Source organism: Neoarius graeffei, chromosome 25 (genome assembly GCF_027579695.1).
Source record: "Neoarius graeffei isolate fNeoGra1 chromosome 25, fNeoGra1.pri, whole genome shotgun sequence".
NCBI classification, from domain to species: Eukaryota; Metazoa; Chordata; class Actinopteri; order Siluriformes; family Ariidae; genus Neoarius; species Neoarius graeffei.
Genome location: NC_083593.1, coordinates 20,182,236 through 20,254,324, shown reverse-complemented (window position 1 = coordinate 20,254,324; position 72,089 = coordinate 20,182,236).

Below are 72,089 nucleotides of genomic sequence, written 5' to 3'. Positions count from 1 at the left end.
CTTGGCTCCTCTGGTGTTACTGCCAATTCCTTTCTGTGCCTCGCTCATGTATTGAGCCACATGCTTACTCATTTTTGCTGCAATGATGCCTGACAGGGCCTTCCATGTTGTGCAGAGACAGGTAATTGGCCGGTAGTTGGATGGGATGGGTCCCTTCTGGGGGTCCTTCATGATTAGGACTGTCCTGCCTTGGGTTAGCCATTCTGGGTGGGTTCCATCCCTCAGCAGCTGGTTCATCTGTGCTGCTAGGCGTTCATGGAGTGCAGTTAGCTTCTTCAGCCAGTACGTATGGATCATATCGGGGCCTGGTGCTGTCCAGCTCTTCATCTTTGACACTCTTTCTTGGATGTCTGCCATTGAGATGGTTACTGGTTCTTGTTCTGGGAGGTTGCTGTGGTCAGCTCTTAGGTCCACTAACCATTGGGCATCGGTGTTGTGTGATGCCTTTCTTTCCCATATGTCTTTCCAGTATTTTTCCACCTCAGCTCTTGGTGGGTCTGACCGGTTGTTGTTCCCCTGCCACTGAGAGTACACCTTGGCTGGTTCAGTGGAGAACAGCTTGTTTATTCTCCTGGCCTCTCCCTCCTTGGTGTATCTCTTCAACTGGGTGGCCAGAGCTGTTAGTCGCTGTTTGGCAGTTTCGAGTGCCTCTGGTATGGAGAGTGAGTTGTACTTCCTGGGTGCCCCTTTATTCACCATGTTCCCTTTCTGTAGTTCAGCTAGCTGGCTAACTTCTCTCTGTGCTGCCTTTATCTTGGCCTCTAATCGTCTCTTCCATGGTGGATACTGTTTGTTATGTCCCGAGCCCACCTTGTGTCCAAGTGTCTCCATGATTACTGTTGCTGTACTGTGTATCAGCTTGTTGGTCTCAGTGATGGTTCTTGTGGAGATTGTCTTCAGAGCAGCATTCACATCTACTAGTAGATCTTCTGAAGGTACTTGGCAACTCAGCTTCGGTATTCGTCGGGGGCTCCAGGTTTCCAGTTGGGTCACGATCTTCCTTCTCAGGTTGAGGCTGTTAGGTGTTGGGGCTTGGTACCCAATCTCTGGTTGTGGGGATGATGACATCTCCCCGCTGACCTGTCTTCCTGGCTCCCCCTTGCCGTAGCATCGTTGTTGTATTTCATTAATCTCTAGTTGTGATAGTAGATTTCGATTATGGATGTTGGAACACTGGGCTAATAGCTGTTTCTTTGTTAGCCTTGATTGTGGGTTTCGAAGTATCCAATGGTCCCACATTCGCTGCATGTATCCCCTCTCTCTGGGACTGCTTGTATAGTAGCATTCCAGCAACTCTGTATTTTCTGTCCTCGTCCATTGATGTCTTGTTTCAGTAGCCCATTTCTCATCAGTTTGCCCTGGTTCCCTAGCAACTGACGCAGACCTTGTTGACCCGGGCGACGTCTGAGCCGGTATGACTCTATCAGTTATGTCTTCACTCATTCCTGAGGTAGGCCGATATATCATGAGGGGTCTTGCCTAAGGACCCTTACTGGATGATGTTTTGCCCCAACCGGGATTCGAACCCCGATCTCCTGCGTCGTAGTCAGTGAGCATTACTACTGTACTATCCAGCTAATATATATATATATAAATATTTTTTTTTGTGGAAATTTTAAACTTTTGACTTATGGTGTGCAAGTTGTCTTCATTGAAATGCACCAAGCACAACAGTAATGCCATGTCATGTCAATACACCATCATTGCTTTGCAATGGTAGGCTACATGGATGAGTTAATGCTGTCCAACGCCTTCTATCTCCTGTAGCTGCTAATAAATTTACTCCTGATAAGTCAGTCCATGCCGGATGTGGTCGTACCAGCATATACGAGGTCCACGTTGTCTGTTGCCTTCAACAAGACCTGTCATTGTGCTCCTTTTGATGGTGTCATTTTGTTTCCTCATCATGTGACCAAAATACCTCAACTTGCGGGATTTGATGTGACGTATTATCCTGGGCGACGTCCGAGCCAATATGCTGTCACTCTCAATATTACTCATTCATGTTCTTTAGGGAGATAATGAGACCAACTGAGCATCCCAATCTCTTGTTGGCCTGTAGTCAGGAAGCTTTGTATCTAGTTGAACCAGACATGCCTTCCTGTCCTCACAAGCTGGCCGTTGCCAAACAAGTGTTCTTCCTCCCTTCTTGTGATACCAGATCTGCTGCTGCCCAGATCTGTGCTGCCCATGTTAGTCATCTTTTGAGGGTTCCTGTTGAGCCTGTCCTCCTCATGTAGCACCCAAGGTGGTTCTTTGGACATGACCTTCACCACTGATGGCATAGCCTCAGCAGGCAATCCCCTACTTCGATGTTACACCCCCCTCACCAGCTGTGAAATGTAGGGTCAGACTTTGTTCAGTCACACAACAGTAATGTGTGGCTGAAATCTTTTAGAGATTTCCTCTCAAAATAAAATTCAGCCATTCTTTGTATATTAACTTCCTTTAGAAGAATATGCAGACTCTGGTTTTCTTTTGTACATCCTGTAAGAGCAAACTTGCACTTTCTCCCCAACATGTTCAATTCTCGGACAAGCTCGGATAAGTCCTTGGTAAATAACTAGATAGCTCCTCCCCATCTTATATACGGTCAAGGTCATATGTTAATGAGGGGTGGTACCAGCTACAGTCATATGTATTAACAATACAGTTTTTTGATTGGCCGGTACTTTCTGTCTATTTTTTTTCTCTGGCCATTACAGACTGGGAAGGTAACAGTGTACATTGGAAGGCCAATCCCCAAGTCACATTGATATATCTTGTTTCAAAAGCAACAACAACAAATCCACAGCATAGGATCTTTAATTTCTGGCTATGGTATTGAATCTGAGAACACCTTCTAGATTATTACTTCCATGATTGGGCACAAATGAGGGTCAGAGGATTTTAAACAATAAATTCCAGTTTACATTTACAGTGTCTGCCTTTGTCTACAGATCTCCAACCCATTAGAAAATGCATCAAAAGTCTAAAATACTATTTTTTTTAATGAAAGACTTTGTTTTACTGGAAGACTAAAATATGTAACAACAAAATATGTTTGAACTAATCTTTATTTTGTAATAACATAAAACTAATTTGATAAAGAATCCCAAAGTTAGTAAACGATTTAACTTTAAAATAACAAATGGCTTGGATCACAGAAATCCTCAATTGTAAGAGAAACAGTCTGAAACCCTCATGGCATCATATCCATACAATCAATTAAAATTTTCTTTTTGCTCTACCACACCATAACTATATACAAGTTTGACAAAAATTGCAAATAAATAAAGCATTCACAGAAGAAAGCCACTCAGTGGGATTAGTAGATGCATGCACATACTATGGTTATCATAAAAAAGAAATCATAAAAATGCATACATTCAAAGTAATATCGCAAACTTTGTGGTATATCCAAATAATGTCCACTCCAACAAATGCTTGTGTATATTAGCAAACTGTGATTAAAAGTGTTAAAACACCTCGTTCACTGGATATTATTTGCACATTAGGTGATTAGGTTTTTTTTACAAAGTACAATGAATATTATATTCCTCCAGTTATAAAGTCTCATTCTCATCTCATTATCTCTAGCCGCTTTATCCTTCTACAGGGTCGCAGGCAAGCTGGAGCCTATCCCAGCTGACTACGGGCGAAAGGCGGGGTACACCCTGGACAAGTCGCCAGGTCATCACAGGGCTGACACACAGACAACCATTCACACTCACATTCACACCTACGGTCAATTTAGAGTCACCAGTTAACCTAACCTGCATGTCTTTGGACTGTGGGGGAAACCAGAGCACCCGGAGGAAACCCACGCGGACACGGGGAGAACATGCAAACTCCACACAGAAAGGCCCTCGCCGGCCCCGGGGCTCGAACCCAGGACCTTCTTGCTGTGAGGCGACAGCGCTAACCACTACACCACGGTGCCGCCCAGTTATAAAGTCATTGTTCCATTCTATACCAATAATTACATACAGTGAAAGGGCTGCAAAAACCAAAACAATGTCAAGACTGTTAGAAATAGTTTAAAGGTAAATAACATAAGTGACTTGGGCCCCGAAGCGGGTTTTCTGGCTTACCAGGGTAACTTCGAGAGTAACTTGATCACGTGCAGCGTAACTTCCCGATTAACCCATACTATGAAAGTTGGCTATGTTCAAACCGAGGTATGCTGCCATGGCAACTTACGCTGCATCTCAAACCTGCTCGTCTCAGGTTATGTTCTTGGTTAACCCGAGGTTTCCGATTAACCACACCCTTTTTAAACACCACCTCTCCACCGACATTTCCTCTAGAGACAATGCCAGCGTACCTGGATGACCCGTGCGATATCGGAGCGCAGATTAGAGATGGGATTTATGGCTCTTTGATGGGCTCCGCATCTTTGTGATCCGTTCTTGGAAAAGAACCGTTCAAAAGACTGGCTCATTTGGCTCTTTTTAAATATTTATTCAGTTTTAAGAAGACAGCGTCTAAAGAAGCCAGATCCCTCTGCTTAGACAGTGACATCAATATTTCTGGACATACCTTTTATATAAAGCAACCTAGACTTACATTATTGTAACCCCTAAATGCTCATAAATAACCATTAAAAAACAACGAGGGCTTCAATGAATGTCCATGCAGAACGGATTTTCTGTAAAAAAAAAAAAACACTCAGTTATCAAGAACGCAAGAATATTTTATAGAAAAACACTTGTTTTACAAAAATATTTAAGTCTGAGATACAAAATAGATACAACTACAATAAATATAACACAAGAACTAGTTATCACACAAGAACATTTTAATAGAAAAAAACAAACTTTCTATATTAAAAATATTGAAATTGTAACAAAAATAGATACAACTAAACAGTCAGATAAATAGATAAAGTTATAACAAGAACACAAGATTATTTTAATAGGAAAAAACAAACTATTAATGCAAAAAATATATTAGAAAAATAGATACAACTAGACAAACAGATAAATAAATAAAATACACAAAAATAGAACAAACAAAATGACGATAGAATAAATTAAATGAACGTCCGTGCAAAGTAGTTTTCCCACAATATTATCATTAATATCACATAACATTATAAACTATATACAAAACAATTTGAACTATTAGGCAAACAGATAAAACTTGAGTAAATAAAAGGCAAATGAATGCTTGCTTGCACGCGCACACACACACTTACCATTATGAATGATGTTTTTATATTTCATTTTCACCTGTTGCCAGGTGCGTTTGGCACTGCTGTTGCCTCTGAAATGTTCACAGGACATACACCAACTTAGTCAAAGGGACTGAACAGTCAGTCATCCTAATTCATGTGACTCTGTGCACATATCAGCTTAAGTAGGCTACTCCATGAATTTACCATACCAAATTTTATTCAGGATTTTTCGGACATTAAACAAGCTATATATGACTGGGGCCACGTCGAAGGACCATTTTCTGTGACTTGTGATTGATCATGAAGCTTTCTCTCATCCTATACTTCTGTTCTGGAACATGTAGAAGGGAGAATGTACTTGCGCATTTACCCGATCGGCAATTCGTTGCCAACATGCTTGCCGCTCCTTATTGGCAGCCGCTGTGTTAGATTTTGCTCTTAATGTTGTTTTGAACTCCTCGTAGCTTTGCATTATGACAGCGCATTCTTCCTCCGTGAAGTACGGCGACCGTGCCATTGTGAACAGTGGGGATTTGCGCTGATAACCTCCCCTTTCACGTGAACGCGCATCAACCCTGATTAGGTTAACACAGGTTCAACAAATCAACTTCATAACTGGCGTCGTAGTACCGTTTAACCCCAAACAAGATAACCAGGTTTTGTTAACCCCGGTTTAGCGGGGGAACCCTGGGTTACTTCTGGGTAGGTTGACCTCCGTTCGTAGTACAGGGCCTTGATGTGTAATAGAAATAAATCAATACAATTCAGGAAAGGCAAAATATATTGGACATTCTAGGTTTTGTCAAGTTAACTTTGTCAATTCTGCCATATGTTCATTTTGGATGGACACTTGTGCATGTGTATTCAAGTTTGCCCTGTGCAGAACAAAACCTGGATATAGCCACCAGGGCCCTGTACTACGAACGGAGGTTAACCTACCCAGAAGTAACCCAGGGTTCCCCCGCTAAACCGGGGTTGACGAAACCTGGTTATCTTGTTTGGGGTTAAACGGTACTACAACGCCAGTTATGAAGTTGATTTGTTGAACCTGTGTTAACCTAATCAGGGTTAATGCGCGTTCACGTTAAAGGGGAGGTTATCAGCGCAAATCCCCACTGTTCACAATGGCACGGTCGCCGTACTTCACGGAGGAAGAATGTGCTGTCATAATGCAAAGCTACGAGGAGTTCAAAACAACATTAAGAGCAAAATCTAACACAGCGGCTGCCAATAAGGAGCGGCAAGCATGTTGGCAACGAATTGCCGATCGGGTAAATGCGTAAGTACATTCTCCCTTCTACATGTTCCAGAACAGAAGTATAGGATGAGAGAAAGCTTCATGATCAATCACAAGTCACAGAAAATGGTCCTTCGACGTGGCCCCGGTCATATATAGCTTGTTTAATGTCCGAAAAATCCTGAATAAAATTTGGCATGGTAAATTCATGGAGTAGCCTACTTAAGCTGATATGTGCACAGAGTCACATGAATTAGGATGACTGACTGTTCAGTCCCTTTGACTAAGTTGGTGTATGTCCTGTGAACATTTCAGAGGCAACAGCAGTGCCAAACGCACCTGGCAACAGGTGAAAATGAAATATAAAAACATCATTCATAATGGGGTGTGTGTGCGCGTGCAAGCAAGCATTCATTTGCCTTTTATTTATTCAAGTTTTATCTGTTTGCCTAATAGTTCAAATTGTTTTGTATATAGTTTATAACGTTGTTGTGTGATATTAATGATAATATTGTGGGAAAACTACTTTGCACGGACGTTCATTTAATTTATTCTATCGTCATTTTGTTTGTTCTATTTTTGTGTATTTTATTTATTTATCTGTTTGTCTAGTTGTATCTATTTTTCTAATATATTTTTTGCATTAATAGTTTTTTTCCTATTAAAATAATCTTGTGTTCTTGTTATAACTTTATCTATTTATCTGACTGTTTAGTTGTATCTATTTTTGTTACAATTTCAATATTTTTAATATAGAAAGTTTGTTTTTTTCTATTAAAATGTTCTTGTGTGATAACTAGTTCTTGTGCTATATTTATTGTAGTTGTATCTATTTTGTATCTCAGACTTAAATATTTTTGTAAAACAAGTGTTTTTCTATAAAATATTCTTGCGTTCTTGGTAACTATGTTCTTGAGTGGGTTCTTTTTTTTTTTTTTTTTACAGAAAAGCCGTTCTGCATGGACATTCATTGAAGCCCTCGTTGTTTTTTAATGGTTATTTATGAGCGTTTAGGGGTTACAATAATGTAAGTCTAGGTTGCTTTATATAAAAGGTATGTCCAGAAATATTGATGTCACTGTCTAAGCAGAGGGATCTGGCTTCTTTAGACGCTGTCTTCTTAAAACTGAATAAATATTTAAAAAGAGCCAAATGAGCCAGTCTTTTGAACGGTTCTTTTCAAAGAACGGATCACAAAGATGCGGATCCCATCAAAGAGCCATAAATCCCATCTCTAATCTGCGCTCCGATATCGCACGGGTCATCCAGGTACGCTGGCATTGTCTCTAGAGGAAATGTCGGTGGAGAGGTGGTGTTTAAAAAGGGTGTGGTTAATCGGAAACCTCGGGTTAACCAAGAACATAACCTGAGACGAGCAGGTTTGAGATGCAGCGTAAGTTGCCATGGCAGCATACCTCGGTTTGAACATAGCCAACTTTCATAGTATGGGTTAATCGGGAAGTTACGCTGCACGTGATCAAGTTACTCTCGAAGTTACCCTGGTAAGCCAGAAAACCCGCTTCGTAGTACAGGGCCCAGTGCATGATTTATTTAAAAGTACATATTCTTATCTAATTTCCCACTAGATATTTTTTGTGGCAAATATATTCTTCTTCATAAATTATTTCAGTGAGGAAACTGGAGACTGTTCAAGTGGGGAAACTCAATTTTGTCTAAACTTTAACTGGCCTGTATATTTTCAAGACAAACACATATTATTGTTTGTTATTTTTCTTTATTTAAAGGTACTGCTATTATGTATTTACTGATATGACATTTTATATAATGTATCTAAATATTGGAACATTAACCCTCATTTGTATGCATACTCCAAGAGACTGTGAAAATACCCATGAGAAGTATTTCTCAATTTGGCAGTTGTAAGTTCAAACCTCAGAACTGTCAGACAGCCACCATTTGGCTCTGTAGCAAGGCCATCAACATCTCTGTTCTCTGCATAAATAAGTCACTTTGAATAAAAGCATCTGCCAAATTACTGTAAAATGTAAAGATTATATCTATAGCTAAAAGTTTCTTTACAGTAAACAAAAAAATCTGCAATAAAACCCAATAAAAACATATAAATAAAAAGAGTTAGAGTAATTATTTCCTCAAATTATATACACTTATAACATGAAAGAGAGCTTAGAGCTCCTGTTTGTACTCTCTTCTAAAACTCTGTTGGAGCAGATCTTCAGAGTCCATTAGCCACTGCTGGTATACAGCCACAGAGTTGATGTTCCAGTGTTTGCGGAATGAGATGGGGCTCTGACAGAGCAGCAGCTCTTTAAGATAATCATCTGGACAAGCCTGTGGACCACAAAAGAGACTGTTTATGGCATGGCAGTAGAGTTTATAGTTCTCCATAAATGGAGTATATTAAAATGATCAACATTTAAGCACTCAACTCTCATGTATTGTTGAATACTTAGGAACTGTTCTTGTTACTAAGACTATCATGATTGAGTTTATTTTGAGCATTTTAGGAGAAATATGTTACAAGTATGGAAACAGACACACAAAATCCCTTCTAAATTAACCTCCTGATGACAAATAAATTATATTCAATTGAGAATTTGGCGATCATAATGTTTTGTATTGGAAAAAAAAGTCCAGTCTTGCCATATTTAGTCATTTTGACCTCAACATGAAGGTGAAGAAAATGTGAAAATAAATGTTCAATAAAACAAACTTTATAAGTGTATTACCTGGTGAAACTGTGGACTGTGTATGACCAACAATCCTAGTGTGTTAAGGCACCTTCCTATTACCATGTCATCTGGACTGTAACAGCCACAACCACTAGAGAGGATTTTCAATGTTGCCACTCTACTTACCGTAACACTATACTAACAGAAAGATTTGGGGGGGGAACAACAGGAATGATCAGAATACACACAGTGACAAAATAGAAAATTGAACCATAATTACAGTAGAACATAATAATAATAATAATAATAATAATAATAATAATAATAATAATAAATTTCCATAGCGCCTTTCATAATCTCAAAGTCACTTTACAGGAGGAATGAAAAAAAGTATCAGTTGAGAGAAAATAAGGGCTAAAGACTAATCAAGCATTAAATGTACTACAAGAAATTAAATGTTGAGGTATACTGATACTGAATAGTACAGCATTGGCCACAGAACATACTATAGCATTCCACACAAGAATTGTAATACAAATTTCACGTTTGAAATTTAAATTCTGCACTGATTATCCATAACATTAAAATCACCTGCCTAATACTGTGTACAAGTCAAAAGATTGGATACACCTACTCAATCATAGGTTTTTCTGCATTTTGTATTTTCTCCATTGTAGAACAATACTGAAGACATCAAAGCTATGAAATAACATATGGAACATAGATGGAATTATGTGGTAAACATAAAAAGTGTTTTAAAAAACAAAGTGTTTCATAGTTTAGAGTCTTTCATGCATTTACCTTGATGACACTTTGCACAGTATTGGCATTATCTTAACCAGCTTCATGAGATAGTCACCTGGAATGTTTTTCAGTTAACAGATGTGCCTCCCCAAAAGTTAATTAGTGCGATTTCTTGCCTTGTTAATGTGTTTGAGACCAAACAATAAATAGTAAATAATTAAAATTGTCAATAGCCCTATTCCACAACTGTAGTAATTAATCCATATTATGTCAAGAACCGTTTGGCACTAAGACAGTAGGAACAGATCCAGTAAATTGCGAGGTGGAACCTTCATGGATTGAACTTGCTTGTCCAGCACATCACATAGATGTTTTATCAGACTGAGATCTGGGGAATTTGGAGGCCAAGTCAACACCTTGAACTCTTTGTCATGTTCCTCAAACCATTCCTGAACAATTTTTGTGGTGTGGCAGGGCACATTAAACAATATTTAGATAGGTGGTACATGTCAAAATAGCATCCACACGAATGTCAAGACACAAGGTTTCCCAGCAGAACACTGTCTAGAACATCACAATGCCTTTGTCAGCTTGCCTTCTTCCTAGAGTACATCCTGGTACCATCTCTTTACCATGTAAGCGATGCACACACACCTGGCCATCCACATGATGTAAAAGAAAACTTTTTTACTGGGACAGAAAAAAACAATTTCTTCTGTGTCTGTCCTGCTGTTAACACCCTCTCTCTCTCTCCACAGGTGAACTCATCTATGCCCACCAGAACCAGGAGCGAGCCCAGGCAGGTCTGTCGGTGCAGAGGGAAGGTGGAGAATCAGCACTTCCACAAGGAGGCAGGGTGATACACCACAGGCTTCCCCTGACTGAGAGGGAGTGTACAGGATAGTTGTGAGTATTCAAGGGGGTACACATCAGGCTTTGGTGGATTCTGGTTGTAATCAGACCTCCATGCATCAAAGCCTGATTCAATGCAGTGCAATGGGAAATGCACTGGCGAAGGTCAAGTGTGTATACGGGGACATCCACAAATATCCACTAATACCCATCACTATTCATTTCCGGGGAGAAAAGCATAGTGTGGAAGTGGCGGTTAGTCCGGTTAGCTCACGGAGCAGACCATAAGCCGACAGACACACTGGCGCCATCTTGCCACACCTGGATACATGGATACAGATCTAGTACAAAGCACGGCTTTAGAGCCGGCTCGTTCCATCTGCTGGCTGCTGTGAGAATACGGAAATCTAGGACGTAGTTGGCGACTCTCCAAGAGCCCTGTGTGATAGTCAGTAGGCTCTCGCCAACCTCAATTCCCTCAGGTTCATGATCAAATACATACTTGGATAGTGCAAGGAGACAATGATACGAGGTTGTGTGCTCCCCTCCACTCCTCCACACCACACTGGCCCACTGCATCGCCTTGCCAGTCAAGAACGAAAGAAAACGATCTTACTTTTGTCTGAGACATGTTGGATTGTAGAGAAGTACATGGAGCACTGAAGCAAAAATTCCTTACAGCTGCACGCATCCCCGGCATATTTCTCTGGGCATGGAAGCGAAAGCACGAAACTTGGGGGGATTTCGGGGATGTTGGGAGGGCCTGCGACATCACAGCAGCTAGCTGAGCCATCTTGGTGTTGAGATCGGCAAGCATCGCTGATGTTCCCCCAAGAGGCACCCCTGAGTGCTCAGAGCAGTTTGCCTCACTTCCTCTGCTGCATCCATCACAGCGAAGTATCCTATCAGGGTGCAGGCACTTATGGATGTATGTGCAGGGGACAGCGGGAAAAGCAAACTGGAAACAAAGCCAAAATATGAGACTAGAATCAAGGTCATGGGACAGGTGAGGGTCAATCAATTGGTAGATGGGGCAATGCGGACAGGGCTAGAGAATAGTGAGAAAGATACAAGAGCAAGGGTCGAGAACACAATAAAGCAGGCAGTAGAATAAAGGCTCAGTACGACAGGAATGAACACTGAATGATACTTCGCATCGAGTGAGAGTGGGAGACATATTTATATAGCAGGGCCTGATGAATCAGGAAACGAGTGACAGGTGTATTTAATAAACAGGTGATAGAGGGCACTGTGGTTTGTGGGTGTTATAGTTCTGAGTGGCCATGTTTGTAGTTTGGTTTGGACTGGTACTCTCGACAGCATTACTGACAATCATGTTTTGGTGTTGTTTTTCTTTAGCTGGAACAGGGGCTTTAGTCAAGGTGGACGGAATTATGAACAGTTCTAAATACCAGTCAATTTTGGCCCAAAACCTTCAGGTGTCTGCTAGAAAGCTGAAGATGAAGAGGAATTTCATCTTTCAGCATGACAATGGCCCCCAAAAAGTTTTGGAATGGCCCAGCCAGAGCTTAAACCTAAATCCAATTGAAAATCTGTGGGGTGACCTGAAAAGGGCTGTGCACAAGAAATGCCCTCACAATCTGACAGATTTGGAGCGCTTTTGCAAGGAAGAGTGGGCAAATAATCCCAAGTCTAGATGTGGCATGCTGATAGACTCCTACCCAAAAAGATTGAATGCTGCAATTAAATCAAAAAGTGCTTCAACAAAGTTGAATATAAGGGTGTGCACACTTATGCAATCAGTTTATTGTATGTTTTGTTTGTTTGTTTGTTTGTTTGTTTGTTTGTTTGTTTGTTTGTTTGTTTGTTTTCCCCCAAACAGATTTGTTTGTTTTTCAATTGAATTGTACAGGTTATAGGTCGGATTAAAGGTGGGAAAAGTTTTGAAATTATCTATCGTGGTCTCATTTTTTTTACATCAGAAAAACCTATCATTTTTACGGGGTGTTTACACTTTTTATATCCACTGTATTGTGTTTTAACAACGTTTCAGTTAAGAGTTATTGTTTTGGGAAGTTTAAATCTGTGAATATATTTCCAAATTTACCACAGTTCAACCCAAGCATGAAACAAAACTTAAATAAATCATGTAAATGAGCCATATTACCCAGTTTATTCTCCATCTTGCCCAGTTTATTCTCCACACACCTCATTCAAACCACAGATTCAAACATCATTTGAAAGTTATCACGTTATAACATAAAAAGTTTCACATTTTAACAATATAAATTATTATGTTATAATACCAAATTATTATGTTATAACATGAAACATTTCATGTAATAGCATGAAAATAGATTGTTGTAACATGAAAAATATATTGTTATAACAATAAACGTTTCACGTTATTATATGATACTGATTTTTTTTTCTTTTTTTCTGGTGTGGCAGCAATACACTTCCGTACCTACCAGACTGTCTCCTGAGCAGAAATGTTTACTAGTTCATCCAATGTCAGTGTGATCTGAAAGATATGGCTAGACAGGCATGGAAAAAAGCTTTTATTTATTTTTTATTTATTTATTAATAAAAACATTATTAATTTCAAAACAAACTTTATTGAAATATCTCAGGGTATAATATAAAATAATTGAAGATTGTATGATGTGAGCTTTAACGGTCTCAATCAATTTTATAATAAACAGGAATAACAATAATGCCACAGACTTGGTACATATGAGTCATAATGGTTTTGCACTGCCCTCGGAATGAATTAAAATATAAGAATGAGAACATGTAACTCCTTGCATTTGTTATTAAAATCTCTGGTTTTGCTGTTGATTTTTCTCTTTTTTATAGCACACCATGTGGAATTACTTTTTTCTGAGTATCTTCTTTCGCCTGTTCCCTTTAGGGGTTGCCACAGCGGATAATGTCCCTCCATCTCCTCCTGTCCTCCATATCTTATTCTGTTACACCAACCATCCTCATGTCTTCCTTCACCACATTCATAAATCTTATTTTTGGTCTTTCTCTTTTCTTTCTACCTGGCAATTCCATCTCCAGCATTCTTTTCCCAATATACCCTGGATCTCTCCTCTGTACGTGTCCAAACCACCTCAATCTCGCCTCTCTCACTTTGTCTCCAACCCATCCTACATGTGCTGTTCCTCTAATATACTCAATATATTCTCATCCTGTCCAACTTTGTCACTCCCAATGAAAATCTCAGCATCTTCAACTCTGCTACCTCCAGTTCAGCTCCCTGTCTTTTTGTCAGTGCCACTGTCTTACTACTGTCTTGTACACATTTCCTTTCACTCTTGCTGGCACCCTTCTGTCACAAATCACTCCTGACACTCTTCTCCATCTATTCCAGCTTGCTTGCACTCTCTTCTTCACTCCTCTTCTGCACTTGCCATTACTTTGTACAGTTATGTACCAGATATTTGAACTCATCTGCTTTGACCACCTCTATTCCTTGTAGCTGTACCATTCCACTGTCCTCACCCTCATTCATGCACATGTATACTGTCATGCTCCTACTGACTTTCATTCCCCTTCTCTTTAGTGAATATTTCCATGTCTCTAAGTTTTCTTCCACTTGCTCCCTGTTCTCACTACAGATCACAACATCATCTGCAAACATCATTGTCCATGGGGCCTCTTGCCTAGCTGTCATCTGCCAACTTGTCCATTATCATTGCAAACAAGAAATGGCTTAGGGCCAAGCCCTAGTGCAATCTAACATCCACCTTAAATGCCTCCGTCATTCCCACTGCACATCTCACTGCTGTCACACTGTCATATATATCCTGCACCAACCTTACATACTTCTCTGCCACTCCTGAATTCCTCATGCAGTACCACAACTTCTCTATCAGCACCCTGTCAGATGCCTTCTCTAAATCCACAAACACACAATGCAGCTCCTTCTGGCCTTCTCTATACTTTTCCATCAACATTGTCAAAGCAAATATGGCATCTGTAGTACTCTTTCCTGGCATAAAACCATATTGCTGCTCACATATCCCCACCTCTCCTCTTAGCCTAGCTTCCACTACTCTTTCCCATAACTTCATGCTGTGGCTAGTCAACCTTATGCCTCTATGGTTACTGCAGCACTGAACATTCCCCTTGTTCTTGAATATTGGCATGAATATAATTCTTCTCCACTCCTCAGGCATCCTCTCACTTTCCAAGATCTTGTTAAATAATCTAGTCAAAAAGCCAATTGCTGTCTCTCCTAAGCATCTCTATGACTCCACTGGTATATCATCTGGGCCAACTGCATGATTACTTTTCATTCTCTTCATAGCTCTCCTTACTTCCTCCTTGCTATTCTGCTGTACTTCCTGATTCACTATCTCCATCTTGGCCAACTTTCTCTCTCTATCACTTTCTTCATTCATCAGCTTCTCAAAGTACTCCATTCACCTTCTCAACACACACTCTTAACTTGTCAGCACATTTCCATATGCATCCTTTATCAGCCTAACCTGCTGAACATCCTTCCCAGCTTGATCTCGTTGTCTCGCTAATCAGTACAGGTCCTTTTCTCTATCCTTAGTGTCTAACCTTTCATATAGTTCATCATACACCTTTTCCTTTGCCTCTGCCACTGCTCTCTTTGCTTTCCCTCACATCTCCTTGTATTCTTTTCTGTTCTCCTGATCTCCCTTTTTATCCCAGTTTTGCTTTGCCAAATTTTTCCTCCTTATATACTCTCCTGGACATCTTCATGCCACCACCAACTCTCCTTGTCTTCCTTTCTTTGTCCTGATATCACTCCCAGTACCTTTCTAGCTGTCTCCCTCACCACTTCTGCCATAGTTATACAATTATCTAATACCGCTTCACCCAATGTCTGTCTCACTATATCCCTAAATTCAGACTTACAATCTTTCTCCCTTAACTTCCACAATCTGATTTTAGGTTTAGCTTCCTTCCTTCCTTCCTTCCTTCCTTCCTTCCTTCCTTCCTTCCTTCCTTCCTTCCTTCCTGCCTCCCTCCCTCCCTCCCTCCCTCCCTCCCTCCCTCTAATGTCATCCTCCCAACCACCATTCAATACTACTTAGATACACTCTCACCTGCTATCACTTTGCAGTCTACAGTCTTTTTTCATATTGCATCTCTGGCATAAAATACATGTATAGTCCACCTGAGAACACCTTCCTCCACTCTTGTATGTTACTCTATGCTCTTTCTTCTTAAAGTATGTATTCACTACAGCCATTTCCATCCTCTTTGCAAAATCCACCACCCTTCCCACCCCCCTTCCACATTTCTCTGCTTCACTCCGTACCTATCCATCACCTCCTCATAACCCCTGTTCCCTTCTCCAACATGCCTATTTAGGCCTGCTCCAATCACTACTCTTTCCTTTTTTGGTATACTTTCAACCACTTCATCCAACTCATTCCAGAATTCTTCTTTCTCCTCCATCTCGCACCCCATTTTAGGGGCATATGCACTAACAATGTTCATCATCACCCCTTCTATTTCCAGCTTCAAATTCATTAATCTGTCACTCACACTCTTTACCTCCAACACACTCTTAACATACTCTTCATTCAGGATTACCCCTACACCATTTCTCTTCCCATCCACACCATGATAGAAAAGCTTGAAACCACCTCTGATGTTCCTGGCCTTGCCTCCCTTCCACTTTGTTTCATGTACACACAGGATGTCAATCTTTCTCCTCTCCATCATATCAGCCAGTTCTCTTCCTTTACCAGTCATAGTGCCAACATTTAAAGTTCCAACTTTCAATTCCACTCTCTTGCCCTATCTACCCTCATTCTTCTTCTTTCAGCTGCTCCCATTATGGGTCACCACAGTAGATCTGTTCCGCATATTTGATTTGGCATAGTTTTTATGCCAGACACCCTTCCTGATGCTACCTTCTCCAATTTATCTGGGCTTGGGACCAGCACTAAGACTGCACTGGCTTGTGCACTTCAGTGCCTGGATTACTTTTTTTTAGTATATTCAATTAAGGGGTGGCACAGTAGCGTAGTGGTTAGCACTGTCGCCTCACAGCAAGAAAGTCCTGGGTTCGAGCCCAGCGGCCGGCAGGGGCCTTTCTGTGCGGAGTTTGCATGTTCTCCCCGTGTCTGTGTGGGTTTCCTCTGGGTGCTCCAGTTTCCCTCACAGTCCAAAGACATGCAGGTTAGGCTAATTGGTGGCTCTAAATTGACCGTAGGTGTGAATGTGAGTGTGAATGGGTGTTTGTCTCTGTGTCAGCCCTGCGATGACCTGGAGACTTGTCCAGGATGTACCCCACCTCTCGCCCATAGTCAGCTGGGATAGGCTCCAGCTTGCCTGCAACCCTGTAGAACAGGATAAGCGGCTACAGATAATAAATGGATGGATATATTCAATTCATATTGAATATACTCAGAAATACTTGGGGGGGGGGGCATCCAAACATCCCAGTTTACCAGTTTTCCAAACACTCTTTGCCTGAGAACCCTCCAGATCTGCTCCTTTACTTAATCGAAAGCTATTAACAAAAAGCCTGACTAAACAAGTACATTTTCAGACTAGACTTAAACACTGAGAAGATGTCTGAGTCCTGAACACTACTTAGATGTGTTTTATAGCTGTGGGATTTTGTAAGAGAAGGCTCTGCTGCCTGCTGTAGCCTTCACTATTTGAGGTACCAACAAATAGCCTGCACCTTTTGATTGAAGTAGGTATGGCAGGTCAAAAAATACAAGAACATTGCTCTGGTACTGTGGTGCAAGACCACTCAGTGCCTTATAGGTCAATAGTAGTATTTTATAATCAGTGCAAAATTTAACTGGGAGCCAATGCAGTATGGATAAGATGGGGTGATATGGTCATATCTTCTGGTTCTAGTAACAACTCTCACTGCTGCATTCTGGACTAACTGGAGCATGTACCATATATGCACCTACTATAACATCCAGACAATAAGGTGTTGCAATTATCCAACCAAGAGGTAACAAAAGTATGAACTAGTTTTTCTGCATCATGCAGTGATATTATATTTCCTATCTTAGGAATATATCGGAGATGAAAGAAAGCTTTTCTAGTAATATTATGTACATGAGCTTCAAATGATTATTGACTGGAGTCAATAATCACACCAAGGTCTTTGCACCTGCTGAAATATAAAGGCCACCCAGAGTTACTATGTCATCAGAATGCTTACTCATAGCTGCATGTGATTCAAGTACAAGTACTTCTGTCTTATCAGAATTAAGTAGAAGTTAATAAGCCCCTCCTAGAACTGCCACCTTATTGTGGTGGAGGGGTTTCTGTGCTTAAATGATCCTAGGAGCTATATTGTCGGGGGCATTATGCCCCTGTTAGGGTCTCCCAAGGCAGACAGGTCCTAGGTGACAGCCCAGACTAAGAGCAGTTCACCAAAACCCCTTATGGATAACAATCGATCAAGGACCGTGACGTCACCTGGTATGGCGCAGCCGGGGCCCCAGCCTGGAGCCAGGCCCGGGGTTGGGGCTCGTATGCGAGCGCTTGGTGGCCGGGCCTTTGCCCACGGGGCCCGGCTGGGCTCAGCCCGAAGCAGTGACGTGGGCCCGACCTCCTGTGGGTTCACCACCCACAGAGGTAGCCGTAGGGGATTGGTGCTCTGTGGATTGGGTGGCAGTCGAAGGCAGGGGCCTCAACGACCTGATCCCCGAACACAGTGGCTAGCTGTTGGGAAATTGAATGTCACTTCGCTGGGGGGTAAAGAGCCTGAGCGTGTGCAGGAGGTTGAGAGGTACCGGCTAGAGATAGTCGGGCTCACCTCCACACACAGCTTGGGCTCCGGAACCCAGCTCCTCAAGAGGGGCTGGACTCTCCACTTCTCTGGAGTCGCCCATGGTGAACGGTGGCAGGCTGGTGTGGGCTTGCTTATAGCTCCCCAGCTCAGCTGCCATGTGTTGGAGTTTACCCCAGTGAACGAGAGGGTCGCCTCTCTGCGCCTTCGGATCAGGGAGAGGGCTCTTGCTGTTGTTTGTGCCGACAGGCCGAATAGCAGTATAGAGTATCCGGCCTTCTTGGAGTCCCTGGGAGGGGTACTGAGAGGTACTCGGACTGGGGACTCCATTGTTCTACTGGGGGACTTCAACACTCACGTGGGCGACAACAGTGACACCTGGAGGGGCATGATTGGGAGGAACGGCCTCCCCGATCTGAACCCAAGTGGTGTTTTGTTATTGGACTTCTGTGCTAGTCATGGTTTGTCCATAACGAACACCATGTTCGAGCTTAGGGGTGTCCATAAGTGCATGTGGCACCAGGACACCTTAGGTCGGAGGTCGATGATCGACTTTGTTGTCATTTCATCAGATCTCTGGCCCTATGTCTTGGACACTTGGGTGAAGAGAGGGGCTGAGCTGTCAATTGATCACCACCTGGTGGTGAGTTGGATCCGCTGGTGGAGGAGGAAGCCAGACAGACCTGGCAGGCCCAAACGTATGGTGAGGGTCTGCTGGGAACGTCTGGCTGAGCACTCTGTCAGGGAGGCCTTTAACTCCCACCTCCAGGAGAGCTTCACCCAGCTTCCGAGGGAGGCAGGGGACATTGAGTCTGAGTGGACCATATCCTCCGCCTCCATTGTCAACGCGGCTGTTCGGAGCTGTGGCCACAAGGTCTCCAGTGCCTGTCATGGCGGCAATCCCCGAACCCAGTGGTGGACACCGGAAGTAAGGGATGCCATCAAGCTGAAGAAGGAGTCCTATCGGGCCATGTTGGCCTCCGGGACTCTTGAGGCAGCTGACGGGTATCGGCAGGCCAGGCGTGCCGCAGCTCGGGCAGTTGTGGAGGCAAAAACTCGGAACTGGGAGGAGTTCGGTGAGGCCATGGAGGAGGACTATCAGTCGGCCTTGAAGAAATTCTAGCAAACTGTCCGGCGCCTCAGGAGGGGGAAGCAGTACTCTGCCAACACTGTTTACAGTGCGGGTGGGGAGCTGTTGACCTCGACTGGGGACATTGTCGGGCAGTGGAAGGAATACTTCAAGGATCTCCTCAATCCCACCGTCATGTCTTCCATTGAGGAAGCGGAGGCTGATGACTCAGAGGTGGACTCGTCCATTACCCAAGCCGAAGTCACTGAGGTGGTTAGCAAGCTCCTCGGTGGCAAGGCACTGGGGGTGGATGAGATCCGCCCCGAGTATCTCAAGTCTCTGGATGTTGTGGGGCTGTCTTGGCTGACATGCCTCTGCAACATCACGTGGCGGTCGGGGACAGTGCCTCTGGAATGGCAGACTGGGGTGGTGGTCCCTCTTTTTAAGAAAGGGGACTGGAGAGTGTGCTCCAATTATAGGGGAATCACACTTCTCAGCCTCCCAGGGAAGGTTTACTCCAGGGTACTGGAGAGGAGAATTTGGCCAATAGTCGAACCTTGGATCCAGGAGGAACAATGCGGTTTTCGTCCTGGTCATGGAACACTGGACCAGCTCTATACCCTTCATAGGGTGCTTGAGGGTTCATGGGAGTTTGCCCAACCAGTCCACATGTGCTTTGTGGATCTGGAGAAGGCATTCGACCGTGTCCCTTGTGGTATTCTGTGGGGGGGTGCTTTGGGAGTATGGGGTTGGGGGCTGTTATGTCCCTCTTCTACCTCTAGGTGGCTGTAGGTTCTCCCATATTTTCTTGTGTTTTGCCTGTTGATTGTTTTCCAGGTGTTTCCTGTTGGTGGGACGTCTCCAATTGGTCTACCTGGCATGTTGCACACTATAAATGGGAGCTGTGACCAGGAGCAAGAGGGGTTGTCTTCACGCCAGCAGCTGATGCCGTTATTTACCCTTATCATATTTAGTTATTGTCTTTATTTTTATTTACTATTTTCTTATATTGTAAACCCCTTACTTGTAATAAACCCCCTAGACTTGAGTCTGTTGTTTTTTTGGTCTTTCGTGTGTTACGCTGGTTAGCTGGTTGTAACAGGGGCTCTTTGCTAAGGGCTGTCCGGTCCCTGTACGAACAGAGCAGGAGTCTGGTTTGCATTGCCGGCAGTAAGTCAGACCTGTTCCCAGTGCATGTTGGACTCTGGCAGGGCTGCCCTTTGTCACCGGTTCTGTTCATAATCTTTATGGACAGAATTTTTAGGCGCAACCAGGGGCCGTAAATAATCCTGTTTGGGAACCACAGGATTTCATCTCTGCTTTTTGCAGATGATGTTGTCCTGTTGGCTTCTTCAAACCAGGACCTTCAGCATGCACTGGGGCGGTTTGCCGTCGAGTGTGAAGCGGCTGGGATGAGAATCAGCACCTCCAAGTCCGAGGCCATGGTTCTCGACCGGAAAAGGGTGGCTTGCCCTCTCCAGGTTGGTGGAGAAGTCCTGCCTCAAGTGGAGGAGTTTAAGTATCTTGGGATCTTGTTCACAGAGTGGATCGGTGCAGCCTCCGCAGTGATGCGGTGCTTTACCAGTCCGTCGTGGTGAAGAAGGAGCTGACCCAAAAGGTGAAGCTCTCAATTTACTGGTCGATCTACATTCCGACTCTCACCTATGGTCATGACAAGAACAAGATCACGGATACAAGCAGCCAAAATGAGTTTTCTTCGCAGGGTGGCTGAGCGCTCCCTTAGAGAGAGGATGAGAAGCATAGTCACTCGGGAGGAGCTCGGATTAGAGCCACTGCTCCTCCACATTGAGAGGAATCAGCTAAGGTGGCTCGGGCATCTCTTTCGGATGCCTCCTGGATGCCTCCCTGTGGAGGTATTCCAGGCATGTCCCCCCGGGAGGAGGCCCCAGGGAAGACCGAGGACACGCTGGAGGGACTATGTCTCTCGGCTGGCCTGGGAACACCTCAGTGTTCTTCCCGAGGAGCTGGCCGAGGTGTCTGGGGAAAGGGAAGTTTGGGCTTCCATGCTCAGACTGCTGCCTCCGCGACCCGACCCTGGATAAGCGGAAGAAGACGAGATGAGACGACAAGACGAGACGAAGTTAATAAGCATCCAGTGTCTAATATCCTTTACCTATTCTTGCCTGGTATTCTTGCCTATTGGCGGCACGCTGGTGTAGTGGTTAGCATGGTCGCCTCACAGCAAGAAGGTTCTGTGTTCGAACTCAGCGGCCGGTGAGGGCCTTTCTGTGCGGAGTCTGCATGTTCTCCCTGTGTCTGCATGAGTTTCCTCCAGGTGCTCTGGTTTCCCCCACAGTTCAAAGACATGCGGTTAGGTTAATATGGGACGGCCTTGGGCTGAGGTGCCCTTGAATGAGGTACTTAACTCCTGATTGCTCCCCTGGTGCTGTTAGCGTGGCTGCCCACTGCTCTGGGTATGTATGTGTGTGTGTTCACTGCTTCAGATGGGTTAAATGCAGAGAGGAAATTTCACAAGTGTGTGATGAATAAAGTTGTGCTTTTTTTTTTCTTTTCAGTTTTATTAAGCTGATGTCTCTCATCTGGCTTTGCTGAAACATACAACTGTGTGTCATCAGCCTAACAGTGGAAGCTAATACCATGTTTACAAATAGTATTACACAGAGGTAGCATATATAAAGAAAAAAATCAGTGGGCCTAAAATAGATACTTGTGGAACACCAAACTTCACCTTAGTATGCATAGAAAAGTCACGATTTACATCTTCAAACTGATAATGGTCAGTTAAATAACACCTGATTCAGGACAGGGCCAGTCCTTTAACTTCAATAATATTTTTTTAGTCTAGCAAAGAGAATGGTATGATCAGTGGTGTGAAAAGCTGCACTAAGATTAAACAACACAAATAAGGAGACACAACACTGATCAAGGGTCTGTAGTACTGTATGTCATTTACTACCTTAACCAGTGCTGTGTCTGTACTAGGATGTGGTCTAAATCCTGACTGATACATTTCATGAATGTTAGGTATGAGCATAACTGTTGTGCCCCAGTGTTCTCTAGGCTCTTAGAGATTCAGGGGAGGTTTGATATTGGCCTGTAGTTGGGCAGCTGACAGGAGTCAATGTTAGGTTTTTTAAATCAGGGGTTTAATAACCGCTAGTTTAAAAGATTTGGGTCTATTGCCAGTGCCAGTTGAAAAACTGATTATTTTTGATTGCTTCTCATAGTATCTGTTTGAAGAGACATGTAGGTAAGGGATCTAAGGCACAAGTTGATGATTTTGATGTGGAAATTAGTGAAATTATTTTGGTCTCTTGAAGGGGAGTAAAATATTCTAATTGCTGCTCTGATATAGTCATATTGTTATCTACAGGATTAATTATCAAATTGCCTGGCTTTAAATTAATAGTCTGAATTTTTATTACCTGACATTTTCAATTTTGCCAATGAAAAAATTCATGAAGTTGTTGCAACTACATATTGAAGGTGTGCATGTTTCTGTGGTGGCTTATTCCTAATCATTTTTGCTACAATATTAACATAGAATCTATGATTATTTTTATTATCTTTTATCAAGGTGGAGAGATACATTGATCTAGCCACACTAAGAGCTCTTCTGTAGTTCAGGTGGCTCCTCTTCCATGCTCATTAGAATACTACCAATTCAGTTTGATGCCATTTACATTCTAATTTTCAAGGGGTCTATTTTAAAGTGCATGTATAACTTATAGCCGACTGCTAGTTTTTCTCTCTAATTCTTTTTCTTTTAAGTGGAGCTACATAGAGTATAGTGAAATACTGACTAAGCGTTTAATTGCCTGGTCAAGTTCTGTGGGGTCTGATGGTGAGCCGATCAAAGTTGATAACTCTGAGTAACAGCTTTGAGTTCGGGCAATGAGGAATGGGGAGACAGGCTTCACAATGCAGGTGCATTTTATTTTTTAAGCTTGCACTTTTCAGTGAATTAAATGCACACACACACACACACACACACACTCCTACATTGGGTAACACTGCTCTCTCTGGTTACTGGCTATCTGTAAGACACACAGAGACACATATTAATAGATAGCCTGTAATTAGACACAGGTGTACCTCATCATGTTGCCTGCTGGTTCAACCTGACTCCTCGCTGTTTACAGCCGACGCTTGACCATGCCCTCACTGCCACACTCTGGGAGACTATTCATGAAGCTGTGCAGGAGTTGATGTGAATGTATATTTGGCACGATAGCATGGCAAGGTGCATAAGTTATTGCTAAGACTTATTTCAAATGAAATGTGATAATGATCTGAGATAGTTTTAGACTGTGGAAGTGTGTCTTTAGTCCAAAAGTTAGTATTATATCAAGAGTGTGACCACCATTATGAGTGGGTCCTATCACACTCTGATTAAACTTTACTGAATCTAGAATGGACATGACTGCTGTTTTCAGAGGGTACTATAGGTCATGAAAGTAAATATTAAGGTGTCCAACAATTAATGCTTTGTCTAAAGAAATAACCAGGTTCGAGATGAAATTTGCACATTCACAAAGGAATTCAGAATATGGGGCGGCACGACCTATAGTACTGTCACCTCACAGCAAAAAGGTCCTGTGTTCGAGCTCAGTGGTCGACAGGGGGCCTTTCGGTGTGGTGTTTTCATGCTCTCCCCGTGTCTGCGTGGGTTTCCTCTGGGTGCTTCGGTTTCCCCCACAGTCCAAAGACATGCAGGTTAGGTTAATTGGTGGCTCTAAATTGACCATAGGTGTGAATGTGAGTGTGAATGGTTGTTTGTCTCTGTCAGCCCTGCGATAATCTGGCGACTTGTCCAGGGTGCACCCCACCTCTTGACCATAGTCAGTTAGGATAGGCTCCAGCTTGCCCGTGACCCTGCACAGGATAAGCGGTTATGGATAATGGATGGATTCAGAATATGGCCCCAGGGGTCTGTAAATAATAATTAGTGGAATCGACTGGGTTCCAATGCCTAGATTATCATTATTAATAACTGTGATGCCTCCTCCTCTGCCAGTTAGATGAGGCTGTTGTATATTGCTGTATCCAGGGGGACTAACTTCATTTAATACAACATACAGTACTTATTTGGGTTGATCCATGTTTCTGTTAAACACAGTACATTAAACTCCTGATCAGTAATAATTTAATTAACAATAAGTGATTTAGATGTAAGATAACTAATATTTAGCAGTCCTAGCTTTAAATCAAAGGCGTTGGCTATACATTCACTATGATCTAATTTCATGTTAATTAGGTTGCTAAAAAAAACCTCTCTGAGTATTTCTCCATTTTTGTTTAGCCCGAGGAACAGACACAGTCATGACAAATCAATGCGGCTAGCAGATAGTCAGTTTAGCCTGTTTGTCTGCTCTCTGTCCTTGGCTCTGGATAGTCACAGATTAACTAGGCCTGTTATGTTCTGTTCTATGCTGCAAGAAATGACAGCAGCACCTTCCCAAGTGGGTTGGATACCATACCGCCCTAACAGGTCAGCCTTGCCATCAAAACCACGCCAATTATCTAGAAAGCCCAAATTGATTTCTGAGCACCACCTGGACATCCAGCAGTTCAGTGACCATAACTTGCTGTAAGCCGTATCGCCACACTGCATGGGGATGGGGCCAGAGCAAATTACTGCATTGGACACTGCCTTCTCTAATATAAACACTTCTACAAAGTTACTCTTAATAACCTCTGACTGACAAAGGTGTATATCATTAGCTTCTACATCAATAATTAACTATGAAAATCTAAGCTTGCCTAAGACCCAAAGATTATCTGCTATGTCCAGCACCCTGTCTCCTGTAAAAACCTAACTAAAGCTGCTAGTGCACCTAAAGGTTTAGCTAGTTTCATGTGCCATAACATAGAAGCTCTTATAACCAGAGCTCTTTCAGGTTTCTCAGTGGGTGCTTCACTGAAGAAAGCAAGCCTGCTAGACACATGAAGCAGAGAGGATATACAGTATGTACTGTATAACACTGGCTGGCTGAGTTCCAAGTTGCATCGTGACCCCTAGACAAGTAAACTACAAAGAATATAATGCAATGGTTTGTATGCCCTATGTAGTGCTCTGTTCTCACCACACTGCGGTTTGGAATTCAGACACTAAAGCTAAAAGGCTAAAGGCTGCACCAAACAATTATGGAGTATTATTAAATTTTAACACAGTCTTTTTGGCAACTAAAGGCTAATGTTACCTGAGGGCTTTGACTGTTCAAGCAAGTGAAATAAGATTAAGTCCAAAAGGGACAATCTATTATACTATCCAGTACAACATTTAACCTTTGATATATATATATGATCCATGTCATCCTCAAGCTCAGGTCCTCTACCAGAGGCCTGGGAGTTTGAGGGTTCTGCGCAGTATCTTCGATGTTCCTAGGACTGCGCTCTTCTGGACTGAGGCTTCAGATGTTGTTCCTGGGATTTGCTGGAGCCACTCTCCCAGTTTGGGGGTTACTGCCCCAAGTGCCCCCACTACCACGGGGACCACGCAACCCTTGACCTTCCACATCCGTTCCAGCTGCTCTTTCAACCCTTGATACTTCTCAAGTTTCTCATGTTCCTTCTTCCTGATGTTGGCGTCAGCTGGGATCGCCACATCTATCACCACCACCCTCTTCTGCTCTTTGTCCATCACCACTATGTCCGGTTGGTTAGCCAGGATCTGTTTGTCAGTCTGGAAGCTGAAGTCCCACAGAACCTTGGCCCTGTTGTTCTCAGCCACCTTCTGTGGTATGGCCCATTGGGACTTGGGTACTTCTATTCCATACTGGTTGCAGATGTTCCTGTATACTATCCCAGCCACTTGGTTGTGCCTCTCCATGTACGCTGATCCAGCTAGCATCTTACACCCTGCTACTATGTGCTGGACTGTTTCAGGGGCTTCTTTGCACAGTCTGCATCTTGGGTCTGATCTACTCTGGTAGATCCTGGCCTCTATGGCTCTTGTGCTTATGGCCTGTTCTTGTGCTGCCATGATTAGTGCCTCTGTGCTGTCTGTCAGTCCTGCATTATCCAGCCACTGGTAGGATTTCTTGATATCAGCCACTTCCTCTATCTGACGGTGGTACATGCCATGTAGTGGTTTGTCTCTCCAGGTTGTCTGTTCCTCCTCCTCCTCTGCACTCTCATCAGGGTTCTGCTGCCTGAGACATTCACTTAGCAGTTCATCCTTTGGGGCCATCTTTCTGATGTATTCTCGGATTTTCGATGTTTCATCCTGGACCGTGGTCTTGATGCTCACTAGCCCTCGGCCTCCCTCTTTCCGCTTAGTGTATAGTCTCAGGGCGCTGGACTTGGGGTGGAACCCTCCATGCATGGTGAGGAGCTTTCTAGTCTTGATATCTGTGGCTTCTATCTCCTCCTTTGGCCAGTTTATGATGCCAGCGGGGTATCTGATGACTGGTAGTGCGTACATGTTGATGGCTCGGACCTTGTTCTTACCATTCAGCTGACTTTTCAGGACCTGCCTTACTCTCTGGAGGTATTTGGCTGTGGTTGACTTCCTTGTGGCTTCTTCATGGTTTCCATTAGCCTGTGGGATGCCAAGGTACTTGTAGCTGTCTTGGATATCACCTATGTTGCCCTCTGGTAGGTCAATCCCCTCAGTCCAGATCATCTTGCCTCTCTTTGAGACCATCCGGCCACACTTGTCCAATCCGAATGACATCCCTATGTCATCGCTGTAGATCCGGGTGGTGTGGATCAGCGAGTCTATTTCTCGCTCGTTCCTGGCATACAGCTTGATGTCATCCATGTAGAGCAGGTGGCTGATTGTTGCCCCACTACGGAATCGGTACCCGTAGCCGCTCTTCGTGATGATCCGACTGAGGGGGTTCAGGCCTATGCAGAACAGCAGTGGTGATAGCGCATCTCCTTGGTATATGCCGCACTTGATGTTGACTTGGGCAATGGGTTTTGAGTTGGCCTCTAGGGTTGTCTTCCACATTTCCATTGAGTTCTGGATGAAGGTCCTTAGGTTCCTGTTGATCTTATACAGTTCCAGACATTCCAGTATCCATGTGTGTGGCATTGAGTCGTAGGCTTTCTTGTAGTCAATCCAGGCAGTGCACAGGTTGGTCTGTCTCTTCTTACAGTCTCGGGCGACTGTTCTATCAACCAGTGGCTGGTGCTTGGCTCCTCTGGTGTTACTGCCAATTCCTTTCTGTGCCTCGCTCATGTATTGAGCCACATGCTTACTCATTTTTGCTGCAATGATGCCTGACAGGGCCTTCCATGTTGTGCAGAGACAGGTAATTGGCCGGTAGTTGGATGGGATGGGTCCCTTCTGGGGGTCCTTCATGATTAGGACTGTCCTGCCTTGGGTTAGCCATTCTGGGTGGGTTCCATCCCTCAGCAGCTGGTTCATCTGTGCTGCTAGGCGTTCATGGAGTGCAGTTAGCTTCTTCAGCCAGTACGTATGGATCATATCGGGGCCTGGTGCTGTCCAGCTCTTCATCTTTGACACTCTTTCTTGGATGTCTGCCATTGAGATGGTTACTGGTTCTTGTTCTGGGAGGTTGCTGTGGTCAGCTCTTAGGTCCACTAACCATTGGGCATCGGTGTTGTGTGATGCCTTTCTTTCCCATATGTCTTTCCAGTATTTTTCCACCTCAGCTCTTGGTGGGTCTGACCGGTTGTTGTTCCCCTGCCACTGAGAGTACACCTTGGCTGGTTCAGTGGAGAACAGCTTGTTTATTCTCCTGGCCTCTCCCTCCTTGGTGTATCTCTTCAACTGGGTGGCCAGAGCTGTTAGTCGCTGTTTGGCAGTTTCGAGTGCCTCTGGTATGGAGAGTGAGTTGTACTTCCTGGGTGCCCCTTTATTCACCATGTTCCCTTTCTGTAGTTCAGCTAGCTGGCTAACTTCTCTCTGTGCTGCCTTTATCTTGGCCTCTAATCGTCTCTTCCATGGTGGATACTGTTTGTTATGTCCCGAGCCCACCTTGTGTCCAAGTGTCTCCATGATTACTGTTGCTGTACTGTGTATCAGCTTGTTGGTCTCAGTGATGGTTCTTGTGGAGATTGTCTTCAGAGCAGCATTCACATCTACTAGTAGATCTTCTGAAGGTACTTGGCAACTCAGCTTCGGTATTCGTCGGGGGCTCCAGGTTTCCAGTTGGGTCACGATCTTCCTTCTCAGGTTGAGGCTGTTAGGTGTTGGGGCTTGGTACCCAATCTCTGGTTGTGGGGATGATGACATCTCCCCGCTGACCTGTCTTCCTGGCTCCCCCTTGCCGTAGCATCGTTGTTGTATTTCATTAATCTCTAGTTGTGATAGTAGATTTCGATTATGGATGTTGGAACACTGGGCTAATAGCTGTTTCTTTGTTAGCCTTGATTGTGGGTTTCGAAGTATCCAATGGTCCCACATTCGCTGCATGTATCCCCTCTCTCTGGGACTGCTTGTATAGTAGCATTCCAGCAACTCTGTATTTTCTGTCCTCGTCCATTGATGTCTTGTTTCAGTAGCCCATTTCTCATCAGTTTGCCCTGGTTCCCTAGCAACTGACGCAGACCTTGTTGACCCGGGCGACGTCTGAGCCGGTATGACTCTATCAGTTATGTCTTCACTCATTCCTGAGGTAGGCCGATATATCATGAGGGGTCTTGCCTAAGGACCCTTACTGGATGATGTTTTGCCCCAACCGGGATTCGAACCCCGATCTCCTGCGTCGTAGTCAGTGAGCATTACTACTGTACTATCCAGCTAATATATATATATATAAATATTTTTTTTTGTGGAAATTTTAAACTTTTGACTTATGGTGTGCAAGTTGTCTTCATTGAAATGCACCAAGCACAACAGTAATGCCATGTCATGTCAATACACCATCATTGCTTTGCAATGGTAGGCTACATGGATGAGTTAATGCTGTCCAACGCCTTCTATCTCCTGTAGCTGCTAATAAATTTACTCCTGATAAGTCAGTCCATGCCGGATGTGGTCGTACCAGCATATACGAGGTCCACGTTGTCTGTTGCCTTCAACAAGACCTGTCATTGTGCTCCTTTTGATGGTGTCATTTTGTTTCCTCATCATGTGACCAAAATACCTCAACTTGCGGGATTTGATGTGACGTATTATCCTGGGCGACGTCCGAGCCAATATGCTGTCACTCTCAATATTACTCATTCATGTTCTTTAGGGAGATAATGAGACCAACTGAGCATCCCAATCTCTTGTTGGCCTGTAGTCAGGAAGCTTTGTATCTAGTTGAACCAGACATGCCTTCCTGTCCTCACAAGCTGGCCGTTGCCAAACAAGTGTTCTTCCTCCCTTCTTGTGATACCAGATCTGCTGCTGCCCAGATCTGTGCTGCCCATGTTAGTCATCTTTTGAGGGTTCCTGTTGAGCCTGTCCTCCTCATGTAGCACCCAAGGTGGTTCTTTGGACATGACCTTCACCACTGATGGCATAGCCTCAGCAGGCAATCCCCTACTTCGATGTTACACCCCCCTCACCAGCTGTGAAATGTAGGGTCAGACTTTGTTCAGTCACACAACAGTAATGTGTGGCTGAAATCTTTTAGAGATTTCCTCTCAAAATAAAATTCAGCCATTCTTTGTATATTAACTTCCTTTAGAAGAATATGCAGACTCTGGTTTTCTTTTGTACATCCTGTAAGAGCAAACTTGCACTTTCTCCCCAACATGTTCAATTCTCGGACAAGCTCGGATAAGTCCTTGGTAAATAACTAGATAGCTCCTCCCCATCTTATATACGGTCAAGGTCATATGTTAATGAGGGGTGGTACCAGCTACAGTCATATGTATTAACAATACAGTTTTTTGATTGGCCGGTACTTTCTGTCTATTTTTTTTCTCTGGCCATTACAGACTGGGAAGGTAACAGTGTACATTGGAAGGCCAATCCCCAAGTCACATTGATATATCTTGTTTCAAAAGCAACAACAACAAATCCACAGCATAGGATCTTTAATTTCTGGCTATGGTATTGAATCTGAGAACACCTTCTAGATTATTACTTCCATGATTGGGCACAAATGAGGGTCAGAGGATTTTAAACAATAAATTCCAGTTTACATTTACAGTGTCTGCCTTTGTCTACAGATCTCCAACCCATTAGAAAATGCATCAAAAGTCTAAAATACTATTTTTTTTAATGAAAGACTTTGTTTTACTGGAAGACTAAAATATGTAACAACAAAATATGTTTGAACTAATCTTTATTTTGTAATAACATAAAACTAATTTGATAAAGAATCCCAAAGTTAGTAAACGATTTAACTTTAAAATAACAAATGGCTTGGATCACAGAAACCCTCAATTGTAAGAGAAACAGTCTGAAACCCTCATGGCATCATATCCATACAATCAATTAAAATTTTCTTTTTGCTCTACCACACCATAACTATATACAAGTTTGACAAAAATTGCAAATAAATAAAGCATTCACAGAAGAAAGCCACTCAGTGGGATTAGTAGATGCATGCACATACTATGGTTATCATAAAAAAGAAATCATAAAAATGCATACATTCAAAGTAATATCGCAAACTTTGTGGTATATCCAAATAATGTCCACTCCAACAAATGCTTGTGTATATTAGCAAACTGTGATTAAAAGTGTTAAAACACCTCGTTCACTGGATATTATTTGCACATTAGGTGATTAGGTTTTTTTTACAAAGTACAATGAATATTATATTCCTCCAGTTATAAAGTCTCATTCTCATCTCATTATCTCTAGCCGCTTTATCCTTCTACAGGGTCGCAGGCAAGCTGGAGCCTATCCCAGCTGACTACGGGCGAAAGGCGGGGTACACCCTGGACAAGTCGCCAGGTCATCACAGGGCTGACACACAGACAACCATTCACACTCACATTCACACCTACGGTCAATTTAGAGTCACCAGTTAACCTAACCTGCATGTCTTTGGACTGTGGGGGAAACCAGAGCACCCGGAGGAAACCCACGCGGACACGGGGAGAACATGCAAACTCCACACAGAAAGGCCCTCGCCGGCCCCGGGGCTCGAACCCAGGACCTTCTTGCTGTGAGGCGACAGCGCTAACCACTACACCACGGTGCCGCCCAGTTATAAAGTCATTGTTCCATTCTATACCAGTAATTACATACAGTGAAAGGGCTGCAAAAACCAAAACAATGTCAAGACTGTTAGAAATAGTTTAAAGGTAAATAACATAAGTGACTTGGGCCCCGAAGCGGGTTTTCTGGCTTACCAGGGTAACTTCGAGAGTAACTTGATCACGTGCAGCGTAACTTCCCGATTAACCCATACTATGAAAGTTGGCTATGTTCAAACCGAGGTATGCTGCCATGGCAACTTACGCTGCATCTCAAACCTGCTCGTCTCAGGTTATGTTCTTGGTTAACCCGAGGTTTCCGATTAACCACACCCTTTTTAAACACCACCTCTCCACCGACATTTCCTCTAGAGACAATGCCAGCGTACCTGGATGACCCGTGCGATATCGGAGCGCAGATTAGAGATGGGATTTATGGCTCTTTGATGGGATCCGCATCTTTGTGATCCGTTCTTGGAAAAGAACCGTTCAAAAGACTGGCTCATTTGGCTCTTTTTAAATATTTATTCAGTTTTAAGAAGACAGCGTCTAAAGAAGCCAGATCCCTCTGCTTAGACAGTGACATCAATATTTCTGGACATACCTTTTATATAAAGCAACCTAGACTTACATTATTGTAACCCCTAAATGCTCATAAATAACCATTAAAAAACAACGAGGGCTTCAATGAATGTCCATGCAGAACGGCTTTTCTGTAAAAAAAAAAAAACACTCAGTTATCAAGAACGCAAGAATATTTTATAGAAAAACACTTGTTTTACAAAAATATTTAAGTCTGAGATACAAAATAGATACAACTACAATAAATATAACACAAGAACTAGTTATCACACAAGAACATTTTAATAGAAAAAAACAAACTTTCTATATTAAAAATATTGAAATTGTAACAAAAATAGATACAACTAAACAGTCAGATAAATAGATAAAGTTATAACAAGAACACAAGATTATTTTAATAGGAAAAAACAAACTATTAATGCAAAAAATATATTAGAAAAATAGATACAACTAGACAAACAGATAAATAAATAAAATACACAAAAATAGAACAAACAAAATGACGATAGAATAAATTAAATGAACGTCCGTGCAAAGTAGTTTTCCCACAATATTATCATTAATATCACATAACATTATAAACTATATACAAAACAATTTGAACTATTAGGCAAACAGATAAAACTTGAGTAAATAAAAGGCAAATGAATGCTTGCTTGCACGCGCACACACACACTTACCATTATGAATGATGTTTTTATATTTCATTTTCACCTGTTGCCAGGTGCGTTTGGCACTGCTGTTGCCTCTGAAATGTTCACAGGACATACACCAACTTAGTCAAAGGGACTGAACAGTCAGTCATCCTAATTCATGTGACTCTGTGCACATATCAGCTTAAGTAGGCTACTCCATGAATTTACCATACCAAATTTTATTCAGGATTTTTCGGACATTAAACAAGCTATATATGACTGGGGCCACGTCGAAGGACCATTTTCTGTGACTTGTGATTGATCATGAAGCTTTCTCTCATCCTATACTTCTGTTCTGGAACATGTAGAAGGGAGAATGTACTTGCGCATTTACCCGATCGGCAATTCGTTGCCAACATGCTTGCCGCTCCTTATTGGCAGCCGCTGTGTTAGATTTTGCTCTTAATGTTGTTTTGAACTCCTCGTAGCTTTGCATTATGACAGCGCATTCTTCCTCCGTGAAGTACGGCGACCGTGCCATTGTGAACAGTGGGGATTTGCGCTGATAACCTCCCCTTTCACGTGAACGCGCATCAACCCTGATTAGGTTAACACAGGTTCAACAAATCAACTTCATAACTGGCGTCGTAGTACCGTTTAACCCCAAACAAGATAACCAGGTTTTGTTAACCCCGGTTTAGCGGGGGAACCCTGGGTTACTTCTGGGTAGGTTGACCTCCGTTCGTAGTACAGGGCCTTGATGTGTAATAGAAATAAATCAATACAATTCAGGAAAGGCAAAATATATTGGACATTCTAGGTTTTGTCAAGTTAACTTTGTCAATTCTGCCATATGTTCATTTTGGATGGACACTTGTGCATGTGTATTCAAGTTTGCCCTGTGCAGAACAAAACCTGGATATAGCCACCAGGGCCCTGTACTACGAACGGAGGTTAACCTACCCAGAAGTAACCCAGGGTTCCCCCGCTAAACCGGGGTTGACGAAACCTGGTTATCTTGTTTGGGGTTAAACGGTACTACGACGCCAGTTATGAAGTTGATTTGTTGAACCTGTGTTAACCTAATCAGGGTTAATGTGCGTTCACGTTAAAGGGGAGGTTATCAGCGCAAATCCCCACTGTTCACAATGGCACGGTCACCGTACTTCACGGAGGAAGAATGTGCTGTCATAATGCAAAGCTACGAGGAGTTCAAAACAACATTAAGAGCAAAATCTAACACAGCGGCTGCCAATAAGGAGCGGCAAGCATGTTGGCAACGAATTGCCGATCGGGTAAATGCGTAAGTACATTCTCCCTTCTACATGTTCCAGAACAGAAGTATAGGATGAGAGAAAGCTTCATGATCAATCACAAGTCACAGAAAATGGTCCTTCGACGTGGCCCCAGTCATATATAGCTTGTTTAATGTCCGAAAAATCCTGAATAAAATTTGGCATGGTAAATTCATGGAGTAGCCTACTTAAGCTGATATGTGCACAGAGTCACATGAATTAGGATGACTGACTGTTCAGTCCCTTTGACTAAGTTGGTGTATGTCCTGTGAACATTTCAGAGGCAACAGCAGTGCCAAACGCACCTGGCAACAGGTGAAAATGAAATATAAAAACATCATTCATAATGGGGTGTGTGTGTGCGCGTGCAAGCAAGCATTCATTTGCCTTTTATTTATTCAAGTTTTATCTGTTTGCCTAATAGTTCAAATTGTTTTGTATATAGTTTATAACGTTGTTGTGTGATATTAATGATAATATTGTGGGAAAACTACTTTGCACGGACGTTCATTTAATTTATTCTATCGTCATTTTGTTTGTTCTATATTTGTGTATTTTATTTATTTATCTGTTTGTCTAGTTGTATCTATTTTTCTAATATATTTTTTGCATTAATAGTTTTTTTCCTATTAAAATAATCTTGTGTTCTTGTTATAACTTTATCTATTTATCTGACTGTTTAGTTGTATCTATTTTTGTTACAATTTCAATATTTTTAATATAGAAAGTTTGTTTTTTTCTATTAAAATGTTCTTGTGTGATAACTAGTTCTTGTGCTATATTTATTGTAGTTGTATCTATTTTGTATCTCAGACTTAAATATTTTTGTAAAACAAGTGTTTTTCTATAAAATATTCTTGCGTTCTTGGTAACTATGTTCTTGAGTGGGTTCTTTTTTTTTTTTTTTTTACAGAAAAGCCGTTCTGCATGGACATTCATTGAAGCCCTCGTTGTTTTTTAATGGTTATTTATGAGCGTTTAGGGGTTACAATAATGTAAGTCTAGGTTGCTTTATATAAAAGGTATGTCCAGAAATATTGATGTCACTGTCTAAGCAGAGGGATCTGGCTTCTTTAGACGCTGTCTTCTTAAAACTGAATAAATATTTAAAAAGAGCCAAATGAGCCAGTCTTTTGAACGGCTCTTTTCAAAGAACGGATCACAAAGATGCGGATCCCATCAAAGAGCCATAAATCCCATCTCTAATCTGCGCTCCGATATCGCACGGGTCATCCAGGTACGCTGGCATTGTCTCTAGAGGAAATGTCGGTGGAGAGGTGGTGTTTAAAAAGGGTGTGGTTAATCGGAAACCTCGGGTTAACCAAGAACATAACCTGAGACGAGCAGGTTTGAGATGCAGCGTAAGTTGCCATGGCAGCATACCTCGGTTTGAACATAGCCAACTTTCATAGTATGGGTTAATCGGGAAGTTACGCTGCACGTGATCAAGTTACTCTCGAAGTTACCCTGGTAAGCCAGAAAACCCGCTTCGTAGTACAGGGCCCAGTGCATGATTTATTTAAAAGTACATATTCTTATCTAATTTCCCACTAGATATTTTTTGTGGCAAATATATTCTTCTTCATAAATTATTTCAGTGAGGAAACTGGAGACTGTTCAAGTGGGGAAACTCAATTTTGTCTAAACTTTAACTGGCCTGTATATTTTCAAGACAAACACATATTGTTTGTTATTTTTCTTTATTTAAAGGTACTGCTATTATGTATTTACTGATATGACATTTTATATAATGTATCTAAATATTGGAACATTAACCCTCATTTGTATGCATACTCCAAGAGACTGTGAAAATACCCATGAGAAGTATTTCTCAATTTGGCAGTTGTAAGTTCAAACCTCAGAACTGTCAGACAGCCACCATTTGGCTCTGTAGCAAGGCCATCAACATCTCTGTTCTCTGCATAAATAAGTCACTTTGAATAAAAGCATCTGCCAAATTACTGTAAAATGTAAAGATTATATCTATAGCTAAAAGTTTCTTTACAGTAAACAAAAAAATCTGCAATAAAACCCAATAAAAACATATAAATAAAAAGAGTTAGAGTAATTATTTCCTCAAATTATATACACTTATAACATGAAAGAGAGCTTAGAGCTCCTGTTTGTACTCTCTTCTAAAACTCTGTTGGAGCAGATCTTCAGAGTCCATTAGCCACTGCTGGTATACAGCCACAGAGTTGATGTTCCAGTGTTTGCGGAATGAGATGGGGCTCTGACAGAGCAGCAGCTCTTTAAGATAATCATCTGGACAAGCCTGTGGACCACAAAAGAGACTGTTTATGGCATGGCAGTAGAGTTTATAGTTCTCCATAAATGGAGTATATTAAAATGATCAACATTTAAGCACTCAACTCTCATGTATTGTTGAATACTTAGGAACTGTTCTTGTTACTAAGACTATCATGATTGAGTTTATTTTGAGCATTTTAGGAGAAATATGTTACAAGTATGGAAACAGACACACAAAATCCCTTCTAAATTAACCTCCTGATGACAAATAAATTATATTCAATTGAGAATTTGGCGATCATAATGTTTTGTATTGGAAAAAAAAGTCCAGTCTTGCCATATTTAGTCATTTTGACCTCAACATGAAGGTGAAGAAAATGTGAAAATAAATGTTCAATAAAACAAACTTTATAAGTGTATTACCTGGTGAAACTGTGGACTGTGTATGACCAACAATCCTAGTGTGTTAAGGCACCTTCCTATTACCATGTCATCTGGACTGTAACAGCCACAACCACTAGAGAGGATTTTCAATGTTGCCACTCTACTTACCGTAACACTATACTAACAGAAAGATTTGGGGGGGGAACAACAGGAATGATCAGAATACACACAGTGACAAAATAGAAAATTGAACCATAATTACAGTAGAACATAATAATAATAATAATAATAATAATAATAATAATAATAATAATAAATTTCCATAGCGCCTTTCATAATCTCAAAGTCACTTTACAGGAGGAATGAAAAAAAGTATCAGTTGAGAGAAAATAAGGGCTAAAGACTAATCAAGCATTAAATGTACTACAAGAAATTAAATGTTGAGGTATACTGATACTGAATAGTACAGCATTGGCCACAGAACATACTATAGCATTCCACACAAGAATTGTAATACAAATTTCACGTTTGAAATTTAAATTCTGCACTGATTATCCATAACATTAAAATCACCTGCCTAATACTGTGTACAAGTCAAAAGATTGGATACACCTACTCAATCATAGGTTTTTCTGCATTTTGTATTTTCTCCATTGTAGAACAATACTGAAGACATCAAAGCTATGAAATAACATATGGAACATAGATGGAATTATGTGGTAAACATAAAAAGTGTTTTAAAAAACAAAGTGTTTCATAGTTTAGAGTCTTTCATGCATTTACCTTGATGACACTTTGCACAGTATTGGCATTATCTTAACCAGCTTCATGAGATAGTCACCTGGAATGTTTTTCAGTTAACAGATGTGCCTCCCCAAAAGTTAATTAGTGCGATTTCTTGCCTTGTTAATGTGTTTGAGACCAAACAATAAATAGTAAATAATTAAAATTGTCAATAGCCCTATTCCACAACTGTAGTAATTAATCCATATTATGTCAAGAACCGTTTGGCACTAAGACAGTAGGAACAGATCCAGTAAATTGCGAGGTGGAACCTTCATGGATTGAACTTGCTTGTCCAGCACATCACATAGATGTTTTATCAGACTGAGATCTGGGGAATTTGGAGGCCAAGTCAACACCTTGAACTCTTTGTCATGTTCCTCAAACCATTCCTGAACAATTTTTGTGGTGTGGCAGGGCACATTAAACAATATTTAGATAGGTGGTACATGTCAAAATAGCATCCACACGAATGTCAAGACACAAGGTTTCCCAGCAGAACACTGTCTAGAACATCACAATGCCTTTGTCAGCTTGCCTTCTTCCTAGAGTACATCCTGGTACCATCTCTTTACCATGTAAGCGATGCACACACACCTGGCCATCCACATGATGTAAAAGAAAACTTTTTTACTGGGACAGAAAAAAACAATTTCTTCTGTGTCTGTCCTGCTGTTAACACCCTCTCTCTCTCTCCACAGGTGAACTCATCTATGCCCACCAGAACCAGGAGCGAGCCCAGGCAGGTCTGTCGGTGCAGAGGGAAGGTGGAGAATCAGCACTTCCACAAGGAGGCAGGGTGATACACCACAGGCTTCCCCTGACTGAGAGGGAGTGTACAGGATAGTTGTGAGTATTCAAGGGGGTACACATCAGGCTTTGGTGGATTCTGGTTGTAATCAGACCTCCATGCATCAAAGCCTGATTCAATGCAGTGCAATGGGAAATGCACTGGCGAAGGTCAAGTGTGTATACGGGGACATCCACAAATATCCACTAATACCCATCACTATTCATTTCCGGGGAGAAAAGCATAGTGTGGAAGTGGCGGTTAGTCCGGTTAGCTCACGGAGCAGACCATAAGCCGACAGACACACTGGCGCCATCTTGCCACACCTGGATACATGGATACAGATCTAGTACAAAGCACGGCTTTAGAGCCGGCTCGTTCCATCTGCTGGCTGCTGTGAGAATACGGAAATCTAGGACGTAGTTGGCGACTCTCCAAGAGCCCTGTGTGATAGTCAGTAGGCTCTCGCCAACCTCAATTCCCTCAGGTTCATGATCAAATACATACTTGGATAGTGCAAGGAGACAATGATACGAGGTTGTGTGCTCCCCTCCACTCCTCCACACCACACTGGCCCACTGCATCGCCTTGCCAGTCAAGAACGAAAGAAAACGATCTTACTTTTGTCTGAGACATGTTGGATTGTAGAGAAGTACATGGAGCACTGAAGCAAAAATTCCTTACAGCTGCACGCATCCCCGGCATATTTCTCTGGGCATGGAAGCGAAAGCACGAAACTTGGGGGGATTTCGGGGATGTTGGGAGGGCCTGCGACATCACAGCAGCTAGCTGAGCCATCTTGGTGTTGAGATCGGCAAGCATCGCTGATGTTCCCCCAAGAGGCACCCCTGAGTGCTCAGAGCAGTTTGCCTCACTTCCTCTGCTGCATCCATCACAGCGAAGTATCCTATCAGGGTGCAGGCACTTATGGATGTATGTGCAGGGGACAGCGGGAAAAGCAAACTGGAAACAAAGCCAAAATATGAGACTAGAATCAAGGTCATGGGACAGGTGAGGGTCAATCAATTGGTAGATGGGGCAATGCGGACAGGGCTAGAGAATAGTGAGAAAGATACAAGAGCAAGGGTCGAGAACACAATAAAGCAGGCAGTAGAATAAAGGCTCAGTACGACAGGAATGAACACTGAATGATACTTCGCATCGAGTGAGAGTGGGAGACATATTTATATAGCAGGGCCTGATGAATCAGGAAACGAGTGACAGGTGTATTTAATAAACAGGTGATAGAGGGCACTGTGGTTTGTGGGTGTTATAGTTCTGAGTGGCCATGTTTGTAGTTTGGTTTGGACTGGTACTCTCGACAGCATTACTGACAATCATGTTTTGGTGTTGTTTTTCTTTAGCTGGAACAGGGGCTTTAGTCAAGGTGGACGGAATTATGAACAGTTCTAAATACCAGTCAATTTTGGCCCAAAACCTTCAGGTGTCTGCTAGAAAGCTGAAGATGAAGAGGAATTTCATCTTTCAGCATGACAATGGCCCCCAAAAAGTTTTGGAATGGCCCAGCCAGAGCTTAAACCTAAATCCAATTGAAAATCTGTGGGGTGACCTGAAAAGGGCTGTGCACAAGAAATGCCCTCACAATCTGACAGATTTGGAGCGCTTTTGCAAGGAAGAGTGGGCAAATAATCCCAAGTCTAGATGTGGCATGCTGATAGACTCCTACCCAAAAAGATTGAATGCTGCAATTAAATCAAAAAGTGCTTCAACAAAGTTGAATATAAGGGTGTGCACACTTATGCAATCAGTTTATTGTATGTTTTGTTTGTTTGTTTGTTTGTTTGTTTGTTTGTTTGTTTGTTTGTTTGTTTGTTTTCCCCCAAACAGATTTGTTTGTTTTTCAATTGAATTGTACAGGTTATAGGTCGGATTAAAGGTGGGAAAAGTTTTGAAATTATCTATCGTGGTCTCATTTTTTTTACATCAGAAAAACCTATCATTTTTACGGGGTGTTTACACTTTTTATATCCACTGTATTGTGTTTTAACAACGTTTCAGTTAAGAGTTATTGTTTTGGGAAGTTTAAATCTGTGAATATATTTCCAAATTTACCACAGTTCAACCCAAGCATGAAACAAAACTTAAATAAATCATGTAAATGAGCCATATTACCCAGTTTATTCTCCATCTTGCCCAGTTTATTCTCCACACACCTCATTCAAACCACAGATTCAAACATCATTTGAAAGTTATCACGTTATAACATAAAAAGTTTCACATTTTAACAATATAAATTATTATGTTATAATACCAAATTATTATGTTATAACATGAAACATTTCATGTAATAGCATGAAAATAGATTGTTGTAACATGAAAAATATATTGTTATAACAATAAACGTTTCACGTTATTATATGATACTGATTTTTTTTTCTTTTTTTCTGGTGTGGCAGCAATACACTTCCGTACCTACCAGACTGTCTCCTGAGCAGAAATGTTTACTAGTTCATCCAATGTCAGTGTGATCTGAAAGATATGGCTAGACAGGCATGGAAAAAAGCTTTTATTTATTTTTTATTTATTTATTAATAAAAACATTATTAATTTCAAAACAAACTTTATTGAAATATCTCAGGGTATAATATAAAATAATTGAAGATTGTATGATGTGAGCTTTAACGGTCTCAATCAATTTTATAATAAACAGGAATAACAATAATGCCACAGACTTGGTACATATGAGTCATAATGGTTTTGCACTGCCCTCGGAATGAATTAAAATATAAGAATGAGAACATGTAACTCCTTGCATTTGTTATTAAAATCTCTGGTTTTGCTGTTGATTTTTCTCTTTTTTATAGCACACCATGTGGAATTACTTTTTTCTGAGTATCTTCTTTCGCCTGTTCCCTTTAGGGGTTGCCACAGCGGATAATGTCCCTCCATCTCCTCCTGTCCTCCATATCTTATTCTGTTACACCAACCATCCTCATGTCTTCCTTCACCACATTCATAAATCTTATTTTTGGTCTTTCTCTTTTCTTTCTACCTGGCAATTCCATCTCCAGCATTCTTTTCCCAATATACCCTGGATCTCTCCTCTGTACGTGTCCAAACCACCTCAATCTCGCCTCTCTCACTTTGTCTCCAACCCATCCTACATGTGCTGTTCCTCTAATATACTCAATATATTCTCATCCTGTCCAACTTTGTCACTCCCAATGAAAATCTCAGCATCTTCAACTCTGCTACCTCCAGTTCAGCTCCCTGTCTTTTTGTCAGTGCCACTGTCTTACTACTGTCTTGTACACATTTCCTTTCACTCTTGCTGGCACCCTTCTGTCACAAATCACTCCTGACACTCTTCTCCATCTATTCCAGCTTGCTTGCACTCTCTTCTTCACTCCTCTTCTGCACTTGCCATTACTTTGTACAGTTATGTACCAGATATTTGAACTCATCTGCTTTGACCACCTCTATTCCTTGTAGCTGTACCATTCCACTGTCCTCACCCTCATTCATGCACATGTATACTGTCATGCTCCTACTGACTTTCATTCCCCTTCTCTTTAGTGAATATTTCCATGTCTCTAAGTTTTCTTCCACTTGCTCCCTGTTCTCACTACAGATCACAACATCATCTGCAAACATCATTGTCCATGGGGCCTCTTGCCTAGCTGTCATCTGCCAACTTGTCCATTATCATTGCAAACAAGAAATGGCTTAGGGCCAAGCCCTAGTGCAATCTAACATCCACCTTAAATGCCTCCGTCATTCCCACTGCACATCTCACTGCTGTCACACTGTCATATATATCCTGCACCAACCTTACATACTTCTCTGCCACTCCTGAATTCCTCATGCAGTACCACAACTTCTCTATCAGCACCCTGTCAGATGCCTTCTCTAAATCCACAAACACACAATGCAGCTCCTTCTGGCCTTCTCTATACTTTTCCATCAACATTGTCAAAGCAAATATGGCATCTGTAGTACTCTTTCCTGGCATAAAACCATATTGCTGCTCACATATCCCCACCTCTCCTCTTAGCCTAGCTTCCACTACTCTTTCCCATAACTTCATGCTGTGGCTAGTCAACCTTATGCCTCTATGGTTACTGCAGCACTGAACATTCCCCTTGTTCTTGAATATTGGCATGAATATAATTCTTCTCCACTCCTCAGGCATCCTCTCACTTTCCAAGATCTTGTTAAATAATCTAGTCAAAAAGCCAATTGCTGTCTCTCCTAAGCATCTCTATGACTCCACTGGTATATCATCTGGGCCAACTGCATGATTACTTTTCATTCTCTTCATAGCTCTCCTTACTTCCTCCTTGCTATTCTGCTGTACTTCCTGATTCACTATCTCCATCTTGGCCAACTTTCTCTCTCTATCACTTTCTTCATTCATCAGCTTCTCAAAGTACTCCATTCACCTTCTCAACACACACTCTTAACTTGTCAGCACATTTCCATATGCATCCTTTATCAGCCTAACCTGCTGAACATCCTTCCCAGCTTGATCTCGTTGTCTCGCTAATCAGTACAGGTCCTTTTCTCTATCCTTAGTGTCTAACCTTTCATATAGTTCATCATACACCTTTTCCTTTGCCTCTGCCACTGCTCTCTTTGCTTTCCCTCACATCTCCTTGTATTCTTTTCTGTTCTCCTGATCTCCCTTTTTATCCCAGTTTTGCTTTGCCAAATTTTTCCTCCTTATATACTCTCCTGGACATCTTCATGCCACCACCAACTCTCCTTGTCTTCCTTTCTTTGTCCTGATATCACTCCCAGTACCTTTCTAGCTGTCTCCCTCACCACTTCTGCCATAGTTATACAATTATCTAATACCGCTTCACCCAATGTCTGTCTCACTATATCCCTAAATTCAGACTTACAATCTTTCTCCCTTAACTTCCACAATCTGATTTTAGGTTTAGCTTCCTTCCTTCCTTCCTTCCTTCCTTCCTTCCTTCCTTCCTTCCTTCCTTCCTTCCTTCCTGCCTCCCTCCCTCCCTCCCTCCCTCCCTCCCTCCCTCTAATGTCATCCTCCCAACCACCATTCAATACTACTTAGATACACTCTCACCTGCTATCACTTTGCAGTCTACAGTCTTTTTTCATATTGCATCTCTGGCATAAAATACATGTATAGTCCACCTGAGAACACCTTCCTCCACTCTTGTATGTTACTCTATGCTCTTTCTTCTTAAAGTATGTATTCACTACAGCCATTTCCATCCTCTTTGCAAAATCCACCACCCTTCCCACCCCCCTTCCACATTTCTCTGCTTCACTCCGTACCTATCCATCACCTCCTCATAACCCCTGTTCCCTTCTCCAACATGCCTATTTAGGCCTGCTCCAATCACTACTCTTTCCTTTTTTGGTATACTTTCAACCACTTCATCCAACTCATTCCAGAATTCTTCTTTCTCCTCCATCTCGCACCCCATTTTAGGGGCATATGCACTAACAATGTTCATCATCACCCCTTCTATTTCCAGCTTCAAATTCATTAATCTGTCACTCACACTCTTTACCTCCAACACACTCTTAACATACTCTTCATTCAGGATTACCCCTACACCATTTCTCTTCCCATCCACACCATGATAGAAAAGCTTGAAACCACCTCTGATGTTCCTGGCCTTGCCTCCCTTCCACTTTGTTTCATGTACACACAGGATGTCAATCTTTCTCCTCTCCATCATATCAGCCAGTTCTCTTCCTTTACCAGTCATAGTGCCAACATTTAAAGTTCCAACTTTCAATTCCACTCTCTTGCCCTATCTACCCTCATTCTTCTTCTTTCAGCTGCTCCCATTATGGGTCACCACAGTAGATCTGTTCCGCATATTTGATTTGGCATAGTTTTTATGCCAGACACCCTTCCTGATGCTACCTTCTCCAATTTATCTGGGCTTGGGACCAGCACTAAGACTGCACTGGCTTGTGCACTTCAGTGCCTGGATTACTTTTTTTTAGTATATTCAATTAAGGGGTGGCACAGTAGCGTAGTGGTTAGCACTGTCGCCTCACAGCAAGAAAGTCCTGGGTTCGAGCCCAGCGGCCGGCAGGGGCCTTTCTGTGCGGAGTTTGCATGTTCTCCCCGTGTCTGTGTGGGTTTCCTCTGGGTGCTCCAGTTTCCCTCACAGTCCAAAGACATGCAGGTTAGGCTAATTGGTGGCTCTAAATTGACCGTAGGTGTGAATGTGAGTGTGAATGGGTGTTTGTCTCTGTGTCAGCCCTGCGATGACCTGGAGACTTGTCCAGGATGTACCCCACCTCTCGCCCATAGTCAGCTGGGATAGGCTCCAGCTTGCCTGCAACCCTGTAGAACAGGATAAGCGGCTACAGATAATAAATGGATGGATATATTCAATTCATATTGAATATACTCAGAAATACTTGGGGGGGGGGGCATCCAAACATCCCAGTTTACCAGTTTTCCAAACACTCTTTGCCTGAGAACCCTCCAGATCTGCTCCTTTACTTAATCGAAAGCTATTAACAAAAAGCCTGACTAAACAAGTACATTTTCAGACTAGACTTAAACACTGAGAAGATGTCTGAGTCCTGAACACTACTTAGATGTGTTTTATAGCTGTGGGATTTTGTAAGAGAAGGCTCTGCTGCCTGCTGTAGCCTTCACTATTTGAGGTACCAACAAATAGCCTGCACCTTTTGATTGAAGTAGGTATGGCAGGTCAAAAAATACAAGAACATTGCTCTGGTACTGTGGTGCAAGACCACTCAGTGCCTTATAGGTCAATAGTAGTATTTTATAATCAGTGCAAAATTTAACTGGGAGCCAATGCAGTATGGATAAGATGGGGTGATATGGTCATATCTTCTGGTTCTAGTAACAACTCTCACTGCTGCATTCTGGACTAACTGGAGCATGTACCATATATGCACCTACTATAACATCCAGACAATAAGGTGTTGCAATTATCCAACCAAGAGGTAACAAAAGTATGAACTAGTTTTTCTGCATCATGCAGTGATATTATATTTCCTATCTTAGGAATATATCGGAGATGAAAGAAAGCTTTTCTAGTAATATTATGTACATGAGCTTCAAATGATTATTGACTGGAGTCAATAATCACACCAAGGTCTTTGCACCTGCTGAAATATAAAGGCCACCCAGAGTTACTATGTCATCAGAATGCTTACTCATAGCTGCATGTGATTCAAGTACAAGTACTTCTGTCTTATCAGAATTAAGTAGAAGTTAATAAGCCCCTCCTAGAACTGCCACCTTATTGTGGTGGAGGGGTTTCTGTGCTTAAATGATCCTAGGAGCTATATTGTCGGGGGCATTATGCCCCTGTTAGGGTCTCCCAAGGCAGACAGGTCCTAGGTGACAGCCCAGACTAAGAGCAGTTCACCAAAACCCCTTATGGATAACAATCGATCAAGGACCGTGACGTCACCTGGTATGGCGCAGCCGGGGCCCCAGCCTGGAGCCAGGCCCGGGGTTGGGGCTCGTATGCGAGCGCTTGGTGGCCGGGCCTTTGCCCACGGGGCCCGGCTGGGCTCAGCCCGAAGCAGTGACGTGGGCCCGACCTCCTGTGGGTTCACCACCCACAGAGGTAGCCGTAGGGGATTGGTGCTCTGTGGATTGGGTGGCAGTCGAAGGCAGGGGCCTCAACGACCTGATCCCCGAACACAGTGGCTAGCTGTTGGGAAATTGAATGTCACTTCGCTGGGGGGTAAAGAGCCTGAGCGTGTGCAGGAGGTTGAGAGGTACCGGCTAGAGATAGTCGGGCTCACCTCCACACACAGCTTGGGCTCCGGAACCCAGCTCCTCAAGAGGGGCTGGACTCTCCACTTCTCTGGAGTCGCCCATGGTGAACGGTGGCAGGCTGGTGTGGGCTTGCTTATAGCTCCCCAGCTCAGCTGCCATGTGTTGGAGTTTACCCCAGTGAACGAGAGGGTCGCCTCTCTGCGCCTTCGGATCAGGGAGAGGGCTCTTGCTGTTGTTTGTGCCGACAGGCCGAATAGCAGTATAGAGTATCCGGCCTTCTTGGAGTCCCTGGGAGGGGTACTGAGAGGTACTCGGACTGGGGACTCCATTGTTCTACTGGGGGACTTCAACACTCACGTGGGCGACAACAGTGACACCTGGAGGGGCATGATTGGGAGGAACGGCCTCCCCGATCTGAACCCAAGTGGTGTTTTGTTATTGGACTTCTGTGCTAGTCATGGTTTGTCCATAACGAACACCATGTTCGAGCTTAGGGGTGTCCATAAGTGCATGTGGCACCAGGACACCTTAGGTCGGAGGTCGATGATCGACTTTGTTGTCATTTCATCAGATCTCTGGCCCTATGTCTTGGACACTTGGGTGAAGAGAGGGGCTGAGCTGTCAATTGATCACCACCTGGTGGTGAGTTGGATCCGCTGGTGGAGGAGGAAGCCAGACAGACCTGGCAGGCCCAAACGTATGGTGAGGGTCTGCTGGGAACGTCTGGCTGAGCACTCTGTCAGGGAGGCCTTTAACTCCCACCTCCAGGAGAGCTTCACCCAGCTTCCGAGGGAGGCAGGGGACATTGAGTCTGAGTGGACCATATCCTCCGCCTCCATTGTCAACGCGGCTGTTCGGAGCTGTGGCCACAAGGTCTCCAGTGCCTGTCATGGCGGCAATCCCCGAACCCAGTGGTGGACACCGGAAGTAAGGGATGCCATCAAGCTGAAGAAGGAGTCCTATCGGGCCATGTTGGCCTCCGGGACTCTTGAGGCAGCTGACGGGTATCGGCAGGCCAGGCGTGCCGCAGCTCGGGCAGTTGTGGAGGCAAAAACTCGGAACTGGGAGGAGTTCGGTGAGGCCATGGAGGAGGACTATCAGTCGGCCTTGAAGAAATTCTAGCAAACTGTCCGGCGCCTCAGGAGGGGGAAGCAGTACTCTGCCAACACTGTTTACAGTGCGGGTGGGGAGCTGTTGACCTCGACTGGGGACATTGTCGGGCAGTGGAAGGAATACTTCAAGGATCTCCTCAATCCCACCGTCATGTCTTCCATTGAGGAAGCGGAGGCTGATGACTCAGAGGTGGACTCGTCCATTACCCAAGCCGAAGTCACTGAGGTGGTTAGCAAGCTCCTCGGTGGCAAGGCACTGGGGGTGGATGAGATCCGCCCCGAGTATCTCAAGTCTCTGGATGTTGTGGGGCTGTCTTGGCTGACATGCCTCTGCAACATCACGTGGCGGTCGGGGACAGTGCCTCTGGAATGGCAGACTGGGGTGGTGGTCCCTCTTTTTAAGAAAGGGGACTGGAGAGTGTGCTCCAATTATAGGGGAATCACACTTCTCAGCCTCCCAGGGAAGGTTTACTCCAGGGTACTGGAGAGGAGAATTTGGCCAATAGTCGAACCTTGGATCCAGGAGGAACAATGCGGTTTTCGTCCTGGTCATGGAACACTGGACCAGCTCTATACCCTTCATAGGGTGCTTGAGGGTTCATGGGAGTTTGCCCAACCAGTCCACATGTGCTTTGTGGATCTGGAGAAGGCATTCGACCGTGTCCCTTGTGGTATTCTGTGGGGGGGTGCTTTGGGAGTATGGGGTTGGGGGCTGTTATGTCCCTCTTCTACCTCTAGGTGGCTGTAGGTTCTCCCATATTTTCTTGTGTTTTGCCTGTTGATTGTTTTCCAGGTGTTTCCTGTTGGTGGGACGTCTCCAATTGGTCTACCTGGCATGTTGCACACTATAAATGGGAGCTGTGACCAGGAGCAAGAGGGGTTGTCTTCACGCCAGCAGCTGATGCCGTTATTTACCCTTATCATATTTAGTTATTGTCTTTATTTTTATTTACTATTTTCTTATATTGTAAACCCCTTACTTGTAATAAACCCCCTAGACTTGAGTCTGTTGTTTTTTTGGTCTTTCGTGTGTTACGCTGGTTAGCTGGTTGTAACAGGGGCTCTTTGCTAAGGGCTGTCCGGTCCCTGTACGAACAGAGCAGGAGTCTGGTTTGCATTGCCGGCAGTAAGTCAGACCTGTTCCCAGTGCATGTTGGACTCTGGCAGGGCTGCCCTTTGTCACCGGTTCTGTTCATAATCTTTATGGACAGAATTTTTAGGCGCAACCAGGGGCCGTAAATAATCCTGTTTGGGAACCACAGGATTTCATCTCTGCTTTTTGCAGATGATGTTGTCCTGTTGGCTTCTTCAAACCAGGACCTTCAGCATGCACTGGGGCGGTTTGCCGTCGAGTGTGAAGCGGCTGGGATGAGAATCAGCACCTCCAAGTCCGAGGCCATGGTTCTCGACCGGAAAAGGGTGGCTTGCCCTCTCCAGGTTGGTGGAGAAGTCCTGCCTCAAGTGGAGGAGTTTAAGTATCTTGGGATCTTGTTCACAGAGTGGATCGGTGCAGCCTCCGCAGTGATGCGGTGCTTTACCAGTCCGTCGTGGTGAAGAAGGAGCTGACCCAAAAGGTGAAGCTCTCAATTTACTGGTCGATCTACATTCCGACTCTCACCTATGGTCATGACAAGAACAAGATCACGGATACAAGCAGCCAAAATGAGTTTTCTTCGCAGGGTGGCTGAGCGCTCCCTTAGAGAGAGGATGAGAAGCATAGTCACTCGGGAGGAGCTCGGATTAGAGCCACTGCTCCTCCACATTGAGAGGAATCAGCTAAGGTGGCTCGGGCATCTCTTTCGGATGCCTCCTGGATGCCTCCCTGTGGAGGTATTCCAGGCATGTCCCCCCGGGAGGAGGCCCCAGGGAAGACCGAGGACACGCTGGAGGGACTATGTCTCTCGGCTGGCCTGGGAACACCTCAGTGTTCTTCCCGAGGAGCTGGCCGAGGTGTCTGGGGAAAGGGAAGTTTGGGCTTCCATGCTCAGACTGCTGCCTCCGCGACCCGACCCTGGATAAGCGGAAGAAGACGAGATGAGACGACAAGACGAGACGAAGTTAATAAGCATCCAGTGTCTAATATCCTTTACCTATTCTTGCCTGGTATTCTTGCCTATTGGCGGCACGCTGGTGTAGTGGTTAGCATGGTCGCCTCACAGCAAGAAGGTTCTGTGTTCGAACTCAGCGGCCGGTGAGGGCCTTTCTGTGCGGAGTCTGCATGTTCTCCCTGTGTCTGCATGAGTTTCCTCCAGGTGCTCTGGTTTCCCCCACAGTTCAAAGACATGCGGTTAGGTTAATATGGGACGGCCTTGGGCTGAGGTGCCCTTGAATGAGGTACTTAACTCCTGATTGCTCCCCTGGTGCTGTTAGCGTGGCTGCCCACTGCTCTGGGTATGTATGTGTGTGTGTTCACTGCTTCAGATGGGTTAAATGCAGAGAGGAAATTTCACAAGTGTGTGATGAATAAAGTTGTGCTTTTTTTTTTCTTTTCAGTTTTATTAAGCTGATGTCTCTCATCTGGCTTTGCTGAAACATACAACTGTGTGTCATCAGCCTAACAGTGGAAGCTAATACCATGTTTACAAATAGTATTACACAGAGGTAGCATATATAAAGAAAAAAATCAGTGGGCCTAAAATAGATACTTGTGGAACACCAAACTTCACCTTAGTATGCATAGAAAAGTCACGATTTACATCTTCAAACTGATAATGGTCAGTTAAATAACACCTGATTCAGGACAGGGCCAGTCCTTTAACTTCAATAATATTTTTTTAGTCTAGCAAAGAGAATGGTATGATCAGTGGTGTGAAAAGCTGCACTAAGATTAAACAACACAAATAAGGAGACACAACACTGATCAAGGGTCTGTAGTACTGTATGTCATTTACTACCTTAACCAGTGCTGTGTCTGTACTAGGATGTGGTCTAAATCCTGACTGATACATTTCATGAATGTTAGGTATGAGCATAACTGTTGTGCCCCAGTGTTCTCTAGGCTCTTAGAGATTCAGGGGAGGTTTGATATTGGCCTGTAGTTGGGCAGCTGACAGGAGTCAATGTTAGGTTTTTTAAATCAGGGGTTTAATAACCGCTAGTTTAAAAGATTTGGGTCTATTGCCAGTGCCAGTTGAAAAACTGATTATTTTTGATTGCTTCTCATAGTATCTGTTTGAAGAGACATGTAGGTAAGGGATCTAAGGCACAAGTTGATGATTTTGATGTGGAAATTAGTGAAATTATTTTGGTCTCTTGAAGGGGAGTAAAATATTCTAATTGCTGCTCTGATATAGTCATATTGTTATCTACAGGATTAATTATCAAATTGCCTGGCTTTAAATTAATAGTCTGAATTTTTATTACCTGACATTTTCAATTTTGCCAATGAAAAAATTCATGAAGTTGTTGCAACTACATATTGAAGGTGTGCATGTTTCTGTGGTGGCTTATTCCTAATCATTTTTGCTACAATATTAACATAGAATCTATGATTATTTTTATTATCTTTTATCAAGGTGGAGAGATACATTGATCTAGCCACACTAAGAGCTCTTCTGTAGTTCAGGTGGCTCCTCTTCCATGCTCATTAGAATACTACCAATTCAGTTTGATGCCATTTACATTCTAATTTTCAAGGGGTCTATTTTAAAGTGCATGTATAACTTATAGCCGACTGCTAGTTTTTCTCTCTAATTCTTTTTCTTTTAAGTGGAGCTACATAGAGTATAGTGAAATACTGACTAAGCGTTTAATTGCCTGGTCAAGTTCTGTGGGGTCTGATGGTGAGCCGATCAAAGTTGATAACTCTGAGTAACAGCTTTGAGTTCGGGCAATGAGGAATGGGGAGACAGGCTTCACAATGCAGGTGCATTTTATTTTTTAAGCTTGCACTTTTCAGTGAATTAAATGCACACACACACACACACACACACACTCCTACATTGGGTAACACTGCTCTCTCTGGTTACTGGCTATCTGTAAGACACACAGAGACACATATTAATAGATAGCCTGTAATTAGACACAGGTGTACCTCATCATGTTGCCTGCTGGTTCAACCTGACTCCTCGCTGTTTACAGCCGACGCTTGACCATGCCCTCACTGCCACACTCTGGGAGACTATTCATGAAGCTGTGCAGGAGTTGATGTGAATGTATATTTGGCACGATAGCATGGCAAGGTGCATAAGTTATTGCTAAGACTTATTTCAAATGAAATGTGATAATGATCTGAGATAGTTTTAGACTGTGGAAGTGTGTCTTTAGTCCAAAAGTTAGTATTATATCAAGAGTGTGACCACCATTATGAGTGGGTCCTATCACACTCTGATTAAACTTTACTGAATCTAGAATGGACATGACTGCTGTTTTCAGAGGGTACTATAGGTCATGAAAGTAAATATTAAGGTGTCCAACAATTAATGCTTTGTCTAAAGAAATAACCAGGTTCGAGATGAAATTTGCACATTCACAAAGGAATTCAGAATATGGGGCGGCACGACCTATAGTACTGTCACCTCACAGCAAAAAGGTCCTGTGTTCGAGCTCAGTGGTCGACAGGGGGCCTTTCGGTGTGGTGTTTTCATGCTCTCCCCGTGTCTGCGTGGGTTTCCTCTGGGTGCTTCGGTTTCCCCCACAGTCCAAAGACATGCAGGTTAGGTTAATTGGTGGCTCTAAATTGACCATAGGTGTGAATGTGAGTGTGAATGGTTGTTTGTCTCTGTCAGCCCTGCGATAATCTGGCGACTTGTCCAGGGTGCACCCCACCTCTTGACCATAGTCAGTTAGGATAGGCTCCAGCTTGCCCGTGACCCTGCACAGGATAAGCGGTTATGGATAATGGATGGATTCAGAATATGGCCCCAGGGGTCTGTAAATAATAATTAGTGGAATCGACTGGGTTCCAATGCCTAGATTATCATTATTAATAACTGTGATGCCTCCTCCTCTGCCAGTTAGATGAGGCTGTTGTATATTGCTGTATCCAGGGGGACTAACTTCATTTAATACAACATACAGTACTTATTTGGGTTGATCCATGTTTCTGTTAAACACAGTACATTAAACTCCTGATCAGTAATAATTTAATTAACAATAAGTGATTTAGATGTAAGATAACTAATATTTAGCAGTCCTAGCTTTAAATCAAAGGCGTTGGCTATACATTCACTATGATCTAATTTCATGTTAATTAGGTTGCTAAAAAAAACCTCTCTGAGTATTTCTCCATTTTTGTTTAGCCCGAGGAACAGACACAGTCATGACAAATCAATGCGGCTAGCAGATAGTCAGTTTAGCCTGTTTGTCTGCTCTCTGTCCTTGGCTCTGGATAGTCACAGATTAACTAGGCCTGTTATGTTCTGTTCTATGCTGCAAGAAATGACAGCAGCACCTTCCCAAGTGGGTTGGATACCATACCGCCCTAACAGGTCAGCCTTGCCATCAAAACCACGCCAATTATCTAGAAAGCCCAAATTGATTTCTGAGCACCACCTGGACATCCAGCAGTTCAGTGACCATAACTTGCTGTAAGCCGTATCGCCACACTGCATGGGGATGGGGCCAGAGCAAATTACTGCATTGGACACTGCCTTCTCTAATATAAACACTTCTACAAAGTTACTCTTAATAACCTCTGACTGACAAAGGTGTATATCATTAGCTTCTACATCAATAATTAACTATGAAAATCTAAGCTTGCCTAAGACCCAAAGATTATCTGCTATGTCCAGCACCCTGTCTCCTGTAAAAACCTAACTAAAGCTGCTAGTGCACCTAAAGGTTTAGCTAGTTTCATGTGCCATAACATAGAAGCTCTTATAACCAGAGCTCTTTCAGGTTTCTCAGTGGGTGCTTCACTGAAGAAAGCAAGCCTGCTAGACACATGAAGCAGAGAGGATATACAGTATGTACTGTATAACACTGGCTGGCTGAGTTCCAAGTTGCATCGTGACCCCTAGACAAGTAAACTACAAAGAATATAATGCAATGGTTTGTATGCCCTATGTAGTGCTCTGTTCTCACCACACTGCGGTTTGGAATTCAGACACTAAAGCTAAAAGGCTAAAGGCTGCACCAAACAATTATGGAGTATTATTAAATTTTAACACAGTCTTTTTGGCAACTAAAGGCTAATGTTACCTGAGGGCTTTGACTGTTCAAGCAAGTGAAATAAGATTAAGTCCAAAAGGGACAATCTATTATACTATCCAGTACAACATTTAACCTTTGATATATATATATGATCCATGTCATCCTCAAGCTCAGGTCCTCTACCAGAGGCCTGGGAGTTTGAGGGTTCTGCGCAGTATCTTCGATGTTCCTAGGACTGCGCTCTTCTGGACTGAGGCTTCAGATGTTGTTCCTGGGATTTGCTGGAGCCACTCTCCCAGTTTGGGGGTTACTGCCCCAAGTGCCCCCACTACCACGGGGACCACGCAACCCTTGACCTTCCACATCCGTTCCAGCTGCTCTTTCAACCCTTGATACTTCTCAAGTTTCTCATGTTCCTTCTTCCTGATGTTGGCGTCAGCTGGGATCGCCACATCTATCACCACCACCCTCTTCTGCTCTTTGTCCATCACCACTATGTCCGGTTGGTTAGCCAGGATCTGTTTGTCAGTCTGGAAGCTGAAGTCCCACAGAACCTTGGCCCTGTTGTTCTCAGCCACCTTCTGTGGTATGGCCCATTGGGACTTGGGTACTTCTATTCCATACTGGTTGCAGATGTTCCTGTATACTATCCCAGCCACTTGGTTGTGCCTCTCCATGTACGCTGATCCAGCTAGCATCTTACACCCTGCTACTATGTGCTGGACTGTTTCAGGGGCTTCTTTGCACAGTCTGCATCTTGGGTCTGATCTACTCTGGTAGATCCTGGCCTCTATGGCTCTTGTGCTTATGGCCTGTTCTTGTGCTGCCATGATTAGTGCCTCTGTGCTGTCTGTCAGTCCTGCATTATCCAGCCACTGGTAGGATTTCTTGATATCAGCCACTTCCTCTATCTGACGGTGGTACATGCCATGTAGTGGTTTGTCTCTCCAGGTTGTCTGTTCCTCCTCCTCCTCTGCACTCTCATCAGGGTTCTGCTGCCTGAGACATTCACTTAGCAGTTCATCCTTTGGGGCCATCTTTCTGATGTATTCTCGGATTTTCGATGTTTCATCCTGGACCGTGGTCTTGATGCTCACTAGCCCTCGGCCTCCCTCTTTCCGCTTAGTGTATAGTCTCAGGGCGCTGGACTTGGGGTGGAACCCTCCATGCATGGTGAGGAGCTTTCTAGTCTTGATATCTGTGGCTTCTATCTCCTCCTTTGGCCAGTTTATGATGCCAGCGGGGTATCTGATGACTGGTAGTGCGTACATGTTGATGGCTCGGACCTTGTTCTTACCATTCAGCTGACTTTTCAGGACCTGCCTTACTCTCTGGAGGTATTTGGCTGTGGTTGACTTCCTTGTGGCTTCTTCATGGTTTCCATTAGCCTGTGGGATGCCAAGGTACTTGTAGCTGTCTTGGATATCACCTATGTTGCCCTCTGGTAGGTCAATCCCCTCAGTCCAGATCATCTTGCCTCTCTTTGAGACCATCCGGCCACACTTGTCCAATCCGAATGACATCCCTATGTCATCGCTGTAGATCCGGGTGGTGTGGATCAGCGAGTCTATTTCTCGCTCGTTCCTGGCATACAGCTTGATGTCATCCATGTAGAGCAGGTGGCTGATTGTTGCCCCACTACGGAATCGGTACCCGTAGCCGCTCTTCGTGATGATCCGACTGAGGGGGTTCAGGCCTATGCAGAACAGCAGTGGTGATAGCGCATCTCCTTGGTATATGCCGCACTTGATGTTGACTTGGGCAATGGGTTTTGAGTTGGCCTCTAGGGTTGTCTTCCACATTTCCATTGAGTTCTGGATGAAGGTCCTTAGGTTCCTGTTGATCTTATACAGTTCCAGACATTCCAGTATCCATGTGTGTGGCATTGAGTCGTAGGCTTTCTTGTAGTCAATCCAGGCAGTGCACAGGTTGGTCTGTCTCTTCTTACAGTCTCGGGCGACTGTTCTATCAACCAGTGGCTGGTGCTTGGCTCCTCTGGTGTTACTGCCAATTCCTTTCTGTGCCTCGCTCATGTATTGAGCCACATGCTTACTCATTTTTGCTGCAATGATGCCTGACAGGGCCTTCCATGTTGTGCAGAGACAGGTAATTGGCCGGTAGTTGGATGGGATGGGTCCCTTCTGGGGGTCCTTCATGATTAGGACTGTCCTGCCTTGGGTTAGCCATTCTGGGTGGGTTCCATCCCTCAGCAGCTGGTTCATCTGTGCTGCTAGGCGTTCATGGAGTGCAGTTAGCTTCTTCAGCCAGTACGTATGGATCATATCGGGGCCTGGTGCTGTCCAGCTCTTCATCTTTGACACTCTTTCTTGGATGTCTGCCATTGAGATGGTTACTGGTTCTTGTTCTGGGAGGTTGCTGTGGTCAGCTCTTAGGTCCACTAACCATTGGGCATCGGTGTTGTGTGATGCCTTTCTTTCCCATATGTCTTTCCAGTATTTTTCCACCTCAGCTCTTGGTGGGTCTGACCGGTTGTTGTTCCCCTGCCACTGAGAGTACACCTTGGCTGGTTCAGTGGAGAACAGCTTGTTTATTCTCCTGGCCTCTCCCTCCTTGGTGTATCTCTTCAACTGGGTGGCCAGAGCTGTTAGTCGCTGTTTGGCAGTTTCGAGTGCCTCTGGTATGGAGAGTGAGTTGTACTTCCTGGGTGCCCCTTTATTCACCATGTTCCCTTTCTGTAGTTCAGCTAGCTGGCTAACTTCTCTCTGTGCTGCCTTTATCTTGGCCTCTAATCGTCTCTTCCATGGTGGATACTGTTTGTTATGTCCCGAGCCCACCTTGTGTCCAAGTGTCTCCATGATTACTGTTGCTGTACTGTGTATCAGCTTGTTGGTCTCAGTGATGGTTCTTGTGGAGATTGTCTTCAGAGCAGCATTCACATCTACTAGTAGATCTTCTGAAGGTACTTGGCAACTCAGCTTCGGTATTCGTCGGGGGCTCCAGGTTTCCAGTTGGGTCACGATCTTCCTTCTCAGGTTGAGGCTGTTAGGTGTTGGGGCTTGGTACCCAATCTCTGGTTGTGGGGATGATGACATCTCCCCGCTGACCTGTCTTCCTGGCTCCCCCTTGCCGTAGCATCGTTGTTGTATTTCATTAATCTCTAGTTGTGATAGTAGATTTCGATTATGGATGTTGGAACACTGGGCTAATAGCTGTTTCTTTGTTAGCCTTGATTGTGGGTTTCGAAGTATCCAATGGTCCCACATTCGCTGCATGTATCCCCTCTCTCTGGGACTGCTTGTATAGTAGCATTCCAGCAACTCTGTATTTTCTGTCCTCGTCCATTGATGTCTTGTTTCAGTAGCCCATTTCTCATCAGTTTGCCCTGGTTCCCTAGCAACTGACGCAGACCTTGTTGACCCGGGCGACGTCTGAGCCGGTATGACTCTATCAGTTATGTCTTCACTCATTCCTGAGGTAGGCCGATATATCATGAGGGGTCTTGCCTAAGGACCCTTACTGGATGATGTTTTGCCCCAACCGGGATTCGAACCCCGATCTCCTGCGTCGTAGTCAGTGAGCATTACTACTGTACTATCCAGCTAATATATATATATATAAATATTTTTTTTTGTGGAAATTTTAAACTTTTGACTTATGGTGTGCAAGTTGTCTTCATTGAAATGCACCAAGCACAACAGTAATGCCATGTCATGTCAATACACCATCATTGCTTTGCAATGGTAGGCTACATGGATGAGTTAATGCTGTCCAACGCCTTCTATCTCCTGTAGCTGCTAATAAATTTACTCCTGATAAGTCAGTCCATGCCGGATGTGGTCGTACCAGCATATACGAGGTCCACGTTGTCTGTTGCCTTCAACAAGACCTGTCATTGTGCTCCTTTTGATGGTGTCATTTTGTTTCCTCATCATGTGACCAAAATACCTCAACTTGCGGGATTTGATGTGACGTATTATCCTGGGCGACGTCCGAGCCAATATGCTGTCACTCTCAATATTACTCATTCATGTTCTTTAGGGAGATAATGAGACCAACTGAGCATCCCAATCTCTTGTTGGCCTGTAGTCAGGAAGCTTTGTATCTAGTTGAACCAGACATGCCTTCCTGTCCTCACAAGCTGGCCGTTGCCAAACAAGTGTTCTTCCTCCCTTCTTGTGATACCAGATCTGCTGCTGCCCAGATCTGTGCTGCCCATGTTAGTCATCTTTTGAGGGTTCCTGTTGAGCCTGTCCTCCTCATGTAGCACCCAAGGTGGTTCTTTGGACATGACCTTCACCACTGATGGCATAGCCTCAGCAGGCAATCCCCTACTTCGATGTTACACCCCCCTCACCAGCTGTGAAATGTAGGGTCAGACTTTGTTCAGTCACACAACAGTAATGTGTGGCTGAAATCTTTTAGAGATTTCCTCTCAAAATAAAATTCAGCCATTCTTTGTATATTAACTTCCTTTAGAAGAATATGCAGACTCTGGTTTTCTTTTGTACATCCTGTAAGAGCAAACTTGCACTTTCTCCCCAACATGTTCAATTCTCGGACAAGCTCGGATAAGTCCTTGGTAAATAACTAGATAGCTCCTCCCCATCTTATATACGGTCAAGGTCATATGTTAATGAGGGGTGGTACCAGCTACAGTCATATGTATTAACAATACAGTTTTTTGATTGGCCGGTACTTTCTGTCTATTTTTTTTCTCTGGCCATTACAGACTGGGAAGGTAACAGTGTACATTGGAAGGCCAATCCCCAAGTCACATTGATATATCTTGTTTCAAAAGCAACAACAACAAATCCACAGCATAGGATCTTTAATTTCTGGCTATGGTATTGAATCTGAGAACACCTTCTAGATTATTACTTCCATGATTGGGCACAAATGAGGGTCAGAGGATTTTAAACAATAAATTCCAGTTTACATTTACAGTGTCTGCCTTTGTCTACAGATCTCCAACCCATTAGAAAATGCATCAAAAGTCTAAAATACTATTTTTTTTAATGAAAGACTTTGTTTTACTGGAAGACTAAAATATGTAACAACAAAATATGTTTGAACTAATCTTTATTTTGTAATAACATAAAACTAATTTGATAAAGAATCCCAAAGTTAGTAAACGATTTAACTTTAAAATAACAAATGGCTTGGATCACAGAAACCCTCAATTGTAAGAGAAACAGTCTGAAACCCTCATGGCATCATATCCATACAATCAATTAAAATTTTCTTTTTGCTCTACCACACCATAACTATATACAAGTTTGACAAAAATTGCAAATAAATAAAGCATTCACAGAAGAAAGCCACTCAGTGGGATTAGTAGATGCATGCACATACTATGGTTATCATAAAAAAGAAATCATAAAAATGCATACATTCAAAGTAATATCGCAAACTTTGTGGTATATCCAAATAATGTCCACTCCAACAAATGCTTGTGTATATTAGCAAACTGTGATTAAAAGTGTTAAAACACCTCGTTCACTGGATATTATTTGCACATTAGGTGATTAGGTTTTTTTTACAAAGTACAATGAATATTATATTCCTCCAGTTATAAAGTCTCATTCTCATCTCATTATCTCTAGCCGCTTTATCCTTCTACAGGGTCGCAGGCAAGCTGGAGCCTATCCCAGCTGACTACGGGCGAAAGGCGGGGTACACCCTGGACAAGTCACCAGGTCATCACAGGGCTGACACACAGACAACCATTCACACTCACATTCACACCTACGGTCAATTTAGAGTCACCAGTTAACCTAACCTGCATGTCTTTGGACTGTGGGGGAAACCAGAGCACCCGGAGGAAACCCACGCGGACACGGGGAGAACATGCAAACTCCACACAGAAAGGCCCTCGCCGGCCCCGGGGCTCGAACCCAGGACCTTCTTGCTGTGAGGCGACAGCGCTAACCACTACACCACGGTGCCGCCCAGTTATAAAGTCATTGTTCCATTCTATACCAGTAATTACATACAGTGAAAGGGCTGCAAAAACCAAAACAATGTCAAGACTGTTAGAAATAGTTTAAAGGTAAATAACATAAGTGACTTGGGCCCCGAAGCGGGTTTTCTGGCTTACCAGGGTAACTTCGAGAGTAACTTGATCACGTGCAGCGTAACTTCCCGATTAACCCATACTATGAAAGTTGGCTATGTTCAAACCGAGGTATGCTGCCATGGCAACTTACGCTGCATCTCAAACCTGCTCGTCTCAGGTTATGTTCTTGGTTAACCCGAGGTTTCCGATTAACCACACCCTTTTTAAACACCACCTCTCCACCGACACTTCCTCTAGAGACAATGCCAGCGTACCTGGATGACCCGTGCGATATCGGAGCGCAGATTAGAGATGGGATTTATGGCTCTTTGATGGGATCCGCATCTTTGTGATCCGTTCTTGGAAAAGAACCGTTCAAAAGACTGGCTCATTTGGCTCTTTTTAAATATTTATTCAGTTTTAAGAAGACAGCGTCTAAAGAAGCCAGATCCCTCTGCTTAGACAGTGACATCAATATTTCTGGACATACCTTTTATATAAAGCAACCTAGACTTACATTATTGTAACCCCTAAATGCTCATAAATAACCATTAAAAAACAACGAGGGCTTCAATGAATGTCCATGCAGAACGGCTTTTCTGTAAAAAAAAAAAAACACTCAGTTATCAAGAACGCAAGAATATTTTATAGAAAAACACTTGTTTTACAAAAATATTTAAGTCTGAGATACAAAATAGATACAACTACAATAAATATAACACAAGAACTAGTTATCACACAAGAACATTTTAATAGAAAAAAACAAACTTTCTATATTAAAAATATTGAAATTGTAACAAAAATAGATACAACTAAACAGTCAGATAAATAGATAAAGTTATAACAAGAACACAAGATTATTTTAATAGGAAAAAACAAACTATTAATGCAAAAAATATATTAGAAAAATAGATACAACTAGACAAACAGATAAATAAATAAAATACACAAAAATAGAACAAACAAAATGACGATAGAATAAATTAAATGAACGTCCGTGCAAAGTAGTTTTCCCACAATATTATCATTAATATCACATAACATTATAAACTATATACAAAACAATTTGAACTATTAGGCAAACAGATAAAACTTGAGTAAATAAAAGGCAAATGAATGCTTGCTTGCACGCGCACACACACACTTACCATTATGAATGATGTTTTTATATTTCATTTTCACCTGTTGCCAGGTGCGTTTGGCACTGCTGTTGCCTCTGAAATGTTCACAGGACATACACCAACTTAGTCAAAGGGACTGAACAGTCAGTCATCCTAATTCATGTGACTCTGTGCACATATCAGCTTAAGTAGGCTACTCCATGAATTTACCATGCCAAATTTTATTCAGGATTTTTCGGACATTAAACAAGCTATATATGACTGGGGCCACGTCGAAGGACCATTTTCTGTGACTTGTGATTGATCATGAAGCTTTCTCTCATCCTATACTTCTGTTCTGGAACATGTAGAAGGGAGAATGTACTTGCGCATTTACCCGATCGGCAATTCGTTGCCAACATGCTTGCCGCTCCTTATTGGCAGCCGCTGTGTTAGATTTTGCTCTTAATGTTGTTTTGAACTCCTCGTAGCTTTGCATTATGACAGCGCATTCTTCCTCCGTGAAGTACGGCGACCGTGCCATTGTGAACAGTGGGGATTTGCGCTGATAACCTCCCCTTTCACGTGAACGCGCATCAACCCTGATTAGGTTAACACAGGTTCAACAAATCAACTTCATAACTGGCGTCGTAGTACCGTTTAACCCCAAACAAGATAACCAGGTTTTGTTAACCCCGGTTTAGCGGGGGAACCCTGGGTTACTTCTGGGTAGGTTGACCTCCGTTCGTAGTACAGGGCCTTGATGTGTAATAGAAATAAATCAATACAATTCAGGAAAGGCAAAATATATTGGACATTCTAGGTTTTGTCAAGTTAACTTTGTCAATTCTGCCATATGTTCATTTTGGATGGACACTTGTGCATGTGTATTCAAGTTTGCCCTGTGCAGAACAAAACCTGGATATAGCCACCAGGGCCCTGTACTACGAACGGAGGTTAACCTACCCAGAAGTAACCCAGGGTTCCCCCGCTAAACCGGGGTTGACGAAACCTGGTTATCTTGTTTGGGGTTAAACGGTACTACGACGCCAGTTATGAAGTTGATTTGTTGAACCTGTGTTAACCTAATCAGGGTTAATGCGCGTTCACGTTAAAGGGGAGGTTATCAGCGCAAATCCCCACTGTTCACAATGGCACGGTCGCCGTACTTCACGGAGGAAGAATGTGCTGTCATAATGCAAAGCTACGAGGAGTTCAAAACAACATTAAGAGCAAAATCTAACACAGCGGCTGCCAATAAGGAGCGGCAAGCATGTTGGCAACGAATTGCCGATCGGGTAAATGCGTAAGTACATTCTCCCTTCTACATGTTCCAGAACAGAAGTATAGGATGAGAGAAAGCTTCATGATCAATCACAAGTCACAGAAAATGGTCCTTCGACGTGGCCCCAGTCATATATAGCTTGTTTAATGTCCGAAAAATCCTGAATAAAATTTGGCATGGTAAATTCATGGAGTAGCCTACTTAAGCTGATATGTGCACAGAGTCACATGAATTAGGATGACTGACTGTTCAGTCCCTTTGACTAAGTTGGTGTATGTCCTGTGAACATTTCAGAGGCAACAGCAGTGCCAAACGCACCTGGCAACAGGTGAAAATGAAATATAAAAACATCATTCATAATGGGGTGTGTGTGTGCGCGTGCAAGCAAGCATTCATTTGCCTTTTATTTATTCAAGTTTTATCTGTTTGCCTAATAGTTCAAATTGTTTTGTATATAGTTTATAACGTTGTTGTGTGATATTAATGATAATATTGTGGGAAAACTACTTTGCACGGACGTTCATTTAATTTATTCTATCGTCATTTTGTTTGTTCTATATTTGTGTATTTTATTTATTTATCTGTTTGTCTAGTTGTATCTATTTTTCTAATATATTTTTTGCATTAATAGTTTTTTTCCTATTAAAATAATCTTGTGTTCTTGTTATAACTTTATCTATTTATCTGACTGTTTAGTTGTATCTATTTTTGTTACAATTTCAATATTTTTAATATAGAAAGTTTGTTTTTTTCTATTAAAATGTTCTTGTGTGATAACTAGTTCTTGTGTTATATTTATTGTAGTTGTATCTATTTTGTATCTCAGACTTAAATATTTTTGTAAAACAAGTGTTTTTCTATAAAATATTCTTGCGTTCTTGGTAACTATGTTCTTGAGTGGGTTCTTTTTTTTTTTTTTTACAGAAAAGCCGTTCTGCATGGACATTCATTGAAGCCCTCGTTGTTTTTTAATGGTTATTTATGAGCGTTTAGGGGTTACAATAATGTAAGTCTAGGTTGCTTTATATAAAAGGTATGTCCAGAAATATTGATGTCACTGTCTAAGCAGAGGGATCTGGCTTCTTTAGACGCTGTCTTCTTAAAACTGAATAAATATTTAAAAAGAGCCAAATGAGCCAGTCTTTTGAACGGCTCTTTTCAAAGAACGGATCACAAAGATGCGGATCCCATCAAAGAGCCATAAATCCCATCTCTAATCTGCGCTCCGATATCGCACGGGTCATCCAGGTACGCTGGCATTGTCTCTAGAGGAAATGTCGGTGGAGAGGTGGTGTTTAAAAAGGGTGTGGTTAATCGGAAACCTCGGGTTAACCAAGAACATAACCTGAGACGAGCAGGTTTGAGATGCAGCGTAAGTTGCCATGGCAGCATACCTCGGTTTGAACATAGCCAACTTTCATAGTATGGGTTAATCGGGAAGTTACGCTGCACGTGATCAAGTTACTCTCGAAGTTACCCTGGTAAGCCAGAAAACCCGCTTCGTAGTACAGGGCCCAGTGCATGATTTATTTAAAAGTACATATTCTTATCTAATTTCCCACTAGATATTTTTTGTGGCAAATATATTCTTCTTCATAAATTATTTCAGTGAGGAAACTGGAGACTGTTCAAGTGGGGAAACTCAATTTTGTCTAAACTTTAACTGGCCTGTATATTTTCAAGACAAACACATATTATTGTTTGTTATTTTTCTTTATTTAAAGGTACTGCTATTATGTATTTACTGATATGACATTTTATATAATGTATCTAAATATTGGAACATTAACCCTCATTTGTATGCATACTCCAAGAGACTGTGAAAATACCCATGAGAAGTATTTCTCAATTTGGCAGTTGTAAGTTCAAACCTCAGAACTGTCAGACAGCCACCATTTGGCTCTGTAGCAAGGCCATCAACATCTCTGTTCTCTGCATAAATAAGTCACTTTGAATAAAAGCATCTGCCAAATTACTGTAAAATGTAAAGATTATATCTATAGCTAAAAGTTTCTTTACAGTAAACAAAAAAATCTGCAATAAAACCCAATAAAAACATATAAATAAAAAGAGTTAGAGTAATTATTTCCTCAAATTATATACACTTATAACATGAAAGAGAGCTTAGAGCTCCTGTTTGTACTCTCTTCTAAAACTCTGTTGGAGCAGATCTTCAGAGTCCATTAGCCACTGCTGGTATACAGCCACAGAGTTGATGTTCCAGTGTTTGCGGAATGAGATGGGGCTCTGACAGAGCAGCAGCTCTTTAAGATAATCATCTGGACAAGCCTGTGGACCACAAAAGAGACTGTTTATGGCATGGCAGTAGAGTTTATAGTTCTCCATAAATGGAGTATATTAAAATGATCAACATTTAAGCACTCAACTCTCATGTATTGTTGAATACTTAGGAACTGTTCTTGTTACTAAGACTATCATGATTGAGTTTATTTTGAGCATTTTAGGAGAAATATGTTACAAGTATGGAAACAGACACACAAAATCCCTTCTAAATTAACCTCCTGATGACAAATAAATTATATTCAATTGAGAATTTGGCGATCATAATGTTTTGTATTGGAAAAAAAAGTCCAGTCTTGCCATATTTAGTCATTTTGACCTCAACATGAAGGTGAAGAAAATGTGAAAATAAATGTTCAATAAAACAAACTTTATAAGTGTATTACCTGGTGAAACTGTGGACTGTGTATGACCAACAATCCTAGTGTGTTAAGGCACCTTCCTATTACCATGTCATCTGGACTGTAACAGCCACAACCACTAGAGAGGATTTTCAATGTTGCCACTCTACTTACCGTAACACTATACTAACAGAAAGATTTGGGGGGGGAACAACAGGAATGATCAGAATACACACAGTGACAAAATAGAAAATTGAACCATAATTACAGTAGAACATAATAATAATAATAATAATAATAATAATAATAATAATAATAATAATAATAATAATAATAATAATAAATTTCCATAGCGCCTTTCATAATCTCAAAGTCACTTTACAGGAGGAATGAAAAAAAGTATCAGTTGAGAGAAAATAAGGGCTAAAGACTAATCAAGCATTAAATGTACTACAAGAAATTAAATGTTGAGGTATACTGATACTGAATAGTACAGCATTGGCCACAGAACATACTATAGCATTCCACACAAGAATTGTAATACAAATTTCACGTTTGAAATTTAAATTCTGCACTGATTATCCATAACATTAAAATCACCTGCCTAATACTGTGTACAAGTCAAAAGATTGGATACACCTACTCAATCATAGGTTTTTCTGCATTTTGTATTTTCTCCATTGTAGAACAATACTGAAGACATCAAAGCTATGAAATAACATATGGAACATAGATGGAATTATGTGGTAAACATAAAAAGTGTTTTAAAAAACAAAGTGTTTCATAGTTTAGAGTCTTTCATGCATTTACCTTGATGACACTTTGCACAGTATTGGCATTATCTTAACCAGCTTCATGAGATAGTCACCTGGAATGTTTTTCAGTTAACAGATGTGCCTCCCCAAAAGTTAATTAGTGCGATTTCTTGCCTTGTTAATGTGTTTGAGACCAAACAATAAATAGTAAATAATTAAAATTGTCAATAGCCCTATTCCACAACTGTAGTAATTAATCCATATTATGTCAAGAACCGTTTGGCACTAAGACAGTAGGAACAGATCCAGTAAATTGCGAGGTGGAACCTTCATGGATTGAACTTGCTTGTCCAGCACATCACATAGATGTTTTATCAGACTGAGATCTGGGGAATTTGGAGGCCAAGTCAACACCTTGAACTCTTTGTCATGTTCCTCAAACCATTCCTGAACAATTTTTGTGGTGTGGCAGGGCACATTAAACAATATTTAGATAGGTGGTACATGTCAAAATAGCATCCACACGAATGTCAAGACACAAGGTTTCCCAGCAGAACACTGTCTAGAACATCACAATGCCTTTGTCAGCTTGCCTTCTTCCTAGAGTACATCCTGGTACCATCTCTTTACCATGTAAGCGATGCACACACACCTGGCCATCCACATGATGTAAAAGAAAACTTTTTTACTGGGACAGAAAAAAACAATTTCTTCTGTGTCTGTCCTGCTGTTAACACCCTCTCTCTCTCTCCACAGGTGAACTCATCTATGCCCACCAGAACCAGGAGCGAGCCCAGGCAGGTCTGTCGGTGCAGAGGGAAGGTGGAGAATCAGCACTTCCACAAGGAGGCAGGGTGATACACCACAGGCTTCCCCTGACTGAGAGGGAGTGTACAGGATAGTTGTGAGTATTCAAGGGGGTACACATCAGGCTTTGGTGGATTCTGGTTGTAATCAGACCTCCATGCATCAAAGCCTGATTCAATGCAGTGCAATGGGAAATGCACTGGCGAAGGTCAAGTGTGTATACGGGGACATCCACAAATATCCACTAATACCCATCACTATTCATTTCCGGGGAGAAAAGCATAGTGTGGAAGTGGCGGTTAGTCCGAGTCTCAAACCCCACTAATCCTGGGAACAGATTGGCCGGGAATTAAAACATTAATGAAATAGTTAGTAATGAGTGGGTCCTGCAGTAGTACGTCATGGGAGAATCCCACTGCAATGTTAGCTGGGGAGGTGGTCCCAGTGTCATGGTCCTACCTGTGGGCTTCTCTCTTCAGGTAACATCTCCACTCAGCATTACAGGCCATGCCCGCTCTCACTTCCTCTTATTAACTTTCAGTGACTGTCATTGGCTGTTGCCGATCACCTGCTTCCCCCCTGTGTGTATTTAAGCTGCAGTTCTCCCAAGCCTCAGTGTCAGATCGTCTGCAACTTCCAGTGTGATAACCTGCTCTGTGTTCCTACTACTCTGACTCCTGACGATACTCTGTTCTGTCTGACTCTGTCTGCTCTCCAGCCCCAGTAACCTGACCTGCCTTCTGTCCTGTCGACTCTGCCTCTTGCCTGCCTCTCCTGTACCTTCGCCTGATCTCCAGCTTGCCCAGCCCTGCTGCTCGCCTGCCTCTCCATCAGCCCGGTGTGAGCAGCCCTGCCTGGAGCCCTACTCTTCAGCCCCGGTAACATGACCCTGCATTTCTGTCCCCTATCTTGCTATCTGATCTGTCACTCTGTGTTCCAGCCTGCTCACTAACTCCAGCCTGCTGAGGGACTACTGCTGGGAGACTGCCTGAAACCCAAGTGCTGTCAGCCTACAGCCACACCTCTCTGACAACGCCTGATCCTGCCTGATCTCAGGAGCTAAGCAGGGCCAGGCCTGGTCAGTACTTGGATGGGAGACCTCAGACGTCACCAGCCATCCCTGCCTCTCAGTCCTCCTGCCACTGAACTACACACACATTCTCCCAACTCCCTTTTCCCCTGTTATTATTAAACTGTGGTTTGAGTGCATTTGATCTCCTCTCCTGTCTGGTCCTTGACACCCAGGGCCATCTGCATCCGCTCCACATCATGATGACATGGAGAGGGGGAAGAGCTCACCTCCCAGTCTGGAGAATCACTTAGGGGATTTCCCATTGAAGCAGACACATAACGAGTCTCTGAGACACTCTTTTGACCAAGTGAAAGTATGGCAAAATCCTCCAACCTAATGTTGCACTCCCCTTCCTGTATTTTTGTATTATTAAGGATGGGCTAAATTGAGTGACGCAGGACAATCAATCTAGAGATGGCACACGGTGGTGTAGTGGTTAGCATGGTCACCTCACAGCAAGAAGGTTCCAGGTTCGAGCCCAGCGGCCAGCGAGGACCTTTCTGTGTGGAGTTTGCATGTTCTCCCTGTGTCTGCGTGGGTTTCCTCCAGGTGCTCCAGTTTCCCCCACAGTCCAAAGACATGCAGTTAGGTTGACGTGGGGCGGCCTTGGACCGAAGTGCCCTTGAGCAAGGTACCTAACCCCTGACTGCTCCCTGGGCGCTGTGTGTGGCTGCCCACTGCTCTGGGTGTGTGTGCGTGTGTTCACTGCTTCAGATGGGTTAAATGCAGAGGATGAATTTCACTGTGCTTGAAGTGTGCATGTGACAAATAAAGGTTTCTTCTTCTTCAGTTGTTGGTCATGAATAGCCATGGGGAACTTTTATTCCATGCAGCTCATCATAATCCAATGACTGGGCATTTGGGGCAAGAGAAAACACTAAATAATTTCATGGTCCATTTCTATTGGCCAGGAATTCATGCCAATTTCCACAGGTGGTGTGCGGCTTGTCATGAATGCCAGCTGCCACACCAAAAGCACCATTGCGCCCATTACCATTAATTGAGATTCCCTTCGAAAGAATTGGCATGGATCTCATCAGGCCATTAGATCAATCTGCACATGGGTATCGCTTTGCATTAGTCATAGTGGATTATGCAATGCGATATCCAAAAGCCATGCCTTTTCGCAATATTTCAGCACACAGTGTTGCGGAGGCACTCTTCTGCATTATCTCCTGACCCAGGATTCCAAAAGAAATCCTGACTGATCAAGGCACTACTTTTATGTCATGCACACTGCACAATTTGTATGAATTATTGGGGATTAAATCGATTTGTACTCATGTTTATCATCCACAAACAGATGGACTGGTTGAATGATTTAACCAAACACTTAAAAGCATGATTCATAAGTTCATTCATGGGGACACTAAAAACTGGGACAGGTGGCTATATGCTCTGTTGTTTGCAGTGTGCGAGGTCCCACAAGCCTCCACCGGGCTTTCCCCATTTGAATTGCTGTATGGGTGTAAGCCCCATGGTGGCTTAGACATCATTAGAGAAAATTGGGAGGAGGGGCCTTCTCAAAGCAAAAATTAAATTCAATACATTCTTGACCTGAGAGCAAAACTCCGTGCAGTGAGTCACATAATCCAGGAGAATTTGCTACAGGACCAAGAACCTCAATCTTGCCTGTACAACAGAGGGGCACAGCTAAGGGAATTTGCACTGGGAGATAAAGTCCTAATTTTACTGCCCACCTCAAGCTCAAAATTACTCACCAAATGGCAAGGGCCTTTTGAGGTCACACAGCAAATTGGGGAGGTCAACTATGAGGTCAAATGTACAGATAGAGGTGATGTGTCAAATTTACCACCTCAATCTCCTGAAACCATGGAGACAGGAGGTTCCTGTGGCTCTGTTGACAGTAGCTCCGAGGTAAGTTTAAAAAGTGCGGCCTGATTCACCCCACTCCCCTGTGGAGACCATGTCTCACCATCCCAGAAAGCACAGATTATTAGGTTGCAGGAGGAATTCTGCAATGTGTTCTCGCCCCTCCCGGGTCACACTGAACTCATAGACCACCACATTGAGACACCCCCAGGGGTGGTAGTGCACAGCCACCCATATTGTCTCCCTGAACACAAGAAAAATGTGGTTCGGCATGAACTCTAGGTTATGCTTAAGATGGGGGTAACTGAGGAGTCGCATAGCGACTGGAGCAGCCCAGTGGTCTTGGTTCCCAAGACTGACAGGTCTGTCCAGTTCTGTGGGGACTAGGGATGCCACAAATGATTATTTTGATAGTCAACTAATCACCGATTATTTTTTCGATTAGTCGACTAATCGGATCATACGTAAATTGACTATAAAACATATATCTTATCGCACCAGCATGCAGCTGTTCAGATCATTAGCTTTCTGCTTGAAGTGTTTAAGGTATGTGCTAAGTGAAAATAAAAACAGTTAAGATGATAGCTCATTAACCCTTTAATGAGATGTGAAGCTTGTATCAACAAACAGAGCAGCATGAAGTGCAAACAGCTGAGTAAAATAAAGACAAGGCACAATAAAGACTGGCCTAAACAACACAAAAATAAATACTTCCGGTTACCTAGGAATTATTCACAAAAATAAAATTTGGTCTCACTCAAAAAAAAAAAAAGTGCATTTTGTGCTCAGTCACAAATGTATTTTGCTACACTCTGACACTATTTAACCCAATCCCACAAGACTCTTGTTCATGGCCAGGAAGGTTAGCATTTCTACATGGCTTGGAGAAAGGCTTGCTCTCTTTTGAGAGCAGATGTTCCCTGCTGCAGAGAAAATCCGCTCCGATGGGGTAGAGGTTGCAGGGATGCAAAGAAAATTTTTAGCGATCTTTGACAGTGTGGGGAAACACCCCTCATTTTCACTCCACCATTTGAGAGGATCATCCATTTTAGAGAGTGTGGTGGTCTCTCCAAAGTACAGCCGAACTTCATTTATTGCAACCTGGATCTTTTGGTCCTCCTCAGATTCTCCATCCTCATTCTCACTTGGACTGTCTGTGTCAGACTGAAGCAGGGTTTCCATAGCACTCCTTTCAGTTCTACCTGAAACACTGGCCCTCGTCACATTTGCATCCTGTGTCCCAGCCTTTTTGGCTTCTTTGACAGCAAGCACTTCAACTGTCCCCTGCACTCTAATGCCATCTTCAGGAGTCAAAAACTTCAGCTTTTTATATCTGGGGTCCAGGGTAGCTGCAAACATAACTGGATTTTCTTTCTCTCCTGAGACACTGTAAATACTCCCCCATCTCTGTGTTATCCCTTCTTCTGCACTGGCAAGGAAAGATTTTCCTGAGCTTGTCTCAAATTGGCTTTGGTGTACAGCCCGTGTCAGCCCTTTGACGACCTGTGGAAGACCAGAAATGGTTGTGTACTGCTCTCCACTTAGGTAAACAGTAGCACTCTCAAAAGGTGCCAACCCTTTCTTCAGTTCCTCAAGAAGCTCCCACTGCTCTGGCCTCAAATCGAAGTATTGTTTCCCCCTTGGAGTTACCTCAGGATCTGAGAGAGTGGCAGTGAGAGGCCAGCGCTGTTCGAGGAGTCTCTCTATCATGTGGAATGTACTATTCCATCTTTTACTGACATCCTGGATCAGCGCATTTTTCTTGACATTCATTTGCTCCTGTTTTGTCTTTAGCTTTGTACTAGCCAGCTTGCTTCTCTTAAAGTGCTCAACTAGCTGCCTAGCAGCACCTAGTGCTCTGCTAATGGTTGTTTCTTTGAGAGCAGTGTTAACTATGAGCTGGAGTGTGTGTCCAGCACAGCGGATAGAAGCCCATCCATGTTTTTCTTCAAGCAGTCGCATTGGTGCCACCATATTGGAACCACTGTCATGAACTACTGCTTTTATTTTGGTGGGCAAGATGTCAAACTTCGTCAGAACCTCTTCCATCCATGTCATTATATTTGCACCAGTATGCCTCTCCTCAAGAGGCATGGTGGCAAGGTTGAAGGTCTTCATCTTCCAATCCTCACTCAGGAAATGGCAAGACACACCAAGGTAAGACTCTGTTGCACGACTCGTCCACACATCAGCAGTAAGAGTTAAGGAACTTTTTACACCTCTGAGGGTCTCCTTTACCTTAAAGACATGAGAAATTTGAAAGAATAGTAAGCAATAAGAAGAAAATTATATACACAACACAAAGCACATATCTATCTATCTCTATATATAGAGATGTGTGTGTGTGCTTGTGTTTTTCCATTATTAACATTATTGGTCAGTTTATGCATAAAGTTTTAAATTAATTTACCAGTTTAATAGTTCAGTTATGCATGTTAAATAGGTTAAATAATAAACATTCAACATAAATAATAATAAAAAAAAACTTTACATTGCATGCTTTAACCAAGATTAATTTAATGGTTGCTCAGTCAGCAAGCTCTTTATTATTTCATCATGAAATGTGTAAAATTATTGTAATTTTGTGTGTGTGACTGAGTGAGTGATCTTTTAATTCTTATTTGTCTTTGAATGTTGCTTGTTTATTAAATCATTTATTCATTTTACTATGTGTTATTGTTGCTTTGGCAATATCGTTTTAATACATCAATGCCAATAAAACCAATTGAGAGGAAGAGAGACTTACCTTCTCAAAGGTTGCATCGTATTTCTTTTCCATCAATGTGGTGAAATGGGATCTGCCTGGTAGGTAGTTGTCGTGATATTCCGGGTTGAACTGCTTTATCATCTCTCTAAATCCTTCATCGTCCACCATGGACATTGGTCTCATGTCCGTGACCAGCATGTTTAGTATTGACTTGGTCAGGACATTGGCTTGGTGTGGTGTGCACCTTGTCGGCTTGGTCACAAAGCCATCCAGAGAAGAAGACCAGGCTTTTTTAGCACTGAAACGTAACAATAAGTAAGTAGCAAGAAAGCTCACCGTTTACCCTAATATTGGCAGCTAACTAGCTGGTTTGCTTACCTAGATGACGGACCCTCATCAGAACCATCCACAATGACATGCTTTCTCTTCAGATGCTCATGCATAGCCGTTGTGCTACCATGAAAGGCAAGTTCAGCTTTGCAAACGTTGCACTGCACACTTTTCTCACCACTTTTCTTAAACTGCTCCCACACTTTGGAACTTCGTTGCCGGGAAGCCATGCTATTGTTATGGTATCATTTCAAGTCAGGACTGATGCCGATTACCACTACTGCGCATATGTGTGTGTGTGTGTGTGTGTGTGTGTGTGTGTGTGTGTGTGTGTGTGTGCGCGCACGTTGACTGTATGTGTGTGTGTATGTGATAGAAAGGCAGACGCGGCAGTTTCGAAAGAAAAGCAAAGTAAAGAAAAAAAAACG